This window comes from Salmo trutta, chromosome 6, assembly GCF_901001165.1.
Source record: "Salmo trutta chromosome 6, fSalTru1.1, whole genome shotgun sequence".
Classification (NCBI taxonomy): domain Eukaryota; kingdom Metazoa; phylum Chordata; class Actinopteri; order Salmoniformes; family Salmonidae; genus Salmo; species Salmo trutta.
This window is the reverse complement of record NC_042962.1, coordinates 59,350,753-59,422,841: the sequence shown is the minus strand read 5'-3', so window position 1 is coordinate 59,422,841 and position 72,089 is coordinate 59,350,753. Positions and strand designations below refer to the sequence as shown.

Here is a 72,089-nt window from a genome sequence, read left to right as displayed (position 1 = left end):
GCCTTCACTCCAACACTCAGCAATACTGTATCCTTCAGCATGAAGCCAGTCTGCTCTTTTTATCTGTGCTGTTATAGACTTTGCCTACTGTGCAAAGTACACTCATTGTAAAAAGAGGAGCCTACAGGAAATGAAACGTTTACCTTAAAAATAACTTAACTTTATTGTTTGGATAATGCTTGAAATCTTAAATCCATAAATTGTTGTCAAATTTTCCACATTCGCTTCATTTGGAACACACACACACACAAACGTGTGCATGCTTTACCTAATAACGCTACAAGAATGCAGAGGAGAAATGACCACAACCACCTAGCTCTTGAGGTAGGCCTAACAGCCATAGCCTGCTACACCTGAGAAGAGTCAAGACAGAGGTGGTGGGAGAAAAAGACAGTCGCTGATCTATTTTTACTGCAGAGAGACAGAGGGAGAGGTGGTGAGATGGCGACAGAGTCCTACATAATGCATGAAGGCCAGGCGTCCCCAAAGTGCAGCAGCACTGCCGTGTCTTCATCCACCAACCCACCAGCTCTCCAACTGCACATCCAGCTGGCTACCATCTCTTACTGCACATCCAGCTGGCTACCATCTCTTACTGCACATCCATGTGGCTACCACCTTCTACTGCACATCCATGTGGCTACCACCTCCTACTGCACATCCATGTGGCTACCACCTCCTACTGCACATCCAGGTGGCTACCACCTCCTACTGCACATCCAGGTGGCTACCACCTCCTACTGCACATCCAGGTGGCTACCATCTCCTACTGCACATCCAAGTGGCTACCACCTCCTACTGCACATCCAAGTGGCTACCACCTCCTACTGCACATCCAGGTGGCTACCACCTCCAACTGCACATTCAGGTGGCTACCATCTCCTACTGCACATTCAGGTGGCTACCATCTCCTACTGCACATTCAGGTGGCTACCATCTCCTACTGCCCATTCAGGTGGCTACCATCTCCTACTGCACAGCCAGGTGGCTACCAATCTCCTACTGCACAGCCAGGTGGCTACCATCTCCTACTGCACAGCCAGGTGGCTACCATCTCCTACTGCACGTCCAGGCGGCTACCATCTCCTACTGCACATCCAGTGTCCTGTGTGAATTTAATTATGCTCCCTCTAATTCTCTCTCTCTCCCTTCCCTCCCCGAGGACCTGAGCCCTAGGACCATGCCTCAGGACTACCTGGCCTAATGACTCCTTGCCACCTGATGACTCCCAGTCCAGCTTCTACATCTGCATTGCTTGCTGTTTGGGGTTTTAGGCTGGGCTTCTGTACAGCATTTTGTGACATCGGCTGATGTAAATAGGGCTTTATAAATACATTTGATTGATAAACCGCTGTGAAATATCTTTTCAATAACCAAAAATATTGTATTTTCAGCTGTTTAAACTTGGTGTACAAAACCAAAAGTCAAAACAAAACATATGAAAGGGAAGCATAGAAATAGTGCAGATAGAACAGATCTATTGCTTATTAGACTTGCTGTCAATGAGAATGATAGATGGTAGAACTCACATTTCTATGTGAATTTAGTCAGATTGCCCAAAAAGTGACATATTGCAGGTTTAAAGCAGCAGAAGGAGGAGAGCTAGCGATGGGCGTCGGAGAGCCAGGTGGAGACTAATCAAACATTGATGAGGACCACGCTCAGAATTCACCGGGATGATTAGGCTTTAATTACCCAGGGCCACGCTGACATATTCCCAATGACTGGATATATCTAAGAGCTCCCATTGCCCCGTGCGGGGCACAGAATAATCCATTGGAGTCGGTGATGAAATCCAAAGCTGTGAGGTGAGGAGGATGACCATCTCACAGACTTCCTAAGCGGGGGGTCACAGACAGGCAAAATCCACCCTTCTAGCAAAGCAACCACTGAATAGACTACTGATACTCAATACAATGCGAATACCAAGAAGTTTATTCTTGTACGTATGTTTGTTGCATGTTTTTAATGCAATACATTTATTAGACAGCTCATTCATGTACATCATCCTTTTCAATAATGCTATCTTTATTTTCCCTACAGGCCTAATGGTACTTTTCACCAGCGAATCATCTCGGCACCAGTGTCAGAGCATAATGAACACCAGACACCAGTGTCAGAGCATAATGAACACCAGACACCAGTGTCAGAGCATAATGAACACCAGACACCAGTGTCAGAGCATAATGAACACCAGACACCAGTGTCAGAGCATAATGAACACCAGACACCAGTGTCAGAACATAATGAACACCAGACACCAGTGTCAGAGCATAATGAACACCAGACACCAGTGTCAGAACATAATGAACACCAGGCACCAGTGTCAGAGCATAATGAATACCAGACACCAGTGTCAGAACATAATGAACACCAGGCACCAGTGTCAGAACATTACAAAGCTGTAACATGGAAGGAGCTACAGGGAGGGGAAATCTCAACTCCACCTCCCACTTGGTAGGCAGATCAACACTGCCAGATGTGACAATAATGTCCTCTAAACCGCTGGCGCTGCCAACATCCTGCAGACACCTGGCACAGCTCAATGATTGTTCTGTTGCACAGCCAATAGGGTTTGTATCAGGGCAGTTTAACAATTGTTTTGTTTTTACCAGGGATGTCTTTGTAGATTTGTAGTGTATTATTTTACTCTTTCTCTAGCTTGTCTCTACCACAGTCACACTACTCATTTTGATCATTCAGAATTTCCCACAGTGCACATTACCGACTTCTATAGCTGCATCCCAAATGGCATCCTTTCCCCCCTAAGTAGTGCACTATGTAGGGAATAGTTTCATTTGTCACGTAGATGTTTAAGCTGCCTTTTCTCAGTGGCTGAGAACTGTGATTAGGCAGCCTGTTTTGAATCTATGTCAACATTTCCAATACAGTCCTGGGGTGTTGGTGTGTTGAATAGTCCGGTCTAGACCGAGGATGAGTCACACACGAGCCAAAATGCCCGCAGGTAAGGAACGACTGGGAGAGGTAAACACTAGCTGGCCAGCTTTTTTTCCCTGTCACATTTTATACAGCCAGGCAGACAGACAAGTGAAAAGGAAGAACACACACCTAGGTCCATGTGAAAAACACTTCTTCATCAATTAAACACTTCTTCAATCGACTCATCACATCGATCAAACTAGGAAATATTCAAATCATGTAGTCTATTGACCAATCTGAATAACGTCCCTGGTCTGGTGTTCTGGGGTTAAGGTGGGTATTACCTGAAGTACAGCCCTGACATCAGACTGACTGCTCGCTTCGGACAATGTTATGCTATAGCCATCTTCTTTACAAGAACACCAAAGCATTAGGGACACGAAGTAATGTAGCTACACTACCGTTCAAAAGTTTAGGGTCACTTAGAAATGTCCTTGTTTTCCATGAAAACATACATGAAATGATTTGCAAAATGAATAGGAAATATAGTCAAGACGTTGATAATGTTATAAATAATGATTTTTTTATTGAAATAATAATTGTGTTCTTCAAACTTTGCTTTTGTCAAAGAATCCTCCATTTGCAGCAATTACAGCCTTGCACACCTTTTGGCATTCTAGTTGTCAATTTGTTGAGGTAATCTGAAGAGATTTCACCCCATGCTTCATGAAGCACCTCCCATAAATTGGATTGGCTTGATGAGCACTTCTTACGTACCATACAATCAAGCTGCTCCCACAACAGCTCAATAGGGTTGAGATATGGTGACTGTGCTGGCCACTCCATTATAGAAAGAATACCAGCTGACTGCTTCTTCCCTAAATAGTTATTGCATAGTTTGGAGCTGTGCTTTGGGTCATTGTCCAGTTGTAGGAGGAAATTGGTTCCAATTAAGTGCCGTCCACAGGGTATGGCATGGCATTGCAAAATGGAGTGATAGCCTTCCTTCTTCAAGATCCCTTTTACCCTGTACAAATCTCCCACTTTACCACCACCAAAGCACCCCCAGACCATCCCATTGCCTCTACCATGCTTGACAGATGGCGTCAAGCACTCCTCCAGCATCTTTTCATTTTTTCTGCGTTGCACGAATGGTCTTCTGTGTGATCTGAACACCTCAAACTTAGATTTGTCTGTCCATAACACTTTTTTCCAATATTTCTCTTTCCAGTGCCTGTGTTCTTTTGCCCATCTTAATTTTCTATTTTTATTGGCCAGTCTGAGATATGGCCTTTTCAATGCAACTCTGCCTAGAAGGCCAGCATCCCGGAGTCGCCTCTTCACTGTTGACGTTGAGACTGGTGTTTTGCGGGTACTATTTAATGAAGCTGCCAGTTGAGGACTTGTGAGGCATCTGTTTCTCAAACTAGACACACTAATGTACTTGTCCTCTTGCTCAGTTGTGCACCGTGGCCTCCCACTCCTCTTTCTGTTCTGGTTAGAGCCAGTTTGCACTGTTATGTGAAGGGAGTAGTACACAGTGTTGTACGAGATCTTCAGTTTCTTGACAATTTCTCGCATGGAATAGCCTTAATTTCTCAGAACAAGAATAGACTGATGAGTTTCAGAAGAAAGGTCTTTGTTTCTTGCCATTTTGAGCCTGTAATCGAAACAAATGCTGATGCTCCAGATACTCAACTAGTCTAAAGAAGGCCAGTTTTATTGCTTCTTTAATCAGTACAACAGTTTTCAGCTGTGCTAACATAATTGCAAAGGTTTTTTTTTAATGATCAATTAGCCTTTTAAAATGATAGTTATTCCAAGTTTAACACAACGTGCCATTGGAACACAGGAGTGATGGTTGCTGATAATGGGCCTCTGTACGCCTATGTAGATTGTGGCGGATGAATCAGAATGTATCCCTTTGGACTCCGGTGTTGGCAGTTGCACTTCTCCCCACAGCTGGGGCTCAATCACTTGGGGTCTAGAGAGGGGAGAGGTCAGGCTTGTCTTTCACATATCCCTGGTGCTATGCAGAATATCAGAAAGGGAAGAGGACAGTATGGAACTTTGTCTTCATATATGAATGTATCTGTTAAACCATGTGAAGGGATGGTGTGATTAATGGGGAACCAATTACTTGTCTCCACAATGTCTGTGCGCAAGTCACTCCCTCCTTTGGCATTGGGGGAAGGTGTATGGCAGTGTCTGGAACCATTGTATGTCCTCTCTGATGTTGCACTTATCCTGGGATAGTGTATGACCTAGAGGCTCACTCCCCTCAGTGAGCTTGTCCAGGAGTGGGGTCAAGAGGGGGTTTACTTGAGATGGGAGTATCTAGAGTTGACATTTGATTTATGCCGTTGGATGAGATGGTGTTTTTGTGCTATGAAGTACCAGGAACGGGATTAGAACCTCGTCTTAGGGACCAAATTGAACGATAATTTATAGCGAATGCTATCTGGCTATGGGATAATCCTCTCTCAAGTAAGTGTCTTTTTTTGTGAACTGTTCCTAAGATCTGTGGTTCCTCATGTAGGTTGAGAGGGGTGTATCTTGGCTATAAAAGATCTTTGTACTTTTGTGTTGTCACTTTCAATGGCGCATCATTGAAAGTCATTGCTAATGCAAAGCTCTTATTATTAAAGATGTAGTTTAAGTATAACTCTGACTGACTGGTGTTTGAAGTTTGTAACTCTCCTCATTTGGTAATGCAGAAATTAGCCACCACAAGATATTCCATAAAATAATCTGTCGTTTCCAGCTACAATAGTCATTTACAACATGGACAATGTCTACACTGTATTTCTGATCAATTTGAAGTTGTTTTAATGGACACAAAAAATTTACTTTTCTTTCAAAAACAAGGACATTTCTAAGTGACCCCAAACTTTTGAACGGTAGTGTACGTATAGATAATGCATTTCTGCCAATTAGAAATCCCCAGCTTCGAATTCAATACGCTGGAGATGGAATCCACCTCTGTTTCTCTCCATGCCTCGATGCATTAGCTTGTTTCCCCAAGCTGCCAGACACCATTAGAGAACTGCAAAAGGACTGCAGGGTAAACTGGGTGGTGAAAAACACTTCTTTGGAAGCTTCTGTGTTTGTCATTGAGGATCTGACTGTTCTGTTCTGTGAGGCAGGGAGGGAATATGTGTGTTGGTGGGAAAATGACATTGATGTATTCTCAACTGGAACAAACTGTTTTATCTCACGGGTTGACTTGTCCAGCCCGGGGAAATGTTTGGTACGTCTTGGGATATCTCACACATCTACAGGGCCTAGTGAAAGTCTACACACCCCTTGCACCTTGTCTTCACATTTTGAGGGATTTTATTTTTGTTCCTACAGATCTACATAACCTACTCCAGATTTTATTTAGAAATTATTATTATAATTTTTTTTTTTACCCCTTTTTCTCCCCAATTTCGGGATGTACAATTCCGAAACACGACCCTGCCAGGCGGCACTGCTTCTTGACACACTGCTCGCTTAACCCGGAAGCCCACCGCACCAGTCGAAGGAAACACCGTACAGCTGGCAAGCGAAGTCAGAGTGCATGCCCCCGGCCGCCATAAGGAGTCGCCCGAGCACGCTGGGACAAGGACATCCCAGCCGGACAAACCCTCCCGATGCTGGGCCAATTGTGCAGCGCCTCATGGGTCTCCCGGTCGCAGTCAGCTGCGACACAGCCCGGGATCGAACCCGGATCGGTAGTGACACCTCTACCGCTGCGTCACTCGGGAGGCCCCACTCTTGATTGCGTATGTCTTCACAGCCCAGAGTTACTACTTGTTGAAAGTCTTTTAGGCAGCCATTACAGCTGGGAATCATTCTGAATAAGATTCTACCAACCTCTTAGGGCAACATACATATATTGTTTTTGTCAAAACTGCTCAAACTCATTACATTTGGTTGGGACTCATTGATGGAAGCAATATTCAAATTTTGTCTCAGATTTTCAAGCAAATTTAAGTCAGGATTGAGACTGGACCCCTCAGGAACACTCAACACCTCTTGGATACATGTGTGTTGACATAAGAGATGTACGAGGTTGGTAGAATGATCCACAGCTGTAATGGCTGCCAAAGGTGCTTCCACCAAGTATTAAGTCTGGAGTATGAAGACATATGCAATCCAAGACCAGAGACGAGTGGCGCAGCGGTCTAAGGCACTGCATCTCAGTGCTAGAGTGCAGCACTACAGACCCTGGTTCGATTCCAGGCTGTATCACAAATGGCTGTGATTGGGAGTCCCAAAGGGCAGCGCACAATTGGCCCAGTGTCATTAGGGTTTGGCCGGGGTAGGCCATCATTGTAAATAACAATTTGTTATTAACTGACTTGCCTAGTTAAATAAAAATACATTTTATTTTTATGTGTATTAATTAGGAACATTTTCTATAAGTTTCTTTCACTTTGGAAATGTGGAGTAGGTTGTGCAGATCTGTAGGAAAAATATAAATTTGAATCCCTTTTTAGATGTAATTTTAAGGCAGCAGAATGTGAAAGGGGTGTGTAGACTTTCACTAGCGACTGTATGCATCTTTTCCCCTCTTTTTTAACATAAACACACTCATCGTCATTCCCATTTCATCACTAGGAATCTTATGACATGATAGGGGTATCCCTCAATATTAAAAACTACTCATGGGATATGAGGGACGGTGGGTGAAAAATGACTCTCTCATTTCTAATTTCATAACCTGTCCGATAGATTGATCTAGTGTAGGTACAATGGGCAGTAGGTACGAGGGAGGGGGGGTGATTGTCTGTAATTACACATAGAGGAACATTAAGTCTGACAGATACATGGAGGCTGCTTGATGAGGGTGCCCATTTCAATTAAGGACATTAAATGAGAAAACCTTAGGAGTAGTTCCCTGCCAGACATAAGCAGAATTAATACACTGCACAGGCTCATTAACTAGAATATTAATTGCACCCTAATTAACCATTTAGTTATTTGAGTACCCTTTTATCATTTAGTCACAGTCAAAAGGAGAAGAAATGGAAGGTATGTCATCACCTTGGTTACTAACAGTTGTAATTCATCCATCATGGGTCTCAGTGTGCGTCTTGGGTTGAAAGTAGAACAAAATTAATTTCCATTGCCTCAACAAGACAATGGACTGTAACGCCTCCACATTGAATGTGAAATTAAATGAACTGATGAGAGTGCATGTAGGCCTACTCCCATATTGATGGTTGATTGGTCAAATAATAAACCTGTCACTGTAAGCAGGGAGAGAACGTGATTAGGAAAAGGAACCAAAATGGCCGCCAAGGTGTGAGCATAGAGATAGATAGAAGACTCATCTTTGTATCTGTGCCATTATGACGTCTGTGACATTACATTTTCTTCTTCTCGATTGGCTGATCCCTGCTGATGTCCCGGTTAGACATGACTCCAACAGGGTGCAACCTTTCTTCTATGGAAGAAGAAATCCCCAATGTATTTACAGGGACTAGCCAAGAAAAGAGAGACCACTGGCCAGTGTGATTCTACTATTTATTACACATATTACATTCTTAAATACAAATGATTCACTCAACAGTTCTTGCATAGAGATATTACAATACCAATTTAAAAAAGAATTATGAAACAAACCAGTAACAAAAATAAATCTTTCCTTTTTCCATAATAAAGAACACCGTCATACTAACATCATACAAATAATAATTTTGAAAACACTTTGTACAGCAAAGAAAAGGAGAGAGAAAGTCCAGTTAGGAATATGGGAGGGGGGCGCTGGTAGAAAAAGGGAACATTTTTTGAAGTGCTGTTTCACTAAGGATGGTGTACAATACATTTTCATTTACTCCCACACAAAGCAGTGATTTAGTCCCACACAAAGCAGTGATTTAGTCCCACACAAAGCAGTGATTTAGTCCCACACAAAGCAGTGATTTAGTCCCACACAAAGCAGTGATTTAGTCCCACACAAAGCAGTGATTTAGTCCCACACAAAGCAGTGATTTAGTCCCACACAAGCAGTGATTTAGTCCCACACAAAGCAGTGATTTAGTCCCACACAAAGCAGTGATTTAGTCCCACACAAAGCAGTGATTTAGTCCCACACAAAGCAGTGATTTAGTCCCACACAAAGCAGTGATTTAGTCCCACACAAGCAGTGATTTAGTCCCACACAAAGCAGTGATTTAGTCCCACACAAAGCAGTGATTTAGTCCCACACAAAGCAGTGATTTAGTCCCACACAAAGCAGTGATTTAGTCCCACACAAAGCAGTGATTTAGTCCCACACAAAGCAGTGATTTAGTCCCACACAAAGCAGTGAAAGCCATTGTTGTATAACCAAGTTCTGATGCACAAAGACAAGTAAACATGAGGTGTAGACTGCAGACACAAAGTAAATGTGAAGTGTTTGTCTGTTTCAGTTGTTCTCTGTGAATGTTTTTACTAACTTACTGATGTGTCTCTGATCACAAACAGGAAACATGATGTGTCTCTGATCACAAACAGGAAACATGATGCGTCTCTGACAGGAAACTGGAAACAAGAAATACATCAACACTGGTGTGTGCATCATGATGTTCCAGGGAGAAGAATTTGGGACGTAACATCCAAAGTTCATGTGGTGGTCAGACAGCTGACATGGTAGTGGGCTTGAAGATGATGACAGAGTGCACAGCAAACACATGTCATACAGTACATCAAGATGCAGTGTATCCACTGTAAAACAATCAAAATGCCTGTCTTTCTGTCACTTTGAAATGTCGTAACAAATTGTAGCGCTGAATTATACCAACTGAAGAGATGAGGTGATTCATTATTTTGTAAATTATTTTGTAAATTTGACCTCCCTTTTTCTCTACAATTTTAATCTTGTCTCATCGCTGCATCTTCCCAACAGGCTTGGGAGGCAAAGGTGGAGTCAGGCGTCCTCCGAAACATGACCCGCCTAACAGCGCTCCTTAACACCCGCCAGCTGAACCCGGAAGACCGGGGTCAGCCTGCAGGCACCCGGCCCGCCACAAGGAGTCGCTAGAGAGCGATGAGCCAAGTAAAGCTCCCCCGGCCAAACCCTCCCTAACCCGGACGATGCTGAGCCAATTGTGCACCGTCCTATGGGACTCCTGGCCACGGCCGGATGTGGCACAACCCGGGAATGAACCCGGGTCTGTAGTTACGCCGCCTTAAACTGCAGCACCACTCGACAGGCCAGAATGAAGCTTAATTTTGACTCCGCTTTGTATAAACCGCCCCAAAAGGGAACTCTGTTCAAGTATACAGTGAATCTTGTTGTACGATAAAAAAAAAAAGATTATATCACAATCAACACCTCAGTAATTAACTGGTAGCTAGCATTTACAGAGAAAACCTACATAAGAGCATTTAGTTAAGTTGTTGTCTTGACGGTTTCACCCTGGAATACTGAAAGGTCTGAACACAGCGAGCTGCCAATGGAGGAAACATTAATCACAGTCCCAACTACTCTAAAACCTTTGTTGCTTGTTTCTTGCTGTGTTTCCTACAATAAAACGGGTTTTGATTCTGATCAACCACCGTTGTCTGTGCATTTTTTGGTCTTTCATGCTGGTTTATTGGAACCAATCAGACACATGGATATTGGACAGTAAGCCTCAAGGGAGAGTGTGGTAAAGGTTTGATATACACAGAACATTATTGCCAGGTTCCTCTTTTGGTCTCTTTTATACAAATCATTGAGATATCGTGGGCAATGCATTCAACCTCCCTGCGTGTGTTTGTGCACAGCTAAGCTAGACGGGCCTGGAGGTCTGGGTTGTGTTCATCCAGGACCACTGTAGCAAAAGGTTTTAAAACGTCCATGCGGTACGTTCAGGTGGTCGCTTGTTTCACTCTGATTAATTTCCTCCCTACTGAACATGACCCTGGAGTTTGTATTCCTTGGTATTTGCGAGTAGCAGGACAGGAGGCTGACACTTTCTAGCAAACTAATGCCGGGGCTGGGAATCGGGCCGTGTCGGTCAGTGGGGCAATGTATGTGACCTCTCAGTAGTAAGGTCACACAGAGGGGGAGAGAGAAATGGAGAGAGAGAGAGCTAGAGAGAGAGACCTAGAGAGAGCTAGAGAGAGAGAGAAAGCTAGAGAGAGAAAGAAAGCTAGAGAGAGAGAGAGAGAGAGAGAGAGAGAGAGATAGAGAGAGAGAGAAATAGAGATATATAGAGATAGAGATAGAGAGAGAGAGAAATAGAGAGAGAGAGAGAGAGAGAGAAATAGAGCAGTTGGGAAGTCTCACTCCATTGAGTCCCGTTAGAGGGCTGACCAGCACCTCTGAGGGAGCAGAATTTACTCCTCATTACCTCGATGACCCTGCTGTCAACGTGCCCTCCCATTGGCCAATGTCAGCCAATTCAGTGGGCAGCTCTGAGGGGCTAGCGCTGGATGATGCTAACAGCTAACGGAGCAGATGTCTAGATGGCAATTGGCAAGAGGCTAGCAAGAAAATGTCAACAGCGAGCAAATGTTTGTCTGTCTTCTCGCCAAGTGATGTGTGCGTTTCTGCACCTGCCAATTCTTACACAGTTCAGGGTGAGGAAAGACGACGGTGATGATAATGGTGAAGAGAAGACTACTGGTGAAAGTGAATCACACTGCCTGGCTTGTGCTTCCCAGTACCAACTATATGACTGCACAACAATCCCACTGACCAAGTCCTTTCTGGGTGCTAATGTCATGCACAGACAGACAACAGTACATTCACAATAACTCACTCACCCTCCAAAAAACCTTGAACCGTAACAAGAAGAATCCTCCCTCAACATGAAATACATTTCCCACATCCCACCTTGAGTAGGAGCATCTCAGCCTATTGAAATGAACTGTAGACATGAGCAGAATTCTGGTAGAAATGCGAGGGGCCGACAAAGTCTCTGTCTGTATTCTTTTGACTCTGGCTCTAGTTTTGTCTTTTGTCTGGTAGTTGCACTCTGTAGTTCTGTAGGGGGGTTGGCCAAGTACTCCCATAGACCAATGTATCATTTCAAGTATGTTGAAGAATTCATAGGCTTGGTACTTTGATGGCGAGTTGCTGTTCAGGATCTGCTCCGAAATGAATTGTTCTCAGCAAAACATATAGGGAAAGGGAAGAGATTTTAGAAAATAAATTAAGAAACCTGTACACATCATTTACGATATCCTTTGCAGTCTGTGCTTCGGTAGCTGTTTTGCTACTTGTCTTTCGCTTGTGCATATGGCAGTCCACACTAGAACAGTATGTGTCCAAGCCAACGTTTGGTGAGTTTCAAGACTTTCCAGTTCAAGACCGAAGGGTTTACAAATTACATTTTTTACAAAAGTTTTAAAAGTGTCACTGCGCAGCTGTGGAGGGGAACTCAGAGAGGAGGCAGAGAGGAAACAGAGAGGAGACAGGCAGGAAACAGAGTGGAAACAAAGAGGAGGCAGAGAGGAGACAGAGAGGAGACAGAGGAGGCAGAGAGGAAACAGAGGAGACAGGCAGGAGACAGAGTGGAAACAAAGTGGAAACAAAGAGGAGACAGAGAGGAGACAGAGAGGAGACAGAGAGGAGACAGAGAGGAGACAGAGAGGAAACAGAGGAGACAGGCAGGAAACAGAGTGGAAACAAAGAGGAGGCAGAGAGGAGACAGAGAGGAGACAGAGAGGAGACAGAGGAGGCAGAGAGGAAACAGAGAGGAGACAGGCAGGAGACAGAGTGGAAACAAAGAGGAGGCAGAGAGGAAACAGAGAGGAGACAGAGAGGAGACAGAGAGGAGACAGAGAGGAGACAGAGAGGAGGGCATCTGGAGAATAGGAGTATGAATATTATAGTTCAATGTGATCATCAGTTGTCTGACCAGGGACTGGGTCAATGTCTTCCGGTTGACCTTTGACTCCTTACAAGACGAGTTTGACTGGGTTGGCTTTGCAAAGTAGCCTTGTCCTGTTTGTTTGCAGTTGTCCAAACTCTAAGAAAACCTTTGAAAGAGCAACAGAAAATGGGACGACAACTCTTTTACTCTTTACACGACACAAGCGTCAGTCGGTATTGTGTTACTGTCTCCAGGCAGAATCCCAATCTGGCAGTATCAGATTTCCAGGACTCGGGTGAGGCAGAGCTGCTTTGGGAACAACATTAGACCAGACTGTCTGTTTGTCTGTCTGTCTGTACACAAACACCATGATTACGTGCCCAATGCAGCCCCACAGACACTGTCTTTTTGTCTTGCTCTCCCATGTCTCCCAAGGCTGATCCGATCCTTGATCTGATGCAACCAAGCTTTTGATTGAACTCTCTCTCCTCAGTACCCTTTTCAACACAACAGAGACGGGCGTGATGTTCACCTCCATCTTCACCTCTCCTCTTCTCGCTCTCCTCCTCTCCCTCTCTTCTCCCTCCACCTCCTCAGATATGCCTTTTCATGTGTAGTGCCAAGTGGTCCGATCGTGAGAAACATCTGCAGAACGGACAGAAATGATGTCGTTAGCTTGTTGCCATGGCAGGAGGAACTATTGTTGAGTCAACAGTCTCACTGCTGCTGTTAGCGAGTCGCTAGTGCGTCAAGGCAATTCTAATGCACATGCAATTAAACATGTATGACTAATTCATAATCAACATTTCAATCAAGATGTTCAACAGGGCCGGTAATGACTGCAGCTGCATTATGAATAGGAATGGAAGCTGCAGATGAATCTGTTGAACCAGTGGTGGAAAAGCAACACAAACAGCGTTTGTTCTACCATTAAGGCACAATTAGTTGAGCTGTCTGCATGTCTAAGAAATGCACACAAACAACATCAGAACTAAATTAGTAGAACATATTGAAATTGGACTCATATATTTGTTCAAGACCAAAGTCAACAGAGTAAAACATGAAATCACATTATGTACCAAATATGAATATTTTATTCGATCATATTCATAACTTTTTCTTCTTTCCTTTCCTCATTGCTACAAATAAGGACATATTTATGTCTGACAAATACGTCTGGATGAATGGAGATGTTGGACACACAGGTCCCTGTCTGACTCATACGTCTGGATGAATGGAGATGTTGGACACACAGGTCCCTGTCTGACTCATACGTCTGGATGAATGGAGATGTTGGACACACAGGTCCCTGTCTGACTCATACGTCTGGATGAATGGAGATGTTGGACACACAGGTCCCTGTCTGACTCATACGTCTGGATGAATGGAGATGTTGGACACACACAGGTCCCTGTCTGACTCATACGTCTGGATGAATGGAGATGTTGGACACACACAGGTCCCTGTCTGACTCATACGTCTGGATGAATGGAGATGTTGGACACACACAGGTCCCTGTCTGACTCATACGTCTGGATGAATGGAGATGTTGGACACACACAGGTCCCTGTCTGACTCATACGTCTGGATGAATGGAGATGTTGGACACACAGGTCCCTGTCTGACTCATACGTCTGGATGAATGGAGATGTTGGACACACACAGGTCCCTGTCTGACTCATACGTCTGGATGAATGGAGATGTTGGACACACACAGGTCCCTGTCTGACTCATACGTCTGGATGAATGGAGATGTTGGACACACAGGACAGGGAGGTGAGGTGACACACAGATGAGGTGTTGTTGTGAACATCAACATACTGTATTACTGTACAGCTAAGACAAGATGAGGTAAACACTGGTGCCCCAAGCTCCTCTCACGTTGTCATGGTAATATAGTCTCCTATAGACAACAGTATAACCTGAGGGTTCTGAACAGTTGTCATGGTAATATAGTCTCCTATAGACAACCGTATAACCTGAGGGTTCTGAACAGTTGTCATGGTAATATAGTCTCCTATAGACAACCGTATAACCTAAGGGTTCTGAACAGTTGTCATGGTAATATAGTATCCTATAAAACAAGTATAACCTGAGGGTTCTGAACAGTTGTCATGGTAATATAGTCTCCTATAGACAAGAGTATAACCTGAGGGTTCTGAGCAGTTGTCATGGTAATATAGTCTCCTATAGACAACAGTATAACCTGAGGGTTCTGAACAGTTGTCATGGTAATATAGTCTCCTATAGACAACAGTATAACCTGAGGGTTCTGAACAGTTGTCATGGTAATATAGTCTCCTATAGACAACCGTATAACCTGAGGATTCTGAACAGTTGTCATGGTAATATAGTCTCCTATAGACAACCGTATAACCTGAGGATTCTGAACAGTTGTCATGGTAATATAGTATCCTATAAAAAAAGTATAACCTGAGGGTTCTGAACAGTTGTCATGGTAATATAGTCTCCTATAGACAACAGTATAACCTGAGGGTTCTGAACAGTTGTCATGGTAATATAGTATCCTATAAAAAAAGTATAACCTGAGGGTTCTGAACAGTTGTCATGGTAATATAGTCTCCTATAGACAACAGTATAACCTGAGGGTTCTGAACAGTTGTCATGGTAATATAGTCTCCTATAGACAACAGTATAACCTGAGGGTTCTGAACAGTTGTCATGGTAATATAGTCTCCTATAGACAACAGTATAACCTGAGGGTTCTGAACAGTTGTCATGGTAATATAGTCTCCTATAGACAACAGTATAACCTGAGGGTTCTGAACAGTTGGACAGTGGATCTGTGTTTGTGTTTTTACCCCCTGCTTCTGTTGTTTTTCTACACTTCTGTAAGTCTTTACATTTCTTAAGGACTGGAAGACTAGCTCTTGGTGGGCTAAAATACATCCTTATAAAAACCAATCAAACAGGTGGGAGCAGAATGCAAACACATAGGAATTTAGATGGGGCCCTGCAATGAATTTCTCAGTAAAGTTCATCTTTGTAGACTTTTTTTAGGCCTCTTTTAAGGCGTTTAAGTGCTCCCAACATGACGGGTGCCTTTCTGATCTTTATGGTCTGGACATAACATGACTACTATATGCCCTGTACTACAGTGTTGCTTACTAGGGCTGGCTGCATCAGTCTGTTAAGTACTGTAACTGCCTTGACAAACACTGAGCTTGAGTAACGCATGCCTCGCCTTCAGAGTCGATACACTTAACAGGCTTGTGTTGCTGCGCGTGTGTGTGTGTGTGTGTGTGTGTGTGTGTGTGGTGTGTGTGTGTGTGTGTGTGTGATGCGATTGTGTTTTGACATACCTGTCACAGTGGTCACACTTAAAAGGCTTTGCGCCCGTGTGTTTGCGGTAGTGTCTGGTCAGCTCATCGCTCCGGGCGAACCGCCACTCACAGCCCTCCCATGAGCACTTGTAGGGCTTCTCACCTGAGGACAGAAACAATCAGGAGTGTTTATTACTCATCCACCAATCACACGCATGTTTAACACTTATCCACCAATCATACGGATGGTTATAGCAAGCATCCACCAATCCCACGTATTAGAGCTTGATTATTACCCCTCGGTAAACTGATATAACCATTACAGTTTATGATGAACAGGATCGACGTTGTACAGAACAGCTGCATGGCTACATAAAATCAAACATTAACATTGGGCTCAGTCACCTAGATGGGGGGTATATTCCCATCGTACTGTGTTTCACGAGCAGCTAAGTTGATAGGAGACTTCCATTTAGGAGGGTGTGTATGTCTGTAGCAGCAGACTGGTCATCTGGCATTCGGCATTCGGGCAAATGCCAGAAGGGCTGGTCCATTTTTTGCCCATTGGGCCTGTCTGACTTGGGGGGGGGGGGGGGGGGGGGGGGGGGGGGTTTGCGCAAAATTATAATTTGTCAAATAATGGGCATCTTAAGGAAAACATGAGCCGCTGTGTTAGAAACGCCATGGCTGATTCTGGTTCCAGTCTGCCCCTGTGTGTGTGTGTGTGTGTGTGTGTGTGTGTGTGTGTGTGTGTGTGTGTGTGTGTGTGTGTGTGTGTGTGTGTGTGTGTGTGTGTTTTCATGGATGCGGAGGGGTTCCCAGTGGTCTCTCATCTTGCTGAACGGGCAGAAACGAAAAGGAGGAGAAGAGGAGGAGGAGAGGGGCAGAGATACTGGTGGGAGGTGTGTGTATGTGCATGTGTGTGATAATTAGGCCAGTGGTGTTGCTTAATGGGAAGTTACTCTATATTTACAATCTGCCAGCTGCCTCCCTCTCTAAGGAGATGTCACACACATCCACCAATCATCCCAACTAGACCGCATAACACAGACATCAGACTAAATACAGTCTCATAGAGACACCAGACTAAATACAGTCTCATAGAAACACCAGACTACATACAGTCTCATAGAAACACCAGACTAAATACAGTCTCACAGAGAGGCCAGACTAAATACAGTCTCACAGAGACGCCAGACTAAATACAGTCTCACAGAAACGCCAGACTAAATACAGTCTCACAGAGACGCCAGACTAAATACAGTCTCACAGAGACGCCAGACTAAATACAGTCTCACAGAGACGCCAGACTAAATACAGTCTCACAGAGACGCCAGACTAAATACAGTCTCACAGAAACGCCAGACTAAATACAGTCTCACAGAAACGCCAGACTAAATACAGTCTCACAGAAACGCCAGACTAAATACAGTCTCACAGAAACGCCAGACTAAATACAGTCTCACAGAGACGCCAGACTAAATACAGTCTCACAGAGACGCCAGACTAAATACAGTCTCACAGAAACGCCAGACTAAATACAGTCTCACAGAGACGCCAGAGTAAATACAGTCTCACAGAGACGCCAGAGTAAATACAGTCTCATAGAAACGCCAGACTAAATACAGTCTCACAGAGACGCCAGACTAAATACAGTCTCACAGAGACGCCAGACTAAATACAGTCTCACAGAGACGCCAGACTAAATACAGTCTCACAGAGACGCCAGACTAAATACAGTCTCACAGAGACGCCAGACTAAATACAGTCTCACTACTATAATATATACTGCTCAAAAAAATAAAGGGAACACTTAAACAACACATCCTAGATCTGAATGAAAGAAATAATCTTATTAAATACTGTTCTCTTTACATAGTTGAATGTGCTGACAACAAAATCACACAAAAATAATCAATGGAAATCCAATTTATCAACCCATGGAGGTCTGGATTTGGAGTCACACTCAAAATTAAAGTGGAAAACCACACTACAGGCTGATCCAACTTTGATGTAATGTCCTTAAAACAAGTCAAAATGAGGCTCAGTAGTGTGTGTGGCCTCCACGTGCCTGTATGACCTCCCTACAACGCCTGGGCTTGCTCCTGATTAGGTGGCGGATGGTCTCCTGAGGGATCTCCTCCTAGACCTGGACTAAAGCATCCGCCAACTCCTGGACAGTCTGTGGTGCAACGTGGCGTTGGTGGATGGAGCGAGACACGATGTCCCAGATGTGCTCAATTGGATTCAGGTCTGGGGAACGGGCGGGCCAGTCCATAGCATCAATGCCTTCCTCTTGCAGGAACTGCTGACACACTCCAGCCACATGAGGTCTAGCATTGTCTTGCATTAGGAGGAACCCAGGGCCAACCGCACCAGCATATGGTCTCACAAGGGGTCTGAGGATCTCATCTCGGTACCTAATGGCAGTCAGGCTACCTCTGGCGAGCACATGGAGGGCTGTGCGGCCCCCAAAAGAAATGCCACCCCACACCATGACTGACCCACCGCCAAACCGGTCATGCTGGAGGATGTTGCAGGCAGCAGAACGTTCTCCACTTGTGTGGGTTGTAGACTCCGTCTCATGCTACCACTAGAGTGAAAGCACCGCCAGCATTCAAAAGTGACCAAAACATCAGCCAGGTAGCATAGGAACTGAGAAGTGGTCTGTGGTCCCCGCCTGCAGAACCACTCCTTTATTGGGGGTGTCTTGCTAATTGCCTATAATTTCCACCTGTTGTCTATTCCATTTGCACAACAGCATGTGAAATTTATTGTCAATCAGTGTTGCTTCCTAAGTGGACAGTTTGATTTCACAGAAGTATGATTGACTTGGAGTTACATTGTGTTGTTTAAGTGTTCCCTTTATTTTTTTGAGCAGTGTATATACTATTATATAACCTATATCATCTATATAATATAACTTATATAATATAACCTATATAATATCATCTATATACTATAATATAACTTATATAATATAACCTATATAATATAATATCATCTATATACTATAACTTATATAATATATATACTATAATATAACCCATATAATATCATCTATATACTATAATATAATGTATATACTATAATATAACTTATTCAATATAACCTATATAATATATATAATATAACTTGTATAATATCACCTATATAATATAATATATACACTATAATATAACTTGTATAATATCACCTATATAATATATATACTATAATATAACTTGTATAATATCACCTATATAATAGCTCCCCAGTGTGCTTGGATGGTTTAATGAGGCACGGTTTGTAAGAGCAGTTGTCACACGTTTTATATCTCTTCAAGAGCTCCATCCAATCCACATAACACTTGTTTCATCAGCTTTCAGAATGCAATTAAGAAAGGAAGGAAGCATTTTGTGGTTTACAGTGCTTTTATAATGACCTGCCTGCTATCTCCCCAACCGAGCTGCTGAAGAACGGAAAAGGTACATTACCATAATAAAGCAAATGGGATGACGTGTGTCAGCAGGTGAAGATGTTTTTAGGGGACTAGCCCCCTCTTCCTCCTTGGGCCAGCCTTCTTTGGTGTTACTCTGATGTTGTCCATAAGGAATTCACTACTCAACTACTTAAAATACCAGAGACCATTCTTATAGTGAGAGGCTAGCTGAGTGGTAGGTAACAGAGGCCATTCTTATCTTTAGAGGCTAGCTGAGTGGTAGGTTACAGAGGCCATTCTTATCTTTAGAGGCTAGCTGAGTGGTAGGTAACAGAGGCCATTCTTATCTTTAGAGGCTAGCTTGGTGGTGGGTAACAGAGTACTTATCACTCACATCCAACTCATTCCCCAACACGGGTTCACATTTCCCCTATCCTCCTCTCTCCTCTAGCCCATCCTCCTCTCTCCTTTCCTCTCCTCTAGCCCCATCCTCCCCTCTCCTCTAGCCCCATCCTCCTCTCTCCTTTCCTCTCCTCTAGCCCCATCCTCCCCTCTCCTCTAGCCCCATCCTCCTCTCTCCTTTCCTCTCCTCTAGCCCCATCCTCCCCTCTCCTCTAGCCCCATCCTCCTCTCTCCTTTCCTCTCCTCTAGCCCCATCCTCCTCTCTCCTCTAGCCCCATCCTCCTCTCTCCTCTAGCCCCATCCTCCTCTCTCCTCTAGCCCCATCCTCCCCTCTCCTCTAGCCCCATCCTCCCCTCTCCTCTAGCCCCATCCTCCTCTCTCCTTTCCTCTCCTCTAGCCCCATCCTCCCCTCTCCTCTAGCCCCATCTTCCCCTCTCCTCTAGCCCCATCCTCCTCTCTCCTCTAGCCCCATCCTCCTCTCTCCTTTCCTCTCCTCTAGCCCCATCCTCCCCTCTCCTCTAGCCCCATCCTCCTCTCTCCTTTCCTCTCCTCTAGCCCCATCCTCCCCTCTCCTCTAGCCCATCCTCCTCTCTCCTTTCCTCTCCTCTAGCCCCATCCTCCCCTCTCCTCTAGCCCCATCCTCCTCTCTCCTTTCCTCTCCTCTAGCCCCATCCTCCCCTCTAGCCCCATCCTCCTCTCTCCTTTCCTCTCCTCTAGCCCCATCCTCCTCTCTCCTCTAGCCCCATCCTCCTCTCTCCTCTAGCCCCATCCTCCTCTCATCCTCTAGCCCCATCCTCCCCTCTCCTCTAGCCCCATCCTCCCCTCTCCTCTAGCCCCATCCTCCCCTCTCCTCTAGCCCCATCCTCCTCTCTCCTTTCCTCTCCTCTAGCCCCATCCTCCCCTCTCCTCTAGCCCCATCCTCCTCTCTCCTCTAGCCCCATCCTCTCCTCTCCTCTAGCCCCATCCTCCTCTCTCCTCTAGCCCCATCCTCCTCTCTCCTCTAGCCCCATCCTCCTCTCTCCTCTAGCCCCATCCTCCTCTCTCCTCTAGCCCCATCCTCCTCTCTCCTCTAGCCCCATCCTCCTCTCTCCTCTAGCCCCATCCTCCTCTCTCCTCTAGCCCCATCCTCCTCCTCTAGCCCATCCTCCCACCGCTAGCCCCATCCTCCTCCCACCGCTAGCCCCATCCTCCCCTCTCCTCTAGCCCCATCCTCCTCCATCCTCCCCTCTCCTCTAGCCCCATCCTCCCCTCTCCTCTAGCCCCATCCTCCCCTCTTCTCTAGCCCCATCCTCCTCTCTCCTCCTCTCTCCCCTGTCCTTTCCTCTAGCCCCATCCCTCCCCTCTCCTCTAGCCCCATCCTCCTCTCTCCTCTAGCCCCATCCTCCTCTCTCCTCTAGCCCCATCCTCCCCTCTCCTCTAGCCCCATCCTCCCCTCTCCTCTAGCCATATCCTCTCCTCTAGCCCCATCCTCCTCTCTCCTCTAGCCCCATCCTCTCCTCTCCTCTAGTCCCATCCTCCCCTCTCCTCTAGCCCCATCCTCTCCTCTCCTCTAGCCCCATCCTCTCCTCTCCTCTAGCCCCATCCTCCTCTCTCCTCTAGCCCCATCCTCCTCTCTCCTCTAGCCCCATCCTCCTCTCTCCTCTAGCCCCATCCTCCCCTCTCCTCTAGCCCCATCCTCCCCTCTCCTCTAGCCCCATCCTCCCCTCTCCTCTAGCCCCATCCTCCCCTCTCCTCTAGCCCCATCCTCCCCTCTCCTCTAGCCCCATCCTCCCCTCTCCTCTAGCCCCATCCTCCCCTCTCCTCTAGCCCCATCCTCCCCTCTCCTCTAGCCCCCATCCTCCCCTCTCCTCTAGCCCCATCCTCCTCTCTCCTCTAGCCCCATCCTCCTCTCTCCTCTAGCCCCATCCTCCCCTCTCCTCTAGCCCCATCCTCCCCTCTCCTCTAGCCCCATCCTCCTCTCTCCTTTCCTCTCCTCGAGCCCCATCCTCCTCTCTCCTCTAGCCCCATCCTCCTCTCTCCTCTAGCCCCATCCTCCTCTCTCCTCTAGCCCATCCTCCTCTCTCCTCTAGCCCCATCCTCCTCTCTCCTCTAGCCCCATCCTCCTCTCTCCTCTAGCCCCATCCTCCTCTCTCCTCTAGCCCCATCCTCCCCTCTCCTCTAGCCCCATCCTCCCCTCTCCTCTAGCCCCATCCTCTCCTCTCCTCTAGCCCCATCCTCCCCTCTCCTCTAGCCCCATCCTCCCCTCTCCTCTAGCCCCATCCTCCCCTCTCCCTCTAGCCCCATCCTCCCCTCTCCTCTAGCCCCATCCTCCCCTCTCCTCTAGCCCCATCCTCCCCTCTCCTTTCCTCTCCTCTAGCCCCATCCTCCTCTCTCCTCTAGCCCCATCCTCCTCTCTCCTCTAGCCCCATCCTCCTCTCTCCTCTAGCCCCATCCTCCCCTCTCCTCTAGCCCCATCCTCACCTCTCCTCTAGCCCCATCCTCCTCTCTCCTTTCCTCTCCTCTAGCCCCATCCTCCCCTCTCCTCTAGCCCCATCCTCCCCTCTCCTCTAGCCCCATCCTCCCCTCTCCTCTAGCCCCATCCTCCCCTCTCCTCTAGCCCCATCCTCCTCTCTCCTCCTCTCTCCCCTGTCCTTTCCTCTAGCCCCATCCTCCCCTCTCCTCTAGCCCCATCCTCCTCTCTCCTCTAGCCCCATCCTCCTCTCTCCTCTAGCCCCATCCTCCCCTCTCCTCTAGCCCCATCCTCCCCTCTCCTCTAGCCCCATCCTCCCCTCTCCTCTAGCCCCATCCTCCCCTCTCCTCTAGCCATATCCTCCCCTCTCCTCTAGCCCCATCCTCCTCTCTCCTCTAGCCCCATCCTCTCCTCCTCTAGCCCCATCCTCTCCTCTCCTCTAGCCCCATCCTCTCCTCTCCTCTAGCCCCATCCTCTCCTCTCCTCTAGCCCCATCCTCTCCTCTCCTCTAGCCCCATCCTCTCCTCTCCTCTAGCCCCATCCTCCTCCTCTCCTCTAGCCCCATCCTCCTCTCTCCTCTAGCCCCATCCTCCTCTCTCCTCTAGCCCCATCCTCCCCTCTCCTCTAGCCCCATCCTCCCCTCTCCTCTAGCCCCATCCTCCCCTCTCCTCTAGCCCCATCCTCCCCTCTCCTCTAGCCCCATCCTCCCCTCTCCTCTAGCCCCATCCTCCCCTCTCCTCTAGCCCCATCCTCCCCTCTCCTCTAGCCCCATCCTCCCCTCTCCTCTAGCCCCATCCTCCCCTCTCCTCTAGCCCCATCCTCCTCTCTCCTCTAGCCCCATCCTCCTCTCTCCTCTAGCCCCATCCTCCCCTCTCCTCTAGCCCCATCCTCCACTCTCCTCTAGCCCCATCCTCCCCTCTCCTCTAGCCCCATCCTCCCCTCTCCTCTAGCCCCATCCTCCTCTCTCCTCTAGCCCCATCCTCCCCTCTCCTCTAGCCCCATCCTCCCCTCTCCTCTAGCCATATCCTCCCCTCTCATCTCCTCTAGCCTTAAAAACAAGAGAGGCAGATTTAGGTCTGGCCCCCTCCCTCCCTCCCACCGGCCAATTATAGTCCTGGGAGGCATGGATGCCTGACTCAGTCTCCTAGCAACGGGGTAAGGGATGAAACACGAGGAGGAGGCAGCTAGTGCAGCTGGCTGGATCTGGCATTGGCAGCACACGCCGCTGTGCCACCAGCCAATTACCACTCACGCTGGCAGAGAAGAATGCAGTTGCCTAGCAACCTGCACTGTAACGCTGTACATTCTTGGTGGGGGTAGGGGGTGTGGTGGTTGTGAGGGGGGAGGCATAGTGGAGAGAGCATCGATACAGGCTGAGACCAGTGCCTAGAGCACAGCAGATAACCACTCCAGCTACACACTCCTCCATTGATAGGCTATGGTTGCCTAGCAACTAACACACACACACACACACACACACACACACACACGACCCAGCCTCTCAGGTGCCTGAGTTGTGGTTAACTGCATTTCCTCCATTAGCTGGAGATGGACCGGGGTATTGTGATCTCTGAGGTCATTATGGGGGCACTGGGAAAGCACTTTACAGACCAGTACTACTCACTCCTACACTTTTACTGTTACACTAGTCAATGCTGGCTTCCTTTATATGAGCAGAGAGGGAGAGTGTGTGTGTGTGTGTGTGTGTGTGTGTGTGTGTGTGTGTGTGTGTGTGCCTGCATGTGTGGGTGTGCGTGCATGTGTGTGAGAGAAAGGGAGAGATGGAGACAGAGAGAGGAGGGGAGGAGGAGGAGGCAGGACAGAGAGAGACGTATTTTACTCTTCCTCTCTTCAAAATCGAATTGCACAATTCCTTATCTGCGTTCAAACCTCCATTCATAAAACTCACTACAGGGACGTGTAATTTCCACAAAGTCTACTCGATTCCAGCTCTATTGTTAATCTCTTCTCTGTCAGTCATTTATGGGAATAACAAGTGAAGAAAGGAGGGGTTTGAGTAACACTGTCTCTTAAGTCATGCCCTGATGATTGAACGAGAGGCCCATGGCACTATGTCTCAGACTGAGGTGTTTCTACCTCTCCTCCTCAGTGCTCGGTCACTGTCTTGGTTCTGTCAGTGGCTAAAGTAACTATTTCAGCTAGCTATAACACTGACCCTGCTCTTTTAGAGCCAGCATGTCACTGAACAGTACAGGTGGACTGAGATGTTTCTACCTCTCCTCCTCAGTGCTCGGTCACTGTCTTGGTTCTTTATGTCTCTGAGTGACTAAAACAACTGTTCCAGCTATACTCTCTTCCATGTGTTCCAGCTATATCCCTCACTCTCTTCCATGTGTTCCAGCTATACTCTCTTCCATGTGTTCCAGCTATACTCTCTTCCATGTGTTCCAGCTATACTCTCTTCCATGTGTTCCAGCTATACTCTCTTCCATGTGTTCCAGCTATACTCTCTTCCATGTGTTCCAGCTATACTCTCTTCCATGTGTTCCAGCTATACTCTCTTCCATGTGTTCCAGCTATATCCCTCGCTCTCTTCCATGTGTTCCAGCTATATCCCTCACTCTCTTCCATGTGTTCCAGCTATATCCCTCACTCTCTTTCATGTGTTTCATTGACCACATACTACTCAAAATGCATGGCCGATGCATTGCTTCAGTCTAAATGGGAAGCTAGTGTGGATATTGGAACAGACCTGTTGAGGCTGTAGAACTGACATGGAGTGTTAGAGTCGGGGTCCATTCCATTTCAATTCAGGAAGTGGACTAAAATTCTAATTCAAATTCTCCTCAATGCCTTTCAATAAGATAAAAAAAAAACTGAATTGGTTTGGTTTACTTTTTGAATTGACTGGACTTTAAATGGAATTGACCCCAAACCTGGTTAGCATACAGGTGTTTGAAAAGTGCCAGACATCCTATGGAAAGAGTACGTAGAGGATACGGGGCGGCAGACTAAAATAAACTGGGAAACCACAGCTTATCCAGGTCAATCCATCAATCACGGGGCAGTTAGTCACTCTGCGGACAGTTTCCTGACGGAGGTCTGAGTGGTTTGGGATTGAGATTGAGGAGAGTGAGAATTATGGCCATTTCCCCCTCCGGAAATCTGCTGAGGAAGTAGTGTGGTAACCTTGAGGAGGAATACTGATAGCAGAGTATACTGAGGGTACAGGCAGCGCTGAAGAGTACTGAAGTACTCATTTTGGGTGCGGGTGCCAGGACTCTAAGTTTAGGTGGTAATTATATTTTAGGGCCAATATTCTATAATTGGTACTCAAGCAGTTAAACATTTGAGGAGCCGGTGAGCACTGACCCAGGGTTAGGGTTAGACGAGGAAGAGGATGAAGAGGCTGAGTAGGAGGTAGAGGATGATAAAGAAGATCTGTGGATCTGTTCTGTAATTCATAAATGAGGCTCCGTTCACAGAAAAGGCCATGATGAGTACCAGGTATGATTGAAGAGAACCTGAGCTAAAAGTAAGGAAGGTGAAACATGGATGGACGAGGGATGTCTAAGAAGGTAATGCATGATGCGTAGTAGTTGTGATGGTGTTGGTCTGTAGAGTCTGTCTGAGAGCTCGCCCTGCCTGTTAACGACTCAGATGTTCTACCTCTTTGATAAATTATACTTGTGTTTTCAGATTAAGTGACTTTCCCTGTGCAGAAGTGAGCAGTATTTCCCTAATATTTATGTCCTATCACATACTTAATTAAGCTTGCCTAGTGCAATGGGATGGAACAGAATAGTCCCAAAAGTGCCGTACGTTTGGTATTCAAGGCAGGCTCAATCTGATGCTCAAAGTATCTGAAATAAAAACCAATGATATTTCAACTGTGCTGTAGACTGCAGCGTAGTGCTGATGAGTGTCACCTGTGTGTGTCCTCTGGTGTGCCTTGAGATGGGAGCTCTTGGTGTAGACCTTCCTGCAGCCGTTAAACTGGCAGCGGTGGACCCTCTTCTTGTTCTCAGAGATACCCCCCACGCCCATCACACACATGCCCCCCTGCTCGCCGTCGCTGTGCCCGCCTGTGGTGTCACGCCTTGTGGGCAGGGGTGGCGCGTTTGTCGCCGCCAACACGGCGGCGCTCAGCCCCACCTTCCTCGCCACCAGTTTGAGAGTGAGCGTGCCGTCCGCGGACGCCGTCAGAGTCTGGTGGGGGTCGGGCTTGACCAGGTGGCGTCCCAGCTCCGGGGACGAGGGCGGCGTCAGGGAGGTGACGGCGCTCAACTGGGCTGGGTGTACCCCTCCCCCTCCAGACCCTAACCCCACCCCGTCTCTAAGTTTGGCAGACTTCAAGGCCCCAGAGAGGTGCTTCCGAGAGGGGCAGAGAAGGGGCGGTAGAGGAGGGCTGGGGGGGTCCGGGAGGCTGGGCTCTAGTAGGTCCTCTTCACTGTCCTCCTTCAGGTAGGCCGGGGTGAGCAGGCAGTCAAGCTCCTCATCAAAGAGGTCTGACAGCCTCTTGGGCTCCGTCTGTAGATAACGCTCCAACTCCAGACATGTCTGAAGGGAGAAGGGAGAGGAGACGGGGTCAACATACACACTCACACATAAACCCTACGTCTTAACACTGATATACAGGTACTTGTATAGTGGTACTGGTATTCCCAGACTGGTGTACTCATAACCTTGGCTGAAGCACATGCTACATAGAATGACTATAGTGCAGATTTCAGTGGAATACTGGAATACTGTGCTGCTGATGGTGAACATCCCGGTAAAGCTGGGTGGATATTTCTGTTCGGATTTGTTCACTAGATCACCTCATTCAATTAAAAAACCCTGACAACTCACATAATTACTACACCAGTCAGGGCTGGGTGATATGTGGAGCTCTCTCATCAACTGATATAATGGATCCAAGTGAGCAGGCAACTAAGGCAATTGATTGATGAATAGCTCACCCCTGATGCCCTCAATTGCCCTTTGTTCCCACCACAGGAGGTTGGTGGCACCTTAATTGGGGAGGATGGGCTCGTGGTAATGACTGGAGCGGAATCAGAGGAACAGTATCAAATACATCAAACACATGGATGCCATTCCATTTGATGCCGTCCTCCCCTCAGCAGCCTCCTGTGGAGCCCACTCCCATACCCTATCCTTCTGTATGTCTTTCTGACTGTAACATGTATACAGGTAGATCAGAGAAGACACATCCCTGATTGGCAGATGAGTGACCCCCCTGATTAGAAGCACCTGCTGCTCGTCGGTAGTTCACCTGTGTTCCCTCCAAATGCTGTTCTGAATGAAAATGATTTGTACCTACACACTGAAGAAGGCTGCAGAGCCCAAACGTCCCTGATGCAGTGAAAATAAGAAAAAATAGATATTTTAGGCGACATCTTTTTGAGTGCGGACCCATCATACCTTTTTATATACGCGGAGAAAGACTGCTGCAGTATTTTTAGAACCCCAGGGAGGATAGTAGATGGTAGAACCAGCCCCACATTACCAGGCCTGGCAGCTCTGCAGAGATGGCTCATTACACACAGATTGATTACAATGGCTGGAGTGGGGAGAGGAGCCCTGAACCGACTAACCTTTCTCTCTCTCTCTTACACACAAGCACAGGTCTCTCTTTACTGAGCACAGATAAGCCATGCGTGCAGTTTTACAACCCTCAGATAGGGGAGAGGACAGATTTATTAAGTCATCAGTCTTGGGATTTCCTTCTGGTTTGGCCGTATGCTAAAATAACGGAATACTCCATCATAAACGCCCAGCATATACCTAGTAGACCAACTCCATCAGACAAAGCCTGGCTCTGTTCAAGAGGGACGTGTTGGGTTGGAGTTGCAGGAACGCTGTTCAGCACAGCAGCGCTCTCCGCACAAAACCATAAAGGCGTTTTGTTTGACGGCAGGGCCCCTCTCTCTCTTTCTCTCTGATAGCTGTGAGTTGTGTTTGGCATGTAGAGGCTAAAGTACTCTGACAGTGGCAATGGGAGAAAACAGCACTGCTGCCGGGCCCTTATACTAACCATTTCAACTGAGCCAGAGGAGAATGACAGACAGCTCCATTATGGAGGTGGACGAGGTACAGACGAACTACACCCCCCCCCCTTGTTTCTGTGTTCTGCACTCAAAAAAAACATCAGTTTTTTATTATATGCATCTGTTGCTAGGTGATACTTTTATTTGGGGGGGGACTGTTAAACTAATTTGCATATTAACGTAAAATTGTAAGCACCCCCAAGAGTGTGTCAATAGAGAAATGCTGCGGAAATATCTTTCTTACCTGTTATAATGGGGACTTATTTCAAGATGCTTTTAAAAAAGAACCTTTTCCGTGGTTTTACTGTTCCCGTGATTGCTGCGGACGTTGTAAAATGTAATTGGAATGAACTGAATTTACGAGAGAGGCAATTTAAGTGTTGGCGACATTAAGAAGTGATAAGAAAATGGTATGCTACAATCTTCACTGAAATCAAAAGGGAGAACAATCATCGATACAGCCAGTGGTCACTGTCTGAGTCTGCTAACACTAGTGAGCTCACTGTCTGAGTCGGCTAACACTAGTGAGCTCACTGTCTGAGTCGGCTAACACTAGTGAGCTCACTGTCTGAGTCTGCTAACACTAGTGAGCTCACTGTCTGAGTCTGCTAACACTAGTGAGGTCAATATGCTCATGCAGTGTATAGTTCATGATGTGGACACGTTCAGCTTTCATGATTCATTTCAAGCTATTGCCCTCCCTCCCTCCCTCCCTCCCTCCCTCCCTCCCCATGGGGTTATGAGTAAAGAAAGAAAGAGGGGGAAGTAAAAATGGACGAGGAAGAGAGATGGCTGGAGAGGGAGGAGGGGAAAAGAGATGGAGAGAGAGACATGAGGGACAGAAATGAGGTATGGAAGAGAAACAGATGGAGGGAGAGTGAAGGAGGGGCTGAGGAAGACCGAGAATAACCGGGTGAACGAGAGAGGGAGCGAGGGCTCGCCTTGGCTCTCACAGTGGGAAGTAAAACCAATCCCGGGCCTGTGACATTCACCGTAACGGTATCCTCACAGCAGGCTAACTAACACACGGCCAGGAGCCTTGCACTCTGAATACCCACCTCAGGGAAAGGAGAGATGAGACTGCACTCTGAATACCCACCTCAGGGAAAGGAGAGATGAGACTGCACTCTGAATACCCACTTCAGGGAAAGGAGAGATGAGACTGCACTCTGAATACCCACCTCAGGGAAAGGAGAGATGAGACTGCACTCTGAATACACACCTCAGGGAAAGGAGAGATGAGACTGCACTCTGAATACCCACCTCAGGGAAAGGAGAGATGAGACTGCACTCTGAATACCCACCTCAGGGAAAGGAGAGATGAGACTGCACTCTGAATACCCACCTCAGGGAAAGGAGAGATGAGACTGCACTCTGAATACCCACCTCAGGGAAAGGAGAGATGAGACTGCACTCTGAATACACACCTCAGGGAAAGGAGAGATGAGACTGCACTCTGAATACACACCTCAGGGAAAGGAGAGATGAGACTGCACTCTGAATACACACCTCAGGGAAAGGAGAGATGAGACTGCACTCTGAATACCCACCTCAGGGAAAGGAGAGATGAGACTGCCCTCTGAATACACACCTCAGGGAAAGGTGGGATAAGGCTGCACTGTAGCGGTTCCGTAGCAGTAAGTGTAGGTCTCTACCCAGTACACCCAGAAGAGGACTGGCCCTCCCCTCAGACTGGTTCCTCTCTACCCAGTACAGCCAGAAGAGGACTGGCCCTCCCCTCTGAGACTGGTTCCTCTCTACCCAGAAGAGGACTGGCCACCCCTCTGAGACTGGTTCCTCTCTACCTGGTACAGCCAGAAGAGGACTGGCCACCCCTCTGAGACTGGTTCCTCTCTACCTGGTACAGCCAGAAGAGGACTGGCCCTCCCCTCTGAGACTGGTTCCTCTCTACCCAGTACAGCCAGAAGAGGACTGGCCACCCCTCTGAGACTGGTTCCTCTCTACCTGGTACAGCCAGAAGAGGACTGGCCACCCCTCTGAGACTGGTTCCTCTCTACCTGGTACAGCCAGAAGAGGCCTGGCCCTCCCCTCTGAGACTGGGTCCTCTCTACCCAGTACAGCCAGAAGAGGACTGGTTCCTCTCTACCTGGTACAGCCAGAAGAGGACTGGCCCTCCCCTCTGAGACTGGTTCCTCTCTACCTGGTACAGCCAGAAGAGGACTGGCCCTCCCCTCTGAGACTGGTTCCTCTCTACCTGGTACAGCCAGAAGAGGACTGGCCCTCCCCTCTGAGACTGGTTCCTCTCTACCTGGTACAGCCAGAAGAGGACTGGCCACCCCTCTGAGACTGGTTCCTCTCTACCTGGTACAGCCAGAAGAGGCCTGGCCCTCCCCTCTGAGACTGGTTCCTCTCTACCTGGTACAGCCAGAAGAGGACTGGCCACCCCTCTGAGACTGGTTCCTCTCTACCCGGTACAGCCAGAAGAGGACTGGCCCTCCCCTCTGAGACTGGTTCCTCTCTACCTGGTACAGCCAGAAGAGGACTGGCCCTCCCCTCTGAGACTGGTTCCTCTCTACCTGGTACAGCCAGAAGAGGACTGGCCCTCCCCTCTGAGACTGGTTCCTCTCTACCTGGTACAGCCAGAAGAGGACTGGCCCTCCCCTCTGAGACTGGTTCCTCTCTACCTGGTACAGCCAGAAGAGGACTGGCCCTCCCCTCTGAGACTGGTTCCTCTCTACCTGGTACAGCCAGAAGAGGACTGGCCATCCATCTGAGACTGGTTCCTCTCTACCTGGTACAGCCAGAAGAGGCCTGGCCACCCCTCTGAGACTGGTTCCTCTCCACCCAGTATGCTGATGTAAAAAGGGCTTTGTGAAACACATCCGATGTATTGAATATGAGTATAGGTCAGTGATGTCAGGTGACCTGTGTTGAGGAGGAGAGTGTATGCCAGTGGAGAGGTTTAAAAGCATTGGATTGGTGTAAGATAAGCGTGGACTACAAGGACTTTCCACCATATTTCTTACAACTTCCCTTTTAAACCCAGGAAGGGAAGTGAACAGTGCTTTAGTCAAAGGGCTAGAGAATTGGGATACAGACAGGGTGTCTGAGGGGTTTATTGGAAGGTAGAAGATGGAGAGAAGATGGAGGGCTGGGAGAGACAGCAGACTCCATCTCTCTCATTAAAGGAATATTGTTCAAGAGAAGGAATTATTCAGCATTTTCTTCACTTGTCTGTGTATCTTTCTCTGCAACGTGTGTGGTTTTCCTCTCGTTGTCAGGTTTAAAAGCAGTGCTCTGGCATCCCTCGGAGGCTGATGTCTCCCAAAGGGCAAGATGGGGCGGCAGGTAGCCTAGTGGTTAGAGTGTTGGACTAGTAACCAGCAGGTAGCCTAGTGGTTAGAGCGTTGGACTAGTAACCGAAAGGTTGCAAGATCAAATCCCTGAGCTGACAAGGTACAAATCTGTCGTTCTGCCCCTGAACAAGACAGTTAACCCACTGTTCCTAGATCATCATTGAAAATAAGAATTTGTTCTGAACTGACTTGCCAAGTTAAGTAAAATGAAAGATAAAGAGGACTTAACAGGACACTTGGACTGACACTGATCTAAAAAGTCAACATGGATCATCTCCACACAAAGATATCGAAGTCTTTCAGGTTTAAAGCAGACTCCTTTTCTATGCATGACTTATAAGAAAAGCCCTCTTTGGGCCGCCAAGTTGGAGCGGAACTGAGGTGAAGTTATCCAATGACCTGCTGCACAAGAAAGTCGTCCAAAGACGGATCTTTCCAGTCCAACTTGGCGGTCCATTTAGTACTAACAGTGAAGACATGCCCACAGCCAACAGTTGCATTCAGCCCTAACCCTGTCTGAGTCAGCATGTTGGGCAAACAAACAGTCCGTGATATGACATTTTGCTGCTATGATAACAAAGCCTTTGGGTGGAGCTGAGTGTTAGTGAGTTAGTCACCAAGCCACCAGGGATATTATTTATGGCTGGAGAACTGACCTGCCCCCCCCCCCCACACACACACACCTCACAAAACAAAGATAGGAGGGGACCCAGAGATGCAGACAAAGCAGATTATCGGTCCAAGCACACACACTCCCCACATACACACACTCCCCACATACACACACTCCCCACATACACACACTCCCCACATACACACACTCCCCACATACACACATACTATAATTTTACCTGGACGTATGTACACACTTTCCCAGGGTGGGATTTAGGAACTGGGCACGCAAGGCATGTGTCCCGGGGCCCTCTACTTCCAAGCGTCAAGATTTTGTTTTTCGGTCGGGGCCTCCCAGATAGCATATAACCATGTTATAAGCCATGCAGGAAATTCGCTTTAAAACGGCTAAATGTTCTCTCAGTCACATGACAAAATGTGAAGAACAGCATGATAAAACTACAAATGTTTCTCTCTGCCCCATGGCAAAATGTGTTGAACAAACCCCTCAACGGCTATCTAGTATTCTTACGCTTGACAGAGTTTTTGTTTTCCTTCTCACACCAAGCTAGTCAGTGGCTTACCCAGACAGACTGAGTCATGTGTCACACGCTGAAGTGAGAGCAGCTCAGAATAGCGAACAAAACACCACAGAGCCAATCGTCAGGCTGGGGTGAACTATACAGATAACAATGTTGTTCCCCTATATATATCCTATCTAACTTCTACATATAGTAGAGTATCCTGCCTCTGTCTTAGCCTCTACCACTGCAGTACAACTGTTACCCCATCTATCTCAACACAGCCTTCCCCCAATATTCATTCCCACCCACATGGCCACCACTAGTGCACTCCCTGCAGATACCAAGCCTGCCAACACACGCTATCCCTCCTCTCGCCCCCTTTAGCATCCCTCCCCTCAGCCCAGCACACAGCACGCCATTAGTATCAAAGTGCTAGCTAAGCTACCACCCACGGTCGTCTGCCTGGCTGACTAATGGAGAGGCTGGTAAAAACAGAGGTTAGCCTATAAAAACAAACAGATTTCATAGACCCCTGACTTGAGGCCAGAACACAAGGCCAGAACACAAGACACTTAAGTGAGATAAGGTGGATATGGGTCATTAATGTTGTGAAGATTTAATCCTGTTGTACTGTGCCGTTATTTGCCAGTTAGTGGCCAGCCTGTTAGCTTGCATGATTCTTGCCATTCTCCTTCGACCTCTCATCAACGAGCTGTTTTCACCCACAGGACTGCCGCTGACTGGATGTTTTGTCGCACCATTTTCAGTAAACTCTAGCGAGTCCGTGGGAGAGAACCATTATTGTGAATGGGGTGGTGTACCTAATAAACTGGCCCGAGTGTATAGTGGCATCACTAGGCTTGTGTGCGGCTGCTCGGCCATGGAAACCCATTTCATGAAGCTCCTGATGAACAGTTATTGTGCTGACGTTGCTTCCAGAGGCAGTTTGGAACTTGGTAGTGAGTGTTGCAAACGAGGACAGACGATTAGCTCCATGAAATCTGCATCGACATGGGTCATCTGTCAAGTCAGGTGCCTGTTCTGTCCACCAATGAGAAGCTTCGATGTGCTGCCTTACTCTGAGGTGTCACCAGCCAAATTACCATTCTCCAGCAGCCTGACTCAAGCAGAATCGTTTGGTTGCCGGGCTCCATCCCTGTGTGTGTGTGTGTGTGTGTGTGTGTGTGTGTGTGTGTGTGTGTGTGTGTGTGCAGAGTCACAACACCAAATCGATGCGAAATGATGCGACAGTGTGTGGTCTCATCAGCCGAGGCCCTCATGGCCCTCCCAGAGGGTCATTTATGACTTCGCTGAGAAATACTTAGAAATGTCCCTCCTGCCTCTCCACCACATCCTATCCCCTTCCCCCTGCTCCTCAGCCCCTCTCCTCCTGCCTGCAACTGCACTGCCTCGAACTGCACTGAATTGCTGCGGGGACTTGCTTCCATTCAACCACAACTGCATTAGTGAGGTCGGGCACTGATGCTGGGCTATTAGGCCTGGCTCGCAGTCGGCATTCCAATTCATCCTAAAGGTGTTTGATGGGGTTGAGGTCAGAGCTCTGTGAAGACCAGTTAAGTTCTTCCACACTGATCTCGACAAAACATTTCTGTATGGACCTCGCTTTTTACATGGGGGCATTGTCATGGTGAAACAGGAAAAGGCCTTCCCCAAACAGTTGCCACAAAGTTGGAAGCACAGAATAGCCTAAAATGTCATTGTATCCTGTATAGTTAAGTTTTGCCTTCACTGGAACTAAGGGGCCCAGCCGGTACCATGAAAATCAGCCGCAGACCATTATTCCTCTTCCACCAAACTTTGCAGTTGGCACTATACATTGGGGCAGGTAGCCAAACCCAGATTCATCTGTCGGATTGCTAGATGGTGAAGCGTGATTCATCACTCCAATGGCAGCTGACGCTTGGCATTGTGCATGGTGATCTTAGGCTTGTGTGCGGCTGCTCGGCCATGGAAACCCATTTCATGAAGCTCCCGATGAACAGTTATTGTGCTGACGTTGCTTCCAGAGTCAGTTTGGAACTTGGTAGTGAGTGTTGCAAACGAGGACAGACGATTCTTATGGGATACACGCTTCAGCACTCGGCGGTCCTGTTCTGTGAGCATGTGTGGCCTACCACTTTGCGGCAAAGCCGTTGTTGCTCCTAGACGTTTCTCCTAGATGTTTCTACTCCTAGACGTTTCTACAATAACAGCATTTACAGTTGACCAGGGCAGCTATAGCAGGGCCGGAATTTGACAAACTGACTTCATGGAAAGGTGGCATCCAATGAAGGTTCCACGTTGAAATTCACTGATTTCTTCACTAAGGCCATTCTACTGCCAATGTCTGTCTATGGAGATTGCATGGCTGTGTGCTCGATTGTATACACCTGTCAGCAACAGGTGTAGCTGTAATAGCTGAATCCACTAATTTGAAGTGGTGTCCACATACTTTTGAAAATATAGTTTACTAGCAGCAGCACAGGCCTGACTGACTTGACTGTTCACAGGGAAGAAGACATTACTCCATTTTCCGTACTGATCTGAGTGAGAGAACACTTAGACTATAGCCTCTGTCAATTACCATTTTTAAACTACTGAGCCAAGCCTAAACAAATATTTCACATTTATTTTTTATTTAACCTTTATTTAACTAGGAAAGTCAGTTAAGAACAAATGTATATTTACAATGACGGCCTACACCGGCCAAACCCAGACGATGCTGGGCCAATTATGCGCCGCCCTATAACGGTTAGGGTTGCAAAGGGTCGAAAAATTCTAGGTCTTGTGGCATATTTTGGTTAAACTATCCCCAATTCAATGGAATTGCAACCCTCTTCATGCACAGTGCATTCTTCCATCACATGTACAGCTGATTCTCAAGATCTTGCACACTAATGAGATGCTATTGAGCCCACACTACTACATTGTAAGAGCCAAGGACTACATGCTTTCTGGTAAGTTTTGATTACAATACCGGGTGGGGTGAATATATTTTATATAACATACATCATTTTCTATTAACTAGTAAATAGTAGCCTACAGCAAAGTGTGTTTAAATAATTTCTAACTTGTTAACATTTTCTGCTAGTTAGTTTTTGCTACCATGTGGGTTTTAGCTTGCTTGAGCCTGCTAACTGAGGAGTGTTAATTCACCTGTTTCCATACATGTTTCATTTAAAACATTTATCTTACAAAGGAGTTGTTTACTAATTTTTTCCTAATCTTTAAAGGAAAATGCCATAGGCACTATCTGTTGTGTGGAGACATTTCACTGCAGCTAATGTAGAAGGAAAAGCTGTGTATATTTGCAAATACTGTGCCAAATCATATGTGAAGAATGCAACAAAGATGCAGAATCATCTGGCCAAGTGCATTAAGTTCCCTCAGCGTTCACAACAAGCAACCTCTGACAAAAGTCTCTCTACTTCTATTCGAGGTGAAAATTATGAATCAGACACCTTATCGATAGCAACAACTCATGGTCCTCCTGGAATCAGACTTTTTTTTACTCAATGGAGGAACGTAGTCAGAGAAATGCTAATGAATGTCTTGCTCGAGCTGTGTATGCAACTTGTTCACCTCTGATGCTCACAGGCATTGTGTATTGGAAGAGATTTCTGAATGTTCTTGGACCTGCATACACCCCTCCAACCATACATGCTTTATCTACTCATTTGCTGGATGCAGAGTTCAACAGAGTTCAAGTGAAGGTCAAGCAAATCATAGCGAAAGCAGACTATATTGCAATCATCTCTGATGGGTGGTCGAATGTTCGTGGGCAAGGAATAATTAACTACATCATCTCCACCCCTCAACCACTATTCTACAAGAGCACAGACACAAGGGACAATAGACACACCGGTCTCTACATTGCAGATGAGCTGAAGGTAGTCATCAATGACCTTGAACCACTGAAGGTATTTGCACTGGTGACAGACAATGCTGCGAATATGAAGGCTGCTTGGTCTAAAGTGGAGGAGTCCTACTCTCACATCACACCCATTGGCTGTGCTGCTCATGCATTGAATCTGCTCCTCAAGGACATCATGGCACTGAAAACAATGGAGAGCCAAGTAAATGGTTAGGTATGTGAAGGGTCATCAAGTTATAGCAGCAATCTTCCTCACCAAGCAAAGTGAGAAGAATAAGAGCACCACATTGAAGCTGCCCAGCAACACCCGTTGGGGTGGTGTTGTCATCATGTTTGACAGTCTCCTGAAGGGGAAGGAGTCTCTCCAAGAAATGGCCATATCACAGTCTGCCGATATGGACAGCCCCATCAAGAGGATCCTCGTTGATGATGTATTTTGGGAGAGAGTGTTAAGCAGCCTGAAACTCCTGAAACCTATAGCAGTAGCCATTGCACGGATTGAGGGAGACAATCACATCCTGTCTGATGTTCAGACTCTGCTTGCAGATGTAAGAGAAGAAATCTGTACAGCCCTGCCCACTTCACTGTTGCTCCAAACAGAGGAAACTGCAGTTCTGAAATACATCAAAAAGCGTGAAGACTTCTGCCTGAAGCCCATACACGCCGCAGCGTACATGTTGGACCCCAAGTATGCTGGCAAGAGCATCCTGTCTGGTGCAGAGCTCAACAAGGCCTATGGTGTCATCACTACCATATCTCGCCACCTTGGCCTGGATCAAATAAAATCAAAAATCAAATTTATTTGTCACATACACATGGTTAGCAGGTGTTAATGCAAGTGTAGCGAAATGCTTGTGCTTCTAGTTCCGACCATACAGTAATATCTAACAAGTAATCTACCAATTCCACAACAACTACCTTGTACACACAAGTGTAAAGGACTGAATACGAATATGTACATATAAATATATAAATGAGCGATGGCCGAACGGCATAGGCAAGATGCAGTAGATGATATAGAGTACAGTATATACATATGAGATGAGTATTGTAGGGTATGAAAACATATAAAGCAGCATTGTTTAAGGTGGCTAGTGATACATTACATCAGGATGGCAAGATGCAGTAGATGGTATAGAGTACAGTATATACATATGAGATGAGTAATGTAGGTTATGAAAACATTATATAAAGTGGCATTGTTTAAAGTGGCTAGTGATACATTTATTACATCAAGATGGCAAGATGCAGTAGATGGTATGGCGTGCAGTATATACATATGAGATGAATAATGTAGGTTATGTAAACATGATCTAATATAAATAATATAAAGTGGCAAGTGATAAATTGATTACATCAATTTTCCCATTATTAAAGTGGCTTGAGTTGAGTCAGTATGTTGGCAGCAGCCACCCAATGTTAGTGATGGCTGTTTAACAGTCTGATGGCCTTGAGAAAGAAGCTGTTTTTCAGTCTCTCGGTTCCAGCTTTGATGCACCTGTACTGACCTCGCCTTCTGGATGATCGCGGGGTGAACAGGCATTGGCTCGGGTGGTTGTTGTCCTTGATGATCTTTATGGCCTTCCTGTGACATCGGGTGGTGTAGGTGTCCTGGAGGGCAGGTAGTTTGCACCCGGTGATGCGTTGTGCAGACCGCACCACCCTCTGGAGAGCCTTGCGGTTATGGGCGGAGCAGTTGCCGTACCAGGCAGTGATACAGCCCGACAGGATGCTCTCAATTGTACATCTGTAAAAGTTTGTGAGGGTCTTAGGTGACGAGCAAAATTTCTTCAGCCTCCTGAGGTTGAAGCGGCGCTGTTGCTCCTTCTTCACCACACTGTCTGTGTGGGGGGACCAATTCAGTTTGTCTGTGATGTGTACACCGAGGAACAAACTGAAATGGTTATTGGCAGTCTGGCGAAGTACACTTTCAAGCAAGGGCTTTGGGATGGAGATATGCCATATTCAATATGGCAGTCGTGCCAACATATCTCATCAGCTAACTGGTGGAAGGGACTTTGTGGATCTGAGGCTCTTTCCCCTGTTGCCTCCATCATCCTCCAAATCCCACCAACATCAGCCGCCTCAGAGCACAACTGGTACTTGTTTGGAAACGCACACCAAAGCACGCAACAGGCTGACCAATACAAGGGTTGAAACATTGGTGGCCATCTGGGCAAATTTGAGGCTTTTTGAGCCTGACAACGAGCCATCCTCAACAAGGTTGGAAAGTGACAGTGAAGATGAGGCCTCAGAGTCTGATGTTCAAGAGGTGGACATTGAGGAGGTCCAGGGAGAAGACATGGAAGCCTGAGAGGAAGACAACCAAAGCTTTAGTTTCTAGACTATCATTTTACAGATGTATGTTGAAAACGTTTTTGGGAGATGCGATGGATCATTGGGATCATTCAATATTCCCTTTCTTTTGTTCAGTGAAATCATCCATGTGAAGAGTCAACTCATTTAATTAAAGTTAAATTCTTAACTAAACAGTTTTTTATATTTCTATTGGAAGGTTTTAATCATTTGCAATTATGTCTACTTATGATAAGGTAAAAGGTTTATGTTTCTGTCTCCATATGATATGGTAAATATATCCAATGCAAAAAACATCTACATTTAAATGGTATTAATATTAATTTGCATATATACAAGTTAATTCCCACAAAAAGTTTCCACCTCTGAATATTCCCTAGTTGTGATACAGCCTGGATTCGAACAAGGGTGTCTGTAGGGATGCCTCTAGCACTGAGATACAGTGCCTTAGACCGCTGCACCACTCGGGATCCATGGAGTGGTAGAGGTTAGGTTCAGCGAGATCTAACACCTTCTGCAACCACTTAAGAGGCGTTAGAGACCGGTGCAGCCGAGCAGAGATGTGAGATAATCTCACACACACACACACACACACACACACACACACACACACACACACACACCTTATCAGACGATATTACCCTCACAATATAATCTCCCAGATCCTTCAGGGCAGGTTTAAAAGGCTTTGCTCCCATATTCTTCACGGCAGGATTAAAGGGCTTTGCTACCAGATCCTTCAGAGCAGGATTAAAGAACTTTGCTCCCAGATCCTTCAAGGCAGGTATAAAGGGCTTTTCTACCAGATCCTTCAAGGCAAGTTTAAATGGCTTTTCTCCCAGATCCGCCAGGGCAGGTTTAAATGGCTTTGCTCCCAGATCAGTCAGGGAAGGTTTAAATGGCTTTTCTCCCAGATCATTGAGGGCAGGTTTAAATGGCTTTGCTCCCAGATCATTTAGGGCAGGTTTAACTTCTCTAGGGTAGGGGGCAGTATTTTGATGTCCGGATGAAAGGTGTGCCCAAATTAAACTGCCTGCTACTCAGACTCAGAAGGTAGGATATGCATAATATTAGTAGATTTGGATAGAAAACACTCTGAAGTTTCTAAAACTGTTTGAATGATGTCTGAGTATAACAGAACTCATATGACAGGCAAAACCCTGAGAAAAATCCAACCAGGAAGTGGGAAATCTGAGGCTTGTAGTTTTTTTCAAGTGATTTCCTATCTAACACAGTGACTTAGGGTTCATTTTGCACTTCCTAAGGCTTCCACTAGATGTCAACAGTCTTTAGAAAGTTTGAGGCTTCTATGGTGAACAGAGAGCGAACAAAGGAAGTTGGAAGTTGTTGACTCAGGAAAGGATATGAGTTCATTGGCGCGGGTTCACGTGAGAGGTAGCTGTGTTCCATTACATTTTTCAAGACATTGGAATCATCCGGTTTTATGTTAAAAAGGCCCTAAAGATTGATGCTATACATCGTTTGACATGTTTCTACGAACGTAAATATAACTTTTTTTGACTTTTCATCGTGAAATTTTCGTCGCGCTTCCTACATTTGGAGTTGCTTACTGAACGCGCAAACAACGAGGTATTTGGACATAAATTATGGACTTTATCGAACAAAACAACATTTATTGTGGACCTAGGATTCCTGGGAGTGCATTCTGATGAAGATCAAAGGTAAGTGAATATTTATAATGTTATTTATGATTTTAGATGACTCCAAAATGGAGGGTATCTGCATTGCCTGCTGTTGTTTTCTGAGCGCCGTACTCAGATTATTGCAAAGTGTGCTTTCCCCGTGAAGCTTTTTTGAAATCTGTCACAGCGGTTGCATTAAGGAGATGTTTATCTATAATTCTTTGAATAACACTTTAATATTTTATCAACGTTTATGATGAGTATTTCTATAAATTGATGTGCTCATTCACCAGAGGTTTTTGAAGGAAAAACATTTCGGAACATTACGGGCCAATGTAAAATGTTTTTTTTGGATATAAATATGAACTTTATCGAGCAAAACATACATGTATTGTGTAACATGAAGTCCTATGAGTGCCATCTGATGAAGATCAAAGGTTAGTGCTTAATTTTAGCTGTATTTCTGTTTTTTGTGACGCCTCTTCTTGCTTGGAAAATGGCTGAGTGGCTTTTCTTGTTTAGGTGGTGTCCTAACATAATCTAATGTTTTGCTTTTGCCGTAAAGCCTTTTTGAAATCGGACAATGTGGTTGGATTAACGAGAGTCCTATCTATAAAATGGTGTATAATAAATACTTGTATGTTTGAGAAATTTGAATTATGAGTATGTGTGAGAAATTTGAATTATGAGATTTTGGTTGTTTTGAATTTGCCGCCCTGCTATTTCACTGGCTGTTGAATAGTTTGTCCCGCAGGTGGGACGGTCACGTCCGACATACCCAAGAGAGGTTAAAGGGCTTTGCTCCCAGATCAGTCAGAGCAGGTTTAAATGGCTTTTGCTTTCAGATCATTCAGGGAAGGTTTAAAGGGCTTTGCTCCCAGATCATTCAGGGCAGGTTTAAACGGCTTTTGCTTTCAGATCATTCAGGGAAGGTTTAAAGGGCTTTGCTCCCAGATCATTCAGAGCAGGTTTAAACGGCTTTTGCTTTCAGATCATTCAGGGAAGGTTTAAAGGGCTTTGCTCCCAGATCATTCAGAGCAGGTTTAAAATGGATTTTGCTCTCAGATCATTCAGGGAAGGTTTAAAGGGCTTTGCTCCCAGATCATTCAGGGCAGGTTTAAATGGCTTTTGCTCCCAGATCATTCAGGGAAGGTTTAAAGGGCTTTGCTCCCAGATCATTCAGGGCAGGTTTAAATGGCTTGGCAAGCATGGTTTGTGATGATAAGACACACTTCAGCTGGCTGTTCAAGCCAAAGCGCTCACCCTGTGTACCCGGAACAGTCAACAACATTGAACATTCATTTGGTGGAATTAAAAAGTCGACTTGGGGCCTCTCCCTGAAACCTGCTTACCAGGTTGATCTGAATAATGTCCATAGATACTTCAGTGCTAATCAAGAAATCATACATCGGCACAGCGAGAGCCACACGAGACAAGAACCAATAATATCCCACACGTATGCTCCCTACCTCCTCAACCATGCTGATCTATTTCAGACAGACAGGAGGTATACCACCAGTCAGACAGGGACCAACGTGTGGAGCTAACAGGAGTTACACCACCAGTCAGACAGGGACCAACGTGTGGAGCTAATAGGAGTTACACCACCAGTCAGACAGGGACCAACGTGTGGAGCTAACAGGAGTTATACCACCAGTCAGACAGGGACCAACGTGTGGAGCTAACAGGAGTTATACCACCAGTCAGACAGGGACCAACGTGTGGAGCTAACAGGAGTTATACCACCAGTCAGACAGGGACCTACGTGTGGAGCTAACAGGAGTTATACCACCAGTCAGACAGGGACCTACGTGTGGAGCTAACAGGAGTTATACCACCAGTCAGACAGGGACCTACGTGTGGAGCTAACAGGAGTTATACCACCAGTCAGACAGGGACCAACGTGTGGAGCTAACAGGAGTTATACCACCAGTCAGACAGGGACCAACGTGTGGAGCTAACAGGAGTTATACCACCAGTCAGACAGGGACCAACGTGTGGAGCTAACAGGAGTTATACCACCAGTCAGACAGGGACCTACGTGTGGAGCTAACAGGAGTTACACCACCAGTCAGACAGGGACCTACGTGTGGAGCTAACAGGAGTGACCTGGCCTTCTCTTCCTGGTGCAGCCAATCCAAAACGTTGACAGTGAAGTGCAGTCAGCACTGAGAGTAAAGAAAGGGGAGCTTCAATCAAAGAAAGAGCTGAGGTCAAGCTTCCTGCTATACTCGACGGACCCCACATTTTCTGGCCACTTTGGATGTCAGAGACTAACTCCAGCCCTCTTATGAAGCACACAAAAAGACGACCCCACCAAACATCTATAAACTATGACAATCAGTCATGGAGGGAAGGAACACGGAAATACAAAGCCATTCACCTCCAGGGAAAGGCCACCGCTCACTGGGTGCAGAGAGATCGCAGACCTGGTGACCTCTAAACGGAGTGGAAAGACATTTCCCATTGCTTTTCTGCCGCAACACTGTTAGCTGCTCACCGACACTACCCCCACACATCTTTCTTCAGCCAATGATCCAGCATGGCAGCTCATTTCAGCTGGCTGCAAACCCAGGTTATGTCCCAAATGGCACCCTATTCTCTTTGGGCCTAGGTCAAAAGTAGTGCACTACATAGGGAATAGTGTCCTGGTCAAAAGTAGCGCACTACATAGGGAATAGGGCCCTGGTCAAAAGCAGCGCACTACATAGGGAATAGGGTCCTGGCTAAAAGTAGTGCACTACATAGGAAATAGGGCCCAGGTCAAAAGTAGTGCACTGCATAGGGAATAGGGCCCTGGTCAAAAGTAGTGCACTATATAGGATATAGAGCCACATTTGGGACAGGGTGGCGGTGTACTCTGACTGCCACAACCCCACCTCACAGTTAGGCTTACACAAAAATTCAACGCCAATAAAAACAGCTGGGAGTTATACACTTCCACTTGATACATGCTGTCAGTATACAACCGATAGTCAGTATATAACTGTCAGTATACAACCGTCAGTATACAACCATTGGTCAGTATACAACCGATAGTCAATGTATAACTGTCAGTATACAACCGATTGTCGGTATACACAACCGTTTGTCGGTATACACAACCGTTTGTCGGTATACACAACCGTTTGTCGGTATACACAACCGTTTGTCAGTATACAACCGTTTGTCAGTATACAACCGTTTGTCAGTATACAACCGTTTGTCAGTATACAACCGTTTGTCAGTATACAACCGTTTGTCAGTATACAACCATTGGTCAGTATACAACCGATAGTCAATGTATAACTGTCAGTATACAACCGATTGTCGGTATACAACCGATTGTCGGTATACAACCGATTGTCGGTATACAACCGATTGTCGGTATACAACCGATTGTCGGTATACAACCGATTGTCGGTATACAACCGATTGTCGGTATACACAACCGTTTGTCGGTATACACAACCGTTTGTCAGTATACACAACCGTTTGTCAGTATACACAACCGTTTGTCAGTATACACAACCGTTTGTCAGTATACACAACCGTTTGTCAGTATACACAACCGTTTGTCAGCATACAACCGTTTGTCAGTATACTGACAGTATACAACCGTTTGTCAGTATACAACCGTTTGTCAGTATACAACCGATTGTCAGTATACAACAGTTTGTCAGAATATAACTGTCATTATACAACCGATGTTTAGTAAACAACCGATTGTCAGTATATAACTGTTGGTATACAACCGATTGTCAGTATATAACTGTCGGTATACAACCGATTGTCAGTATACAACCGATTGTCAGTATATAACTGTCGGTATACGACCGATTGTCGGTATACAACCGATTGTCGGTATACAACCGATTGTCGGTATACGACCGTTTGTCGGTATACGACCGTTTGTCGGTATACGACCGTTTGTCGGTATACGACCGTTTGTCGGTATACGACCGTTTGTCGGTATACGACCGTTTGTCGGTATACGACCGATTGTCGGTATACGACCGATTGTCGGTATACGACCGATTGTCGGTATACAACCGTTTGTCGGTATACAACCGTTTGTCGGTATACAACCGTTTGTCGGTATACAACCGTTTGTCGGTATACAACCGATAGTCGGTACACAACCGATAGTCGGTACACAACCGATAGTCAGTACACAACCGATAGTCAGTACACAACCGATAGTCAGTACACAACCGATAGTCAGTACACAACCGATAGTCAGTATATAACTGTCAGTATACAACCGTTTGTCAGTATACAACTGTCAGTATACAACCGATTGTCAGTATACAACCGTCAGTATACAACCGATTGTCAGTATACAACCGTCAGTATACAACCGATTGTCAGTATACAACCGATTGTCAGTATACAACCGATTGTCAGTATACAACCGATTGTCAGTATACAACCGATTGTCAGTATACAACCGATTGTCAGTATACAACCGATTGTCAGTATACAACCGTTTGTCAGTATACAACCGTTTGTCAGTATACAACCGTTTGTCAGTATACAACCGTTTGTCAGTATAGAACCGTTTGTCAGCATACAACCGTTTGTCAGCATACAACCGTTTGTCAGTATATAACTGTCGGCATACAACCAATTGTCGGTATACAACCAATTGTCGGTATACAACCAATTGTCGGTATACAACCAATTGTCGGTATATAACCAATTGTCGATATATAACTGTCAGTATAAAACCGATTGTCAGTATATAACCGATTGTCAGCATGCAACCGTCAGTATACAACCGATTGTCAGTATACAACTGTCAGTATACAACCGATTGTCAGTATACAACCGTCAGTATACAACCGATTGTCAGTATACAACCGTTTGTCAGTATATAACTGTCGGTATACAACCAATTGTCGGTATACAACCAATTGTCGGTATACAACCAATTGTCGGTATACAACCAATTGTCGGTATACAAGCAATTGTCGGTATATAACTGTCAGTATACAACCGATTGTCAGTCTACAACCGATTGTCAGTCTACAACCGATTGTCAGTCTACAACCATTGGTCAGTATACAACCATTGGTCAGTATACAACCGAGAGTCAATGTATAACTGTCAGTATACAACCGATTGTCAGTATATAACCGATTGTCAGCATGCAACCGTCAGTATACAACCGATTGTCAGTATACAACTGTCAGTATACAACCGATTGTCAGTATACAACCGTCAGTATACAACCGATTGTCAGTATACAACCGTCAGTATACAACCGATTGTCAGTATACAACCGTCAGTATACAACCGATTGTCAGTATACAACCGTCAGTATACAACCGATTGTCAGTATACAACCGTTTGTCAGTATATAACTGTCGGTATACAACCAATTGTCGGTATACAACCAATTGTCGGTATACAAGCAATTGTCGGTATACAAGCAATTGTCGGTATACAAGCAATTGTCGGTATATAACTGTCAGTATACAACCGATTGTCAGTCTACAACCATTGGTCAGTCTACAACCATTGGTCAGTCTACAACCATTGGTCAGTATACAACCATTGGTCAGTATACAACCGAGAGTCAATGTATAACCGTCAGTATACAACCGTCAGTATACAACCGATTGTCAGTCTACAACCGATTGTCAGTCTACAACCATTGGTCAGTCTACAACCATTGGTCAGTCTACAACCATTGGTCAGTCTACAACCATTGGTCAGTATACAACCATTGGTCAGTATACAACCATTGGTCAGTATACAACCATTGGTCAGTATACAACCATTGGTCAGTATACAACCGAGAGTCAATGTATAACCGTCAGTATACAACCGTCAGTATACAACCGACAGTATACAACCGATTGTCAGTATATAATTGTCAGTATACAACCGTTTGTCAGTATACAACCAACAACAACGTGTTCCGGAGTTCCAAATTGAGCAGCAGCTGCTGAAAAATTGAGCTCCTACAAATATTGAAATTTACATGGTTTTTAGAGTGAAGTACTTCGGAAAAAAGCAAAATAAAACTGCAAGACTGAATAGGAGAAAAAACAAGCAACAAACAAAGAAGATAGGCTTTTGAAAAAAATTACTATTTTTCATAAAATTGTAGTTATCTTAGCTAGCTGAATTGTTTACCAGTTGCTAAGCAGTTGCTAGGGACTCTTTTGGAAGAAGCTAGCTAGCTAACGAAGAATAACAAAGAATATCTAGTTAACAGAAGAAAAGAAAGAGAAAATCAGGACAGAAGAAAAAGGATATCAAAGTGAAACAGTTCTCTAAAGACACAAGAGACAATAATACAAGAAACAACACTTCTGTAGCTTGTCAACTATGTGTCTGTCTATCCCTGTTCTCTCCCCTCTGCACAGGCCATACAAACGCTTCACACCGCGTGGCCACTGCCACTCTAACCTGGTGGTCCCAGCGCGCACGACCCACGTGGAGTTCCAGGTCTCCGGCAGCCTCTGGAACTGCCGGTCTGCGGCCAACAAGGCTGAGTTCTTCTCAGCCTATGCTACCCTCCAGTCCCTAGACTTCCTGGCGCTGATGGAAACATGGATTATCACAGATAACACTGCTACTCCTACTGCTCTCTCCTCGTCTACCCACGTATTCTCGCATACCCCTAGAGCATCGAGCCAGCGGGGTGGTGGCACTGGAATCCTCATCTCTCCCAAGTGGACATTCTCTCTTTCTCCCCTGACCCATCTGTCTATCTCCTCATTTGAATTCCATGCTGTCACAGTTACCAGCCCTTTCAAGCTTAACATCCTTATCATTTATCGCCCTCCAGGTTCCCTTGGAGAGTTCATCAATGAGCTTGACGCCTTGATAAGTTCCTTTCCTGAGGATGGCTCACCTCTCACAGTTCTGGGTGACTTTAACCTCCCCACGTCTACCTTTGACTCATTCCTCTCTGCCTCCTTCTTTCCACTCCTGTCCTCTTTTGACCTCAACCTCTCACCTTCCCCCCCTACTCACAAGGCAGGCAATACGCTTGACCTCATCTTTACTAGATGCTGTTCTTCCACTAATCTCATTGCAACTCCCCTCCAAATCTCCGACCACTACCTTGTATCCTTTTCCCTCTCGCTCTCATCCAACACTTCTCACTCTGCCCCTACTCGGATGGTATTGCGCCGTCCCAACCTTCGCTCTCTCTCTCCCGCTACTCTCTCCTCTTCCATCCTATCATCTCTTCCCTCTGCTCAAACCTTCTCCAACCTATCTCCTGATTCTGCCTCCTCAACCCTCCTCTCCTCCCTTTCTGCATCCTTTGATTTTCTCTGTCCCCTATCCTCCAGGCCGGCTCGGTCCTCCCCTCCTGCTCCGTGGCTCGACGACTCACTGCGAGCTCACAGAACAGGGCTCCGGGCAGCCGAGCGGAAATGGAGGAAAACTCGCCTCCCTGCGGACCTGGCATCCTTTCACTCCCTCCTCTCTACATTCTCCTCTTCTGTCTCTGCTGCTAAAGCCACTTTCTACCACTCTAAATTCCAAGCATCTGCCTCTAACCCTAGGAAGCTCTTTGCTACCTTCTCCTCCCTCCTGAATCCTCCTCCCCCCCCCCCTCCTCCCTCTCTGCGGATGACTTCGTCAACCATTTTGAAAAGAAGGTTGACGATATCCGATCCTCGTTTGCTAAGTCAAACGACACCGCTGGTCCTGCTCACACTGCCCTACCCTGTGCTTTGACCTCTTTTTCCCTTCTCTCTCCAGATGAAATCTCGTGTCTTGTGACGGCCGGCCGCCCAACAACCTGCCCCCTTGACCCTATCCCCTCCTCTCTTCTCCAGACCATTTCCGGAGACCTTCTCCCCTACCTCACCTCGCTCATCAACTCATCCTTGACCGCTGGCTACGTCCCTTCCGTCTTCAAGAGAGCGAGAGTTGCACCCCTTCTGAAAAAACCTACACTCGATCCCTCCCATGTCAACAACTACAGACCAGTATCCCTTCTTTCTTTTCTCTCCAAAACTCTTGAACGTGCCGTCCTTGGCCAGCTCTCCTGCTATCTCTCTCAGAATGACCTTCTTGATCCTAATCAGTCAGGTTTCAAGACTGGGCATTCAACTGAGACTGCTCTTCTCTGTGTCACGGAGGCTCTCCGCACTGCTAAAGCTAACTCTCTCTCCTCTGCTCTCATCCTTCTAGACCCATCTGCTGCCTTTGATACTGTGAACCATCAGATCCTCCTCTCCACCCTCTCCGAGTTGGGCATCTCCGGCGCGGCCCACGCTTGGATTGCGTCCTACCTGACAGGTCGCTCCTACCAGGTGGCGTGGCGAGAATCTGTCTCCGCACCACACGCTCTCACCACTGGTGTCCCCCAGGGCTCTGTTCTAGGCCCTCTCCTATTCTCGCTATACACCAAGTCACTTGGCTCTGTCATATCCTCACATGGTCTCTCCTATCATTGCTATGCAGACGACACACAATTAATCTTCTCCTTTCCCCCTTCTGATAACCAGGCGGCAAATCGCATCTCTGCATGTCTGGCAGACATATCAGTGTGGATGACGGATCACCACCTCAAGCTGAACCTCGGCAAGACGGAGCTGCTCTTCCTCCCGGGGAAGGACTGCCCGTTCCATGATCTCGCCATCACGGTTGACAACTCCCTTGTGTCCTCCTCCCAGAGTGCTAAGAACCTTGGCGTGATCCTGGACAACACTCTGTCGTTCTCCACTAACATCAAGGCGGTGACCCGATCCTGTAGGTTCATGCTCTACAACATTCGCAGAGTACGACCCTGCCTCACACAGGAAGCGACGCAGGTCCTAATCCAGGCACTTGTCATCTCCCGTCTGGATTACTGCAACTCGCTGTTGGCTGGGCTCCCTGCCTGTGCCATTAAACCCCTACAACTCATCCAGAACGCCGCAGCCCGTCTGGTGTTCAACCTTCCCAAGTTCTCTCACGTCACCCCGCTCCTCCGCTCTCTCCACTGGCTTCCAGTTGAAGCTCGCATCCGCTACAAGACCATGGTGCTTGCCTACGGAGCTGTGAGGGGAACGGCACCTCCATACCTTCAGGCTCTGATCAGGCCCTACACCCAAACAAGGGCACTGCGTTCATCCACCTCTGGCCTGCTGGCCCCCCTACCTCTGAGGAAGCACGGTTCCCGCTCAGCTCAGTCCAAACTGTTCGCTGCTCTGGCACCCCAATGGTGGAACAAGCTCCCTCACGACGCCAGGACAGCGGAGTCAATCACCACCTTCCGGAGACACCTGAAACCCCACCTCTTTAAGGAATACCTGGGATAGGATAAAGTAATCCTTCTAACCCCCCCCCCCTTAAAAGATTTAGATGCACTATTGTAAAGTGGTTGTTCCACTGGATATCATAAGGTGAATGCACCAATTTGTAAGTCGCTCTGGATAAGAGCGTCTGCTAAATGACTTAAATGTAAATGTAAACCGTGTGTCAGTATATAACTGTCAGTATACAACCGTTTGTCAGTATATAACTGTCAGTATACAACCGATTGTCAGTATATAACTGTCAGTATACAACCGATTGTCAGTATATAACTGTCAGTATACAACCGATTGTCGGTATACAACCGATTGTCAGTATACAACCGATTGTCAGTATACAACCGATTGTCGGTATACAACCGATTGCCGGTATACAACCGATTGCCGGTATACAACCGATTGTCGGTATACAACCGATTGTCGGTATACAACCGATTGTCGGTATACAACCGATTGTCAGTATACAACCGATTGTCAGTATACAACCGATTGTCAGTATACAACCGTTTGTCAGTATATAACTGTCAGTATACAACCAATTGTCGGTATACAACCAATTGTCGGTATACAACCAATTGTCGGTATACAACCAATTGTCGGTATACAACCGATTGTCAGTATACAACCGATTGTCAGTACACAACCGATGGTCAGTACACAACCGATGGTCAGTACACAACCGATGGTCAGTACACAACCGATGGTCAGTACACAACCGTTTGTCAGTATATATCCGTCAGTATACAACCGTTTGTCAGTATATAACTGTCAGTATACAACTGTCAGTATACAACCGATTGTCGGTATACAACCGATTGTCGGTATACAACCGATTGTCGGTATACAACCGATTGTCAGTATATAACTGTCAGTCTACAACCGATAGTCAGTCTACAACCGATAGTCAGTCTACAACCGATAGTCAGTCTACAACCGATAGTCAGTCTACAACCGATAGTCAGTCTACAACCGATAGTCAGTCTACAACCGATAGTCGGTCTACAACCGATAGTCGGTCTACAACCGATAGTCGGTCTACAACCGATAGTCGGTATACAACCGATAGTCGGTATACAACCGATAGTCGGTATACAACCGATTGTCGGTATACAACCGATTGTCGGTATACAACCGATAGTCAGTATACAACCAATTGTCAGTATACAACCGTTTGTCAGTATATAACTGTCAGTATACAACCAATTGTCAGTATACAACCGATTGTCGGTATACAACCGATTGTCAGTATACAACCGTTTGTCAGTATATAACTGTCAGTATACAACCAATTGTCGGTATACAACCGATTGTCGGTACACAACCGATTGTCGGTACACAACCGATTGTCGGTACACAACCGATTGTCGGTACACAACCGATTGTCGGTACACAACCGATTGTCGGTACACAACCGATTGTCGGTACACAACCGATTGTCGGTACACAACCGATTGTCGGTACACAACCGATTGTCAGTACACAACCGATTGTCAGTACACAACCGATTGTCAGTACACAACCGATGGTCAGTACACAACCGATGGTCAGTACACAACCGATGGTCAGTACACAACCGATGGTCAGTACACAACCGATGGTCAGTACACAACCTATGGTCAGTACACAACCGATGGTCAGTACACAACCGATGGTCAGTACACAACCGATGGTCAGTATACAACCGATGGTCAGTACACAACCGTTTGTCAGTATATAACCGTCAGTATACAACCGTTTGTCAGTATATAACTGTCAGTATACAACCAATTGTCAGTATACAACCAATTGTCAGTATACAACTATTGGTCAGTATACAACTATTGGTCAGTATACAACTATTGGTCAGTATACAACCATTGGTCAGTATACAACCATTGGTCAGTATACAACCGATAGTCAATCTATAACTGTCAGTATACAACCGTTTGTCAGTATACAACCGATTGTCAGTATACAACCGATTGTCAGTATACAACCGATTGTCAGTATACAACCGTCAGTATACAACCGTCAGTATACAACCGATTGTCGGTATACAACCGATTGTCAGTATACATCTGATTGTCAGTATATAACTGTCAGTATACAACCGATAGTCAGTATACAACCGATTGTCAGTATATAACTGTCAGTATACAACCGATTGTCAGTATACAACCGATTGTCAGTATATAACTGTCAGTATACAACCGTTTGTCAGTATACAACCGATTGTCAGTATATAACTGTCAGTATACAACCGTTTGTCAGTATACAACCGATTGTCAGTATATAACTGTCAGTATACAACCGTTTGTCAGTATATAACTGTCAGTCTACAACCGATAGTCAGTCTACAACCGATAGTCAGTCTACAACCGATAGTCAGTCTACAACCGATAGTCAGTCGTATACAACCGATAGTCAGTCGTATACAACCGATAGTCAGTATACAACCGATAGTCAGTCGTATACAACCGATAGTCAGTATACAACCGATAGTCAGTCGTATACAACCGATAGTCAGTATACAACCGATAGTCAGTATACAACCGATAGTCAGTATACAACCGATAGTCAGTATACAACCGATAGTCAGTATACAACCGATTGTCAGTATACAACCGATAGTCAGTATACAACCGTTTGACATTACACGTTCTGACACATTCTACAGTAAATGGACAGACTGCTTCAAGATGCAAATCCTTCTAGAAGAAAAGTAATTAAAGATTAGGAGAATTGCTGAGGCAAAATCATGCAGTGCCTCAGGAAAGCAAACCAAATGTATTCTTCTGATCAGCAGTCTAATTTGGTTGTGACGTGCTGTGAAAACACCTGTGTGTCCTGGCAATGAAGAGAGGATGGAGAGGACAGGGAGATGAGAGGAAGGGAGGAGGAGAGGAGTGAGAACAGAGGGTGGAAATGAGAGGAGAGGAGGAGAGAGGAAAGGGGGAAGAGTGTCAGGAGTTGAGAGGAGACGAGAGGAGAGGAAAAGGTGAATGAGAGGAGATGAGAAGTGGAAGACATGAGAGAAGGAGAGATTAGAAGACAGGAGAGGAAGAGGGAAATAGGAGAAAGAGGAGATGAGGAAAGAGACAAGAGAGAGAAAGGGGGAGAGGAGAAAAGAGGAGAGGAGATAGTTGTGGGGAGAGGAGCCAAGCCCAGTGGATTATCCCAGAGACTGGAGAGACTAGAGTGACGGTAGTGGAGCTCACTGGGGAGAGGATCCTTGTCTCTTTAACTGGCTTTGGTTGAGCTGCTGTTTATCGGTGTAGCGACTCGCCAAGAGGTCCCCTCTCAGCGGCCAAATCCACGCTAATCTAATCAGGAAACAGCCATTCCCATTCAACCAGTCAACCAGCCGAAGAGTATTACCCCCCCGCCCCCACTGCACACGCACAGAAAGGGTTGGAGTGGGTTAGGATAGAGGTTGGGTGGGAGACCAGCGTTTTACACCAGGGTTAACAGTTAGCGGGGGGATTTGGAGTCGTCTGTATGGTGGATTTGGGTACCCCATTGTGAGCCACAAGCTAGCTAATCTTCATTACCACACACAATGACAGAGCAGAGAGAATGGCACTCGGCTGGAAATGAGTTTGGCGAAACAAAAGAGCTGTGAGAGAGAAAGGGGGGGATAACAGAGGCAGAGGAGAGAGAGGGAAGAGATAAAGGGAACAGCGAACTGGAAAAAGTCAGCTTCCTCTTCATACAGGCTTGGTGCAGATACAGAATGGGCACTCAAGTCACGTCGGGGCACCCAAGTCACAGAATGGAGAACAGAATGGCTAAACTGGGTCTGTACAGATAGAAAAAAACCTAACAGGTCCTGTCTGCTGCCCGGTGCTACGGGCGGCAGGGCACTTAGCGGTTAAGAGCATTGGGACAGTAACAGAAAGGTCACTGGTTCAAATCCCGAGCAGACTAGGTAAAACATCTGTAGATGTGCCCTTGAGCAAGGCACTTAACTCCTGTAAGTGGCTCTGGATAAGAGCGTCTGCTAAAGGACTAACGTAAACGATTTGCCATGGTTCAAACACAGTCTGGTAGTGAGGGCTGAGGTGTGATGTCTACAGATATGCAGTGTTTGAAGAAAGGGGTTGTGAAAGGCTATTTCACAGCCAGTCATGGGACTGATTATTGCTAACCACTGAGGTTAACTAGGGGTCAAGAGGGTCATCTCCACTGATTACAGCATTGAGATATGCCCCCACTGAGGTTAACTAGGGGTCAAGAGGGTCATCTCCACTGATTACAGCATTGAGATATGCCCCCACTGAGGTTAACTAGGGGTCAAGAGGGTCATCTCCACTGATTACAGCATTGAGATATGCCCCCACTGAGGTTAACTGGAGGTCAAGAGGGTCAACTCCACCAACCACTGATTATAACTGAGATATGCCCCCACTGAGGTTAACTAGGGGTCATGCCCCCACTGAGGTTAACTAGGGGTCAAGAGGGTCATCTCCACTGATTACAGCATTGAGATATGCCCCCACTGAGGTTAACTAGGGGTCAAGAGGGTCAACTCCACCAACCACTGATTATAACTGAGATATGCCCCCACTGAGGTTAACTAGGGGTCAAGAGGGTCAACTCCACCAACCACTGATTATAACTGAGATATGCCCCCACTGAGGTTAACTGGAGGTCAAGAGGGTCAACTCCACCAACCACAGCATTGAGATATGTCCCACAGGTTAACTAGGGGTCAAGAGGGTCAACTCCACCAACCACTGATTACAGCATTGAGATACGCCCCCACGGAGGTTAACTGGGGGTCAAGAGGGTCATCTCCACTGATTACAGCATTGAGATACGCCCCCACGGAGGTTAACTGGGGGTCAAGAGGGTCATCTCCACTGATTACAGCATTGAGATATGCCCCCACGGAGGTTAACTAGGGGTCAAGAGGGTCAACTCCCCCAACCACTGATTACAGCATTGAGATATGCCTCCAATGAGGTTAATTAAGGTTCAAGAGTGAAAAAGGCAGGATCTTTCGAAAGCAGGTTACCACACCCTGCTAGGGCCTCAGGTGACGAGGTTAAAGTTCATGAGGTCAAAATTGTTTACACGTGTGTGTGTGAGCGCAACTTACCTCCGGCGGGTTTAACTGGGTGGGTGTATACGCCAGAAGAAGGAGACAATGTGTCGTTCTCCCCTGTCTTCATTCACACAGGAACGCTTTTAAAACAAACCTCAGGAACACAGATTAGCCAAGCTGCTTAAATATTGAAGAAAATACCTCTCTGTTGCCACTGCAGTGGGCTCTCCTCCAAGAGATAGAATGGAAGAAAAGGCTGTGTTCTGTGCTGATTGAGGACTGTGCCATGGAAGGAAGCACGCAACTCTGCTTGAACCTGCTCACCCCTCTCTGCCCAGAGTTTGCCTCCTCAGTGAAACGCTGAAACAGAGTGCAAGCACTTTAATCCCAATTTCCTCCCTATAACTAAACCTGTTTTATAACTGAGCCTCTTCTTAATAACTGAGCCTCTTCTTAATAACTGAGCCTCTTCTTAATAACTGAGCCTCTTCTTAATAACTGAGCCTCTTCTTAATAACTGAGACTCTTCTTGATAACTGAGCCTCTTCTTAATAACTGAGACTCTTCTTAATAACTGAGACTCTTCTTAATAACTGAGACTCTTCTTGATAACTGAGCCTCTTCTTAATAACTGAGCCTCTTCTTGATAACTGAGTCTCTTTTTAGTGAAGATAGAAGCACTACAACCAGACTTTTGCTTCTGTGTGTGTGTTGTGTGAGTGAGTGTGTGCACGTGTGAGCTGTCTGTCACATGGACGCAGGGCATAGTATGAGTCAGACACTAATAATAAACAAGAGACTGGATCTCGGTCCCATTTAAAAGGAAATTAGTGCAGTATAGTATGAAAGGTGAGACTGAAGAGTTTATCTGAAAAGGGCAACAACACATCTGCCATACTGATCATCAACACAGGGGCCCCCGAGGGGTGCGTGCTTAGTCCCCTCCTGTACTCCCTGTTCACCCACGACTGTATGGCCAAGCACGAATCCAACACCATCATTAAGTTTGCTGACGACACAGCAGTGGTAGGCCTGATCGCGATGAGACAGCCTATAGGGAGAAGGTCAGAGAACCGGCAGTGTGGTGCCAGGACAACAACCTCTCCCTCAACATGAGCAAGACAAAGGAGATGATCGTGGACTACAGGAAAAGGAGGGCATCGACAGGGCTGTAGTGGAGCCGGTCGAGAGTTAAGCTCCTTGGTGTCCACATCACCGACAAACTATCATGATCCAAACACACCAAGACAGTCGTGAAGAGGGCACAACAAAACCTTTTCCCTGTCAGGAGACAAAATATATTTGGCATGTGTCCCCAGATTATAAAGAAAGTTTTCTACAGCTGCACCGTCCTGACCGGTTGCATCACCCCCCTTTGTTTTTACACTGCTGCTACTCGCTGTGCATTATCTATGCATAGTCACTTTACCCCTACCTACATATTACCTCGACTAACCTGTATCCCCGCTACTCGCTGCTACTCGCTGTGCATTATCTGTGCATAGTCACTTTACCCCTACCTACATATTACCTCGACTAACTTGTATCCCCGCTACTCGCTGCTACTCGCTGTGCATTATCTATGCATAGTCACTTTACCCCTACCTACATATTACCTCGACTAACCTGTATCCCCGCTACTCGCTGCTACTCGCTGTGCATTATCTATGCATAGTCACTTTACCCCTACCTACATATTACCTCGACTAACCTGTATCCCCGCACATTGACTCGGTACTGGAACCCCCTGTATATAGCCTCGTTATTGTTATTTTATTGTGTTACTTTTTACTTTAGTTTATTTAGCGAATATATTCTTAACTCTATTTCTTGAACTGCATAGTTGGTTACGGGCTTGTCTGTAAGAATTTCAAGGTAAGGTCTACACCTGTATTTGGCGCATGTGACAAATACAATTTGATTTGATTTTGATTTGATCTGTCCATTAATAAAATCATATACAGTGGGGGGAAAAAGTATTTGATCCCCTGCTGATTTTGTACGTTTGCCCACGGATAAAGAAAGGATCAGTCTATAATTTTAATGGTAGGTTTATTTGAACAGTGAGAGACAGAATAACAACAAAAATATCCAGAAAAATGCATGTCAAAAATGTTATAAATTCTTTCTGATTGAGAGGGGGTCAAATACTTATTTCCCTCATTAAAATGCAAATCATTTTATAACATTTTTGACATGCGTTTTTCTGGATTTTTGTTGTTGTTAGTCTGTCTCTCACTGTTGAAATAAACCTACCATTAAAATTATAGACGGATCATTTCTTTGTAAGTGGGCAAACGTACAAAATCAGCAGGGGATCAAATACTTTTTCCCTCACTGTAGGTAGAAAAGTCAGTCCCAGAGCCCCATCCAATGTAAACCGATGGTACAGGGATCTTTTGTTACCCTATAGTTTGTTTCCACATTAGTCATGTACACAGCGGTCCCCAACCCCCGGGCCGCGGACCGGTACGTGGGTCATTTGGTACCGGGCCGCAGAGAAAGAATAAATAACTTACATTATTTCCGTTTTATTTATTATCTGAGTCTGAACGATATTTTATTTTGAAAAATGAACGCGGAGCACAGACACCTTCTCTTATACACAGAAATAAGATGGTTATCCCGAGGGATATCGCTGGCCAGAGTGTTTGAATTACGAGAGCCGCTGCAGAGATTTCTCTCAGAAAAAAAGTCACCGCTGGCAGCACATTTCAGTGACGAGGAATGGGTCGCAAAACTCGCTTACTTGTGCGACATATTCAACCCGCTCAATGAACTCAATCGGTCACTTCAGGGGAAAATGACAACTGTCTTCAAGTTGGCAGATAAAGTAGCTGCATTTAAAGCCAAACTGGATTTGTGGGGACGGCGCGTGAACAGAGGTATAATTTGACATGTTTCAAACATTCGCGGGGATTTTGGAAGAGACTGAGCCTTCATTGTCCCAGCTGGTGCACGATCACCTGTCTTTGCTTTTAAAAGAGCTTGAGCGCTACTTCCCAACCACAAAAGACCCACGAACTGCCAAGGAATGGATCCGCGACCCATTTGTCAACAAACCAGGTGAATCCAACATGTCTATGCAAGAAGAAGATCAACTGCTGGAGATCGCAAATGACGGCGGCCTTAAAAGTATGTTCGAGACAACAACTCTGCCGGTGTTCTGGATTAAAGTCACGGCAGAATACCCTGAGATCGCCACAACAGCATTGAAAACCCTGTTGCCATTTCCGACATCCTATTTGTGTGAAGCGGGATTTTCTGCAGTGACAGCAACCAAAACAAAATTACGGAGTAGACTGGACATAAGCAACACACTTCGGGTGTCATTGTCTCCCATTACCCCTAGATGGGACCGTCTCGTTGCAGAGAAACAAGCTCAGGGCTCCCACTGATTTAGCGTTATAGTGAGTTGTATTTTTCATGCACTTTATATTTGTTTTTGTGTTGTATCTTATTTTTAAAGCATGTTTAAACATTACCATAGCGACCAGAGAGTGTTAGGGGGCAGAGAGGATGTTACTCATGTTATGTTGTTGGTGCGATGTTACGAGGACGCACAGTGGATTCACGTTTATTATTATATTTAAAAAATACCACAGTTTTTATGCCGGTCGTATCATTTTATTTAGTGTATTTATCCGCCACACCTTAAAGGCCGGTCCGTGAAAATATTGTCTGACATTAAACCGGTCCGTGGCCCAAAAAAGGTTGGGGACCGCTGATGTAGCACACGACCTCATCTCAACCCAAACACAACCTCTCCCCAACTCACCTTTCTACGAGCCATATCTGGGCTAGTATTACCTGTGTTTGTTCACCACTCACCGAGAGAGCGCCATTCACTTTGCAGAGATCAGTCACATGTGCTTGGGGGAGTGTTTGAATGAACGCTTTCCATAATGGACTGTGTGCAGAGGTGTGCTTGATGTTGCCTGGTTGGTTGGAGCTATGGGGAACTGTTTAGAAGGAAAACACCAGCCCACAGTCCCTTGGCTGTGGGTTCACTGGTTGCACCAGTTCAGGCTTAAATCATTCAGACTAGTTGTGATTTAAGTGAACACATGGGACCCGCTTCACTGAACCTCGTAGAGAGAGTGGTCCCAGCAGGCACCTGGGACCTGCTCCACTGAACCTCAGAGTGGTCCCAGCAGACACATGGGACCTGCTCCACTGAACCTCGTAGAGAGAGTGGTCCCAGCAGGCACCTGGGACCTGCTACACTGAACCTCATAGAGAAAGTGGTCCCAGCAGGCACCTGGGACCTGCTCCACTGAACCTTGTAGAGAGAGTGGTCCCAGCAGACACCTGGTACCTGCTCCACTGAACCTCGTAGAGAGAGTGGTCCCAGCAGGCACATGGGACCTGCTCCACTGAACCTCAGAGAGAGTGGTCCCAGCAGACACCTGGGACCTTCTCCACTGAACCTCATAGAGAGAGTGGTCCCAGCAGACACCTGGGACCTGCTCCACTGAACCTCATAGAGAGAGTGGTCCCAGCCGGCTACGACAAGAACACATCATTATACACTAGGGCATGTAGAAGCATACAGGTAATAATGTACACAGATCACTGCCTTGCTATAGCTCTCACACACACACACACACACACCAAAATTATTGATGGGCTCTCTTATAAAACACAGTCTGTTCCCTAAGGTATTCCCGGCAACATCACCGGGACTAAAATAGCTAGCGACCCAAATAACTCCCCTGTTGGAACTGTCTGAGGTGTCCAACGTTACACCAAAGCCATTTGTTTGACTGGGTAATTAATTCCCTCCTTTTTATAACCAAATGTTTATGGCCTATCTAGGCCAAGAGTGTACAGTAGTGGGCCAGGGAGAGGTGGGGGAGACAGTCTATTGTATATTGCCTGGGAGACAGAGACAGACATACATTTGCTCTAAAATGGCTGCAGGACAGGAACTGGTGTCACAAGATTACAGTAAATAGGATCAATTGCTTGAAGGAATTCCTCTTTGGCCAAATATAGGCCTTCTATAGTAGGTCTATACTGGTAGTGCATTGAGACAGACCAATAGTACTGATCAAAACCATGCCACTGATGTCAGAAGAAGGAATGAATTGCCCCAGGATTCATCAAATCACTGGGGGATAAGATAGTCTGGAGACTAAATAGAGCCCAGCCTAGCATTAGTTTCTGTAAAACCAGCCACCCTCCTCTCCTCCAATCCCAGCAGAGTTAGCCTGTAGCTGCTATTGTAACATAGGTGGTTTGGTGAACCACAATGTAAATGACCGGGGTTCAAATCTAGGTCTGAACTTAGCCCTCTGAGCTAAAGCCTGGGCATTACTGCAGTACAGCTGATGGTGCATATTGTATTCCAGCAGCCTGCATTTCTCTGAGTGAGAGACAGCAGAGGGAGGAGGGGGGACATTACAACGAGGTCCTGACACACACTGGCTGACTGGAGAGCAGCCAGGTCGTGTTGGAACTGAGGAAATGATTACTCAGAGCATATGGAAATACCGCTGGGTTTGCATATTGGGCCACAGAGCTGAAGGCACACACACACACACACACACACACACACACACACACACACACACACACACACACACACACACACACACACACACACACACACACACACACACCTCTTATTGGGCAACTCAAAACCACCACATCTTCAGCATCCTACAACAAACCTCTTCTCCGTGCCAAGACTACCCTGAACACCACATGATGGGTTACAACATCCCTAAAATGTAATGGCACACTTCTCTAATGAACATAATGGAACTCTCCACTTCACCCCATTGAGAACGGAGCAGAAGACATTCTGTTGATGGCTGTAACATATAGACAATAAAGTTATATTGTACTCTAAACAACCATATGCGTTGGTTCTTCATCCCTGACAGTCCCTATTAGGGAGCCGTACGTCTGTGTGTCCTTGCTGTCGCCACCGTGGGGCTCTTCAGGCCTGTGATTGATGAGAGTGACATTAACAAACACAACCATCAGTGTTTACACTTGGTCAATGGTCCTTGTCTCTCCGTGTCTCCTTCCATCTATGAAGACACAGTAAATGAAGCCAAGGTCACTTTACATTCTGAATCTAACTGCACTGTACGCTCATGTGGTCAGTCCCTCACTCTCTCATTCATCCCAATCTCCCTCACCACCATCCATGGGTAACTCTATATCCCAATCTCCCTCACCATCATCCATGGGTAACTCTATATCCCAATCTCCCTCACCGTCATCCATGGGTAACTCTATATTCCAATCTCCCTCACCGTCATCCATGGGTAACTCTATAGCCCAATCTCCCTCACCGTCATCCATGGGTAACTCTATAGCCCAATCTCCCTCACCATCATCCATGGGTAACTCTATATCCCAATCTCCCTCACCGTCATCCATGGGTAACTCTATATCCCAATCTCCCTCACCGTCATCCATGGGTAACTCTATAGCCCAATCTCCCTCACCATCATCCATGGGTAACTACCAATATGACAGAGGCTGAACCATGCCTAAGCCACAGACGTTTATCCTGCACTACGTTCCTGTCTGTAAGGCTTCCCCATTCTGTTTCTGGGTGCATCTGAAAGGGCATCCTTTTTCATATATAGTGCACTACTTCTGATCTAAAGTGCACTACTGTTTAACTCTCTCCTTCCACGTCCCAGTAAAGGACTCTTTGGCTGTTACTAGATGTCAATCCTTGCTTCCTCCGTCCTTGTTTCCTCCATTCCTCTCCTCTCTCTCAAAGAGCATAGGAGGAGGAGGTCAGAGGGCAGGGTCCTGGGATCCTCTCCTCCAATCCACTTTACCAGAAAGGTGAGGAACGGAATAAACGAGGATGGAGAAAACAGATTTGACATCTCCCTTCTCTAGACCTCGATGTTCCATGGGTAGGTGGGATTATCGTTGCAGACTAAACAAACAAATGATCCTAAGCCTGCCTGGTGCTCGGTGCCGGCTGCTTAGCAACAGGTGTTGCTAGACTGGAGAGATCTGAGGTTGATTTTGTGTTTGGTTGTCAACAGCGGTTGATCATTGATTTGGCATGCTTGGACAGCTTCCGTTGACGTTTGTCTGGGGTAAAAGGTTATAGAGGAATAGGGCAGACAAGTCAAGTACCATGTATCCTTGGTACACTGTTCAGTTGGAACAAAACTCCATGGTCTTAGATAACAACAACGGTGAACCTTCTCAGTCTTCCAGTTCCTCACCGACGCTGAGTGTGTGAGAGAGAGACAGGGAGAGAGAACGAAACAGAGACAGGCAGTCAGACTGGCAGACAAACAGGCAGGCAGGAAGACAGGCAGGCAGGCAGGCAGGAAGACAGGCCGAGACCGAGAGAGGATAGAAGAATTGCCAAAATGCCAAATTTTAAGGACATGTCGGAAGTGTCTGGGCCCTGTCTCTCTCTCTCTCTCTCTGGTTGCAATGCCAGGATGAATTGCGACGAGGCATGTCGGATCACTCTAAAGCACTGTAACAGCTTCCCATCTCCACTCAAATGATGTGAAAGTCATTGCCTGGCCATGTGTGAGTCTGGTGTGAGAATAAATGACTGACTCCCTCTCCTTACTGTTAATCAAATCCCCCCAGGGCAGGGTTGCCAGATATGCTCGACGTGCTCGTCCAGCGCGGAGATGACAGAACCCATACATAAAGATGTGCTTTCCCTCCCCTTTTCTCCTCCTCCTCCTCCTCATCCCCTCTTCCCCCCTCTCCTCTCATCGTCTCTCCAAGCGGGTGCTACTGACGTGACAGTCACTCCTCCGAACGAGACGAGCCAGACAAATGAATGCATCGTCTCCTCCCTCCATCCTCTTCTTCTTTACTTCATCAACACTCCAGCTCTCCGTCGCCTCCTTTTCAATGCATCACCCACCCATCACCCGCAATCATCTTCTCGCTTGTTGAATGACGAGCTCACCTCTTGGAGGACCAGGCAGAGTGCATTGTGGTCCGATCACTTAAAAGATGTGTTCTGAGGTCAAAGGGTGACAGGCAGACACACACAAGCTCGCACACACACACACAAAATGATGATGATGAAATTATTCACAGTGGAGTGCTTGAATGCCAGTTGAATAATGAGGGCTTGCTTTTAGCAACAGCCTTCTAAAATGTTTGTATGCATATCATTTTTCTCCCTGACAGTGCAGTAGGAATCTCATTAAGAATCTCCTTGCTGTCAGTCATTGTATCTGGTCTGAATTGCACTCTGAACTCTATTGTTCAATGTTAGATACGTTAGATTAGCCTGGTGGTCCAGTCTGTGTTAGTTTATATATATTATATTAGCCTGGTGGTCCAGTCTGTGTTAGTTTATATACATTATATTAGCCTGGTGGTCCAGTCTGTGTTAGTTTATATACATTAGATTAGCCTGGTAGTCCAGTCTGTGTTAGTTTCTATACATTATATTAGCCTGCTGGTCCAGTCTGTGTTAGTTTATATACATTATATTAGCCTGGTGGTCCAGTCTGTGTTAGTTTATATACATTATATTAGCCTGGTGGTCCAGTCTGTGTTAGTTTATATACATTATATTAGCCTGGTGGTCCAGTCTGTGTTAGTTTATATACATTATATTAGCCTGGTGGTCCAGTCTGTGTTAGTTTCTATACATTATATTAGCCTGGTGGTCCAGTCTGTGTTAGTTTATATACATTAGAGTAGCCTGGTGGTCCAGTCTGTGTTAGTTTTAACCAGCTCCTCTCTGTGAATTCATTGTCATGCCAGTGTATGGTCTGATGACGATACAAGAGTTAGAAACAGCAAATAGAACAGAATATAACTGTATTAGACTTAGATACTGCAAATAGAACAGAATATAACTGTATTAGACTTAGCTACAGCAGATAGAATAGAATATAACTGTATTAGACTTAGCTACAGCAGATAGAATAGAATATAACTGTATTAGACTTAGCTACAGCAGATAGAATATAATATAACTGTATTAGACTTAGCTACAGCAGATAGAATATAACTGTATTAGACTTAGCTACAGCAGATAGAATAGAATATAACTGTATTAGACTTAGCTACAGCAGATAGAATAGAATATAACTTTATTAGACTTAGCTACAGCAGATAGAATAGAATATAACTGTATTAGACTTAGCTACAGCAGATAGAATAGAATATAACTGTATTAGACTTAGCTACAGCAGATAGAATAGAATATAACTGTATTAGACTTAGCTACAGCAGATAGAATAGAATATAACTGTATTAGACTTAGCTACAGCAGATAGAATAGAATATAACTGTATTAGACTTAGCTACAGCAAATAGAATATAACTGTATTAGACTTAGCTACAGCAGATAGAATAGAATATAACTGTATTAGACTTAGCTACAGCAAATAGAATAGAATCTAACTGTATTAGACTTAGCTACAGCAAATAGAATAGAATATAACTGTATTAGACTTAGATACTGCAAATAGAATATAACTGTATTAGACTTAGCTACAGCAAATAGAATAGAATATAACTGTATTAGACTTAGCTACAGCAGATAGAATAGAATATAACTGTATTAGACTTAGCTACAGCAGATAGAATAGAACTTCATTAGTCCATCTGAGATGGAAATTATTTTTTTACTCTGCTCCAGGCCCCCTAAACCTATTTCCTCTTGAATTCTGTCCTCCTGTTTTCTAAGAAATGGCCGCTCAGTCATAAGATAGTGGCTCCTGAGTACTGCGTAACGCCTTCCTGAGAAATGGCGCTCAACCACATGAAGCTCCCTTTCATAAACCGTGTGTCATGAGTGAAGTTCGCTCAGGACAATCTCTGTCCTCGCCATCCTCTCTCCAGCCACATGATGATTATCTATTGGATTCCTGTGATTGGAACAAAGCTTTGCTCACCAAATTTTTTCTTCTTGCCGATTCCTTTGAGATGGTTTGATAGAATTGGTATTACGTTGCTTCATTACTTTGAAATGTAGAGATCTGGATCATATCAGATGACGATAGTGATTTATCATACAAGTTACTGCACGTCTGACAATATTTCAGGGTTTTCTCACTATGAATGGGGAAATGAATGAAAAATGTATGGAAAAATACTATAATTGAATAGAATGAATCCTTCCATAAGTGAATGGCTGAATTGAAGACTGCTCCTATACCAGTAACCTATCAGCATCAGAACAGAATCCGCGAGGAAACATGGCCCTTCTAGAGAGGACTGCAGGCTTGGTGGTGAAGACAGATATAGAATAAGCTAGAGAGGACTGCAGGCTTGGTGGTGAAGACAGAAATAGAATAAGCTAGAGAGGACTGCAGGCTTGGTGGTGAAGACAGATATAGAATAAGTTAGAGAGGACTGCAGGCTTGGTGGTGAAGACAGATATAGAATAAGTTAGAGAGGACTGCAGGCTTGGTGGTGAAGACAGACATAGAATAAGCTAGAGAGGACTGCAGGCTTGGTGGTGAAGACAGACATAGAATAAGCTAGAGAGGACTGCAGGCTTGGTGGTGAAGACAGAAATAGAATAAGCTAGAGAGGACTGCTGGCTTGGTGGTGAAGACAGAAATAGAATAAGCTAGAGAGGACTGCAGGCTTGGTGGTGAAGACAGACAAAATAAGCTAGAGAGGACTGCAAGCTTGGTGGTGAAGACAGATATAGAATAAGCTAGAGAGGACTGCAGGCTTGGTGGTGAAGACAGAAATAGAATAAGCTAGATATATCCTGTATCTCCCATACAGAACATGCACTCACAACCCACAGGAGCTTATCAGAAACACAGCAGTCTCAGAGGTCATGTCCTCACACGTGTGTGTGTGTGTGTTTTTGTGTGTGTGTTTTTGTGTATGTTTGTGTGTGTGTGTGTGTGTGTGTGTATACACACGTCCTCTTACACACTAACCAGAGTGTTGCCGTCTGACAATCCCATTGGGAGTTCATTCTTCATTTCATATGAACGAGCTAAGGAGGCGGGAAGGAGGGAGAAAGGGAGGAAGGGAAGGAGAGAGGGAGAGAAGAAGGGAAGGAGAGAAGGAAGGAGAGCGGGAAGGAGGGAGAGAGGGAAGAAGAGAGGGAGGGAAGGAGAGAGGGAGAGTTTAAGTGCTCTCCTCCAGTCTGCATGCTGTGTGAGAAAGCAGCTGGGGCCCTACTGAGGATTACAACACACACACACACACACACACACACACACACACACACACACACACACACACACACACGGTCAGGTTAACACTAGAGATACTCCGGGGCAGATTCCCTGGTCAGTCAAAGGGAAAGCCGGTCAGTCAGTCCAGCTCCATGCTTTTCTTTGACTCTCTACATCTTTCTATCTATCTATCTGCTCCTGCAGGCTTGGCCCAGTGGACTGTGAAATGTGAAACCCTGCAGTAGCAAATGTGCATGCTTGGCACTTCACTATCTCACTGTCCTCCTCTCTCTTCTCTCCTTTCCACCTCTCCTCTCCCATCCTCTTCTTGCCTCTACTCTTTCTCCTCCTCTCCTTGCTCCTACTCTCTCTCTTATCCTCCTCTCCTTTCTCCTTCTTACCTGTACTCCCTCTCCTCCTACTCTCCAGTGCTCTCCTCCCCTCTCGTCTTCTCTCCTCTCCTTTCCTCTTCTCGTTTTTCCTCTCCTCCTTTTCCCTTCTCTCCTCTTCTTGCCTCTACTCTCTCTCTCCTTGCTTCTACTCTCTCTCCTATCCTCTCCTCCTCTCCTCTCCTGTTCTGTTCTCTTCTCGTTTCTCCCCTCTCCTCCTATCCTCACTCCTCTTTCTTCTACTCTCTCCTCCTATTCTCTCCTCTCTTCTCCTTTCCTTTCCTGTTCTGTTCTCTTCTAGTTTCTCCTCTCCCTCCCTCTCCTCTGCTTTATTCTCCTGCCCTCTCCTCATCTCCTCGCGCTCTCTCTCTCCTCTTGCTCTCACTCTCCCTCCCTCCCTCCCTCCCCTCTTTATCATCAACCACCACTGCTGCCTGCCAGGTTGCTGAAGATCTCCACACACACACACACAGACATGCTATATCCCTTTCCCTCCATTTAGAAACCAACCACATCTCTGATATGGTAGAGTGATATTCAGCCATGTTGCCTGAGTACTGACTAGACATCCCTTACTGTGAGTGAACCCTGAAGGACAAAGTGAGTGTGTTGGAGGACAGACAGACTGTGTCTGTAGGTCAATGTCAGCCAGCCCTTGTGTTGTGGCTGTAGTATTACAGTGTAGCCATGAGGTCCATGTGATGTGGCCAGTGATAATTCTACATCTACCAACTGGGTATACAGGGAATAACAAAACACTCTGCAAATTCTATCAAGGCAGCTGGTCTGTCAGTCATGTGACAAAATAGGCAATGTGCTCCTACTCGGGTTATGGTTGGGTGCTGAATCTGTTTATTGTATTGCGCATCCTATTCATGTTCTATGGTCGGGCAGTCTCACCTCGTGTAGGCCTAGCAGCTGATGCCATAACCATCTGATTGATGCCCTGTAGACAGGGAGGAGGGAACACCACGACAATGACAGTGGTGACTAACATGCGGTGCCCTTTAAAACCAACGTTCTATCACAGCATCACTTAAAGCGTCACATCTCTACTGTGGGCCACAGCATTAAGACAACATTGTTCCATGTGTCAGGCAGAGTTTTATGTGTTTTATACAGGCAATATTTCTCCATGGAGGTGGACAATGCCAGTCGCATGTCCCTGAGTGGCTGCCGTCAAGTAAACAGGTCTGTTATATAATGACTTATCTGGTCTGGGGATATCAACTCGAGACCTTGAGACATTTTTCCATTCACTCACACAAACATCTAGGAAATATTGCAAACATATACATTGTCAGTACAATAGGCTGTGTCTCTAGAGTACAACATCTTGAAACTACACTAGGCCTATGTCAGCCTGGATTTGCCATTCATTCTACCAGATTGATGAGAGGTTTTATTCCCCCAGGCTAGTATTCTACCAGATTGATGAGAGGTTTCATTCCCCCAGGCTAGTATTTTACCAGATTGATGAGAGGTTTTATTCTCCAGGCCAGGATTCTACCAGATTGATGAGAGGTTTTATTCTCCAGGCCAGGATTCTACCAGATTGATGAGGTTTTATTCTCCAGGCTAGGATTCTACCAGATTGATGAGAGGTTTTATTCCCCCAGGCTAGTATTCTACCAGATTGATGAGAGGTTTTATTCTCCAGGCTAGGATTCTACCAGATTGATGAGAGGTTTTATTCTCCAGGCCAGGATTCTACCAGATTGATGAGAGGTTTTATTCTCCAGGCCAGGATTCTACCAGATTGATGAGGTTTTATTCTCCAGGCTAGGATTCTACCAGATTGATGAGAGGTTTTATTCTCCAGGCCAGGATTCTACCAGATTGATGAGGTTTTATTCTCCAGGCCAGGATTCTACCAGATTGATGAGAGGTTTTATTCTCCAGGCTAGTATTCTACCAGATTGATGAGAGGTTTTATTCTCCAGGCTAGTATTCTGCCAGATTGATGAGAGGTTTTATTCTCCAGGCTAGTATTCTACCAGATTGATGAGAGGTTTTATTCTCCAGGCCAGGATTCTACAAGATTGATGAGAGGTTTTATTCCCCCAGGCTAGTATTCTACCAGATTGATGAGAGGTTTTATTCTCCAGGCTAGGATTCTACCAGATTGATGAGAGGTTTTATTCTCCAGGCTAGGATTCTACCAGATTGATGAGAGGTTTTATTCTCCAGGCCAGGATTCTACCAGATTGATGAGGTTTTATTCTCCAGGCCGGGGCAGAGCCATGTCAGTAATACAGTAATATGACATTTATCAATGGTTACATAGTCTTTCAACTGACTGCAGTAATATCTGGTGTGTGACTGGACAGTGATCTTGAGTTAGTCTGGATGTTTGAGTGGCTGACAGCGGGAAGCCAATTAAGAAGGTGACTAGAGAGGGTAGAGCCATGGTCATGGACCACTGACTGACCACTAGCCTTCATTTACACACAAGAACTCTACTGGCACAAGTAGCCGGCATCAAATTACCATGCACTGCTGTTGCCTGCAGCCCAGCGATGCTGGTGGTGAAAATGATCATCCCAAACCGCTTGCATCAGTGCAGGTGGATGGCATGCCGCATGGCAACCGCGTGGTTCTTTAAATGCCTTTACACGCACCGCGTAAAACAAGAAACATCGAGACTTTATGCATATAGAGAAAAGTGAACGTGTAAATGTTGTCTTGCTTGCATAGTAAGTGAAACAGTTTACTTCCCACCAGACCAGACCGGTGTTGAATAACGCCTGCAGCCCTACGGAGAGTAGAGGAGTACGTTGGTTTCACCATGTGTCCCCCGGCGTGACATTTCACGATAGTTTTTATTAGCACAGGCTCTATGACACAATGTGACTCGGAAACCCCGAGGCTTGACTCCTGGACCATATCATTCCCTCATTATAATCCCCATTTCCACAGCATCTTGTAAAAAGACCACTTGCTTATCTCGAACGGCAACCCTATACATCTGCGTTAATACATTATGCATTTGAATGAGGAACCTCCTCGCCTCATGCCGCCGAGGGTTTCAAAACAAGTAATCCGACGGAAGCAGATGTATTATTTATGTACAAAGCACTGTTTTTATTATTCAGAGATCTACATCTTCCCTGTCGAAATTATGACCGCTTTTCCCTAATTGCTTTTGACAGCTGAGACCATGCGCACCGGTGAAGGATACATTAACTGCAGCGAATAACAACCTGCGCTCGGCTCAACACAGAACAGCACTCCTCTGGTATGATCTAATATCATAACACAATCATACTTGGTACGAGTTTACATTGCGACACTGTTCATATTAGACCACATGCTTCAAATTAATCACACAGGGTCATATTCTTAACAACAGCGTAACAATACATCGGTGCAGATTTACTTGCCTAGTATGAAGATTTATTTGCTATAGCGCAGCAGTTTCATTTCATAGACTCATCTATTTGACAAGTTACTCTTACATTTAGGTTATAGTACCTCTCTCTCTGAACTTGTAATGCAAGGTATTGGAGTAAAGTTGGCTTTGCCAAACCACCATCAGCAATATAGCTACAGTTAACGATTGATATAGTTAACGATTGAAACTCTATAGTCACCTGCTGCCAGTTCTCCTCCAGCGAAGGCATCGCAGAGAAGTAGCCGGTGTCATGCACGAGCTGGAGTTCCTGAAAAATACCGTGATTCGCCAAAACGTCCATGATGCTGCTCTGTGTGCGGAGCGCAGAAAGGAGACTGTTCCACGAAAAAAAGGAATCCGGCTGTGCCTAATCAAATGTCCAAATCCACGTTCATGCCAGTCCTATCAGGAAATATAATGCATAGAAAGAAAGAAACAGATCCGAAAGAAGGAAATATGTAGTTTCACTATTTGCTGGAGACTCTAATGAACGACTTTAGACTTGGTGAGAGACGCACACTTGCAGAGATGATGGAGGCTCCATGTGTATCCGTAGACTATTGCTAGGTAGTAACCTTGCTCATCCCCACTACGCTTTTCCCCAGCGCTCCGCTTCTGTAGGAAAATGTTCGGGCAGGATGGTAGTAGGCTACAGGCATCGCAAGACAAACCGGGAGGAGAGTAGCGAGTGGAGGGGCGTGTACATACTGTCAATCAACTTTGTGCGTGGCCATATAAGGTAAATGGCTTTGACGATCCCGCCAACGGGGTGATTTGACAGGTTAAGGTGTGTAAAGAGGAGGATATATGCAAATAATTGGACCTCAATAGGCTCTCCTTCCCTGTCACTCAAGCCATATAAGTTTGAAAGGTGAGCTATTTATCCGAGGCTAAATAGACATGTAAGCGGCTCATCTCGGACTGTCTACTAAAATAAGTTAGAGCACCAACATCTAGTCGTTTTCGTGTGCTCCTCGAATAGACAGGGAAACCAGGCTATATTCGGTTATAGACCTACACATTAACCATATACTCTACGTATGACTAAAGTAGTAGACCAAATAATTTAGAAAGACAAACACAGACCTTGGAGTTTGCTTTGAAGGCACCAGGTCACCCGTGATACAAGTCAGTATTCGACATCCATCCAAGTCCGGAAATGACGTGGAAAAAGGCCATTAGGGGCAATTGTGAGCGCTGTTACCTTTTAAGTAGGTTTCGTTTTGTTTGGGTGTTGGGGATGGTGGATGGGGGTGTAAGCATCTGCTACTGTTACAGAAAGTTGAATGTTTGAATCCAGTGATAAAAGTAATTTTTGAGACTTGTTTTAAGCCTGTCCCAAACCTTAACCGTTTGGAGTTAATGACTAACATCCCTCTAGTGCAAAAGGTTGCATGTTCGAATCCAATGATAGAAACTTGTTTTTGAGATTTTAGTTTTAAGCCTATCTCAGACCTTAACCCTTACCTTAACCATTCAGAGTTCATGTCTAACCTTAACCACTTCAAAATTGTGCGTTTGGAACAACTTCAAAATGCTGAAAGTCTAATTGTGACGTGAGAGTTTGAAGGAACCAACATTGTGCAGTACGTGTAGGATATACCCTGTGTCTTTCCCATTTGGGGTCACCAATTTACACAAGGCCCATTATTATGTGAGGTAAACAGGAAGTGTATATAACAGTATCCTTCAGTGCAATGATGTTGTTGGAATACGCCTTAAAGTTTGTGAATGGAACTTAACTCTCGTCTGACAATAGACTACCATTGCATGTTAGGGGTGCTTGTCACTATGACCTCTTCTGAAAGAGGACGTGAAGGAAGACTCCCCATGTGAGAATTAGCTCAACCTTTCACCCCCAGACCCTACATTTTCTTAAAGTCTATGTAGACAAGATTGTTGGCATCTTACTTAAAAGTCCTGCTGAGACTGAGGCTGTCCTAATATGGACACCGTAATACAAACATACAGTACCAGTTGGACACACCTACTCATCCAGGGGGTGTTCTTTATTTTGACTATTTTCTACATTGTAGAATAATAGTGAAGACATCAAAACTATGAAATAACACATATGGAATCATGTAGTAACCAAAAAAGTGTGAAACAAATCAAAATATATTTTAGCTACCGTTTGCCTTGATGACAGGTTTGCACTCTTGACATTCTCTCAACCAGTTTCACCTGGAATGCTTTTCCAGCAGTCTTGAAGGAGTTCCCACATGTGCTGAGCACTTGTTGGCTGCTTTTCCTTCACTCTGCGGTCCAACTCATCCCAAACCATCTCAATTTGGTTGAGGTCGGATGATTGTGGAGGCCAGGCCATCTGATGCAGCACTCCATCACTCTCCTTCTTGGTAAAATAGCCCTTACACAGCCTGGAGGTGTGTTGGGTCATTG

At 45.9% G+C, this 72,089-nt stretch overlaps 1 protein-coding gene across 3 annotated transcripts; it reads right to left on the bottom strand.

Moving 5' to 3' along the window:
• Positions 1 to 12,586: 12,586 nt before the first annotated feature.
• Positions 12,587 to 70,392, bottom strand: LOC115196468 (Krueppel-like factor 7). Of its 3 annotated transcripts, XM_029757326.1 has the most exons (5): positions 69,889 to 70,392; positions 54,985 to 55,143; positions 26,103 to 26,733; positions 15,980 to 16,103; positions 12,587 to 13,301 (listed from the first exon to the last, which is right to left on the bottom strand). In XM_029757326.1, the coding sequence occupies exons 1-5, from the start codon at positions 69,988 to 69,990 to the stop codon at positions 13,250 to 13,252; spliced, it is 1,068 nt and encodes a 355-aa protein (XP_029613186.1). In that variant the 5' UTR covers positions 69,991 to 70,392; the 3' UTR covers positions 12,587 to 13,249. The 3 variants fall into 3 exon arrangements, with proteins under 3 accessions (XP_029613186.1, XP_029613187.1, XP_029613188.1); XM_029757327.1 differs by lacking the exon at positions 54,985 to 55,143; XM_029757328.1 differs by lacking the exons at positions 54,985 to 55,143; positions 69,889 to 70,392 and adding an exon at positions 27,025 to 27,132.
• Between the last annotated feature and the right edge of the window lie 1,697 nt (positions 70,393 to 72,089).

Excerpts from the sequence above, each read along its gene's own strand:
- LOC115196468 (XM_029757326.1), bottom strand. The coding sequence starts at position 69,990 with ATGGACGTTTTGGCGAATCACGGTATTTTTCAGGAACTCCAGCTCGTG. Across the intron at positions 55,144-69,888 it reads TGGAGGAGAACTGGCAGCAG|CGTTTCACTGAGGAGGCAAA; the intron begins GTGACTATAGAG and ends ACTCTGTTTCAG. Across the intron at positions 16,104-26,102 it reads ACACCAGAGGACACACACAG|GTGAGAAGCCCTACAAGTGC; the intron begins GTGACACTCATC and ends TTCTGTCCTCAG.